A 71,004-nucleotide genomic window follows, 5' to 3' on the forward strand; every position below is an offset into this window, starting at 1 on the left:
CTTGCCACAGGCCAAGTATATTTAACTGTCATGTGCAGATCTTTCCATCATGTGTTAAGAAATGGCTGAATGTGGGAAAAAAAACAGCAGGCAAATATATCTTGTGAACCTATACTTAACCTGCTTAGAGGATAAGCAGAAGTTGAAAGAAAATAAAATGAGCTAGTCTGAGAAAAGGACCATTCTATTCTAGTTCCTTAAATCTGTGAAATAAATCGCATAATACTTACTTATGAAGGCTTTGGGTCATATTCTTGCCCCTTCTACCACGGATTTCAGGAAAAGCTTTCTGGAAGAAATGCTAATAGGATATCTTTCTCAGGGGAGCCTGGGTGGCTCATTCAGTTAAGTATCTGACTTTGGCTCAGGGCATGATCTCGCAGTTGGCGAGTTCGAGCCCTGTGTCAAGTTCTCTACTGTCAGTGCAGAGCCCACTGCAGATCCTCTGTCCTTTCTCTTGCCCTCCCTTGCTTGTGCTCGCTCACTCTCAGAAATAAACATAAACAGGGGCGCCTGGGTGGCTTAGTCGGTTAAGCGTCCGACTTTCGCTTAGGTCATGATCTCCCGGTTCGTGGGTTCGAGCCCCACGTCGGGCTCTGTGCTGACTGCCAGCTCAGAGCCTGGAGCCTATTTCAGTCTGTGACTCCCTCTCTCTCTGACCCTCCCCTGCTCACGCTGTCTCTCTCTCTCTCTCTCTCCTAGAAATAAATAAAACATTAAAAAAAAAAAAGAAATAAACATAAACAAAAAAAAGTATCTTTCTTAGGAATATCAAAACGGCCATTTACTAAATTCACAAAGAACACCGTGTAAATAATGCCTTTTTCCAAGGAAGTCTGCACTGTAAGAAAGATATTAATAGAAGCATAGTCACTGCTGTTCCCAGAGCAAAAACCATGATGACAGGAGCAGGGAGCTGAGCTAGCACCTTATTCCCACCCACAAAAACTGCAACGGCAATTCTAGATGCTCACCCGAGCCACTATATTTCAGAACTGCTTTTTCCCCCACCTGTTGAACTGGGTCCTAGGCCTCTTTTTTAAAATCTCTCAACACAGGAGGAAACCTCACCTGTCAGGAAGGGTGGGCCTGCCCCCAGAGAAGAACTCTGATTATGCTTTGTGGTCACTGTAACAACAGAGGTTATGTCTCCAATGGGATGACGTCATTTACTAAGTCAGCACTCCTTAGCTGATGTCTAGATCATGGCAAAAGTGTACTTACCAGTCTCCTTGAACCCTATTTCTTATCACTTACTATTTATTCCAGGCAGAGGAGCAGTTGTGATTATTGGGGGCGTACCACCTGGCACGAAGGGAACATTCACAACCAAAGTTGTTCATTCCTTGGTACTCAAAAACCTTTCTGGGTCTTCCCTTTCTATAGGATGAAGTCAAACTTCCTCCTTGGGGTTCCTGGCCCCAGATAATCTTACATCATGTTATGCTTCTCCTTCTCCACCTCCCATTCGGTCCCAAGAATAACATTCCACTATACATTTTTCCAACACAATGGGCTTGTTCCCACCTCTGAGACAGCTCATGTATGATCCCTGCTGATCTCCTCTGTCTGACCAAATCTGCCCATGTTTTGCTCTTTAAATCTTTTTTTTTTTTTTTTTTACAAATAGTTTATTGTCAAGTTGNTGAGAGTGCTGCTATGAACTGCTCTTTAAATCCTAATTCCTTTAGAAGTCCTCCTGGGAAACTGCTGTCTCTACTCCACTCATTCTCCTCTAAATCCCTATAGCACTACTACTACCACTGCCACTTAGTAGTTTATTAAATTGTACACAATCCCATTATATAGATGACTAGTCCAACAGTTCAAGATGATCGACTAACTTAACTGCCAGGTCAGGTGAGTGAGAAGACAAACTCCTACAGTGGAACATATATATGGATATACGTATGTATCTGCATCCCACCCCTGGCCTGAGTAATAACTAACACAGGCCTATGAACATGGTAGGGACTCAAAGCTAGTTAGACAAATGAAATAACAGACAGTGGCAATTAAATGAAGTCCTTGGGAATTCTTTTACTCTTTTGATGGAGTTAGCCCATACATTCCCTGGGCTCAAATCCCCTCTTCTTAGGGGGAATCCTATGATTTCCAGGGACTTAGATCTCCATTTAATAAAACATTAGCATAGTCTAAAAAATAACATATTCCCTTAAGTATTTAAAGTATTTCCATTGTTTTTCTTGTGATGCAAGGAATTCAAAAAGGAATTCTTCAAAAGGATTTAGAAATCAAGTTCTAAAAATCTGTACAATAAAAAAATAGTATGTTATACCAAATTGGACAGTTTTCCATTTGTCTATACTCAAATAGACACAACGGTGTGGTGGGGAAAATGGTTGTTTCTCAGGACTTGACAAGTAGGGCTTTACATGCTCTTTTGCAGGTAATTCGCATCTTCTTTCTAGGCTCATAATTTTTTTTTAGCCAAACATACACAATTTCCTGCCTCATAAAAGTAATACTTTCTTATATTTGCTTCCCACTTGAGTAAAAAATGAACATTCTCCATCAAAACAATGCTTCTTCTTCATAATGTACAGCTGACTATCCAGAAAAGATTCAGCAAAATGCAATGACCCTAAATCCATCATACTCACCAAAATACAGCAACTTTCCAGTCTTCTGCAAGTCCCACTGCTCATCAGCAAAAAGGCTAAGTGTCATTCTTTCCTCCAAGGGTCCCTGGTCTCTGATTAACAGCGTTCTCCCTTGTTCCATCCAGGTGATCAAATCTGGCTTGGAAAAAACACCACCTGCAAAGAGAGTCCACACAGGCCCAATCTGGATTTATCTGAGTACTTCGCTGAACATGATTTTCACAGCTGACTTTGATTCCTGAAGGCAGGACATCAACATTATGTTAAAAAAAAAATTGAAACCCTTGAAATTAATGAATGACAACAAAACATAGCTAAACCAGGACTGCTTAGCTTAAATGTTCTCTGCAATGTTTCACAAAATTAAAGGAAATGGAGAAGCTAAAGACAATTATTTTTATTTTTATTTTAATGTTTATTTTTGAGAAAGAGAGAGAGAGAGAGAGAGAGAATGGAGTAGGAAAGAGAGGGAGGAAGACACAGAGGCCGAAGCAGGTTCCAGGCTCTGAGCTGTCAGCACAGAGCCCAGTGTGGGGCTTGAACCCACAAACCGTGACATCACGACCTGAGCCAAATTCAGACACCTAACCAACTGAACCACCCAGGTGCCCTGGGACAATGATTTTTAAAAGGCCAAAAGATCCAGGCAGAAAGTCTTAAAAAAAATGATCATTATGAGAACGATGTGAGTGCAATGAAAAGCAAAATCACAGGAGGTCAAGGAGGGAGCCTGATCACCAGACTCCCCATATCCAAGGAGACTAACTACTTTTTTTTTTTAATGTTTTTATTTATTTCTGAGAGAGAGAGAGACAGCGTGAGCAGGGCAGGGTCAGAGAGAGAGGGAGTCACAGAATCTGAAGCAGGCTCCAGGCTCTGAGCTAGCTGTCAGCACAGAGCCCGATGCAGGGCTCAAACCCAGGAACTGTGAGATCATGACCTGAGCTGAAGTCGGACGCTAACTGACTGAGCCACCAGGCGCCCCTAAGGAGACTAACTACTGAGGTGCAGTGAAGGAACCAGAAGCTGTTAAATGATGGCAGTTACGAAGGGGGAGAGAGTAATGTGTCCTATGACATAAGTGTGAAGGGAAGAAGGGTAGTTCTAAAGTAAAGGAGTGACTTTAGAAGATACAATGGACGCTCTGTGGTAGCATCACCTACTGCTCAAACCTTGGATCAGTGCTCTTCAAAGTGAACCAGTTACCGCCAGCACTGGCAGCACCTGAAGGGCTTGTTAAAAATGTGGACTCCTGGGCCTCAGGCTGGACCTGCTAAATCCTAATCTCTGGGCATGATAGCTGGATGCCCTGTAAAGGAAATCATTTATAAATAACACCCTTTGGGTTTTAAAAAGTGGGAAAATCAGACTGGATTTTCCCAGCCCAAGGACACCAGTTGTGATCATTCCCGACTCAACCTTGGATAAGCATGTAGCTCTCATTTCTCCTGCTGTACTGGACTGAGACTGCTCTGCTTGAGCTCCAAATGCTGAGGTGTCCCGGGGCTCTGTCCTGTCTACGTATTCTCCCTAGATGATCCCCCCCTAGCCCTGAGATTTAAATACCATCTTGGGGTGCCTGGGTGGCTCAGTTGGTTGAGCGTCTGACTTTGGCTCAGGCCATGATCTTGCAGTTGGTGAGTATGAGCCCTGTGTGGGGCTTTGAGCTGACAGCTCAGAGTCGAGCCTCCTTTGGATTTGGTGTCTCTCTCTCCCTGCCCCTCCCCTGCTCATACACTGTCTCTCTCTCTCAGAAATAAACATCAAATCGGTCTGTCTCTCAAAAATAAATAAATGTAAAAATAAAACTTGGGTGCCTGGGTGGCTCCGTTGGTTAAGTGTCCGACTTAGGCTCAGGTCATAGTCTTATGGTTTGTCAGTTAGAGCCTGGCATCAGCCTCTGTGCTGACAGCTCAGAGCCTGCAGCCTGCTTCGGATTCTGTGTCTCCTTCTCTCTCTGCCCTTCCCCCACTCATGCTCTCTGCCTCTCTCCCTCTCAAAAAATAAACATTAAAATAAATAAGTAAATAAACATTAAAAAAAATTTTTTTAAACACCGTCTATACAGTGACTCCAAATTTGTGAATCCAATCCCGATCTTCACTTACAATTCCACTCTTGCATACCCAATTATATATATTTCCATATAAATGTCTAATAAACATCTCAAACTTAAGGCCCTCTCCCCAAGTGTTCCTCATGTCACTGAATGAAGCCATTGCCTTCAACATACTCAAACCAAAAAATCTAGGAGTTGATTCTTCTTTCCCCCTCAGGCTCCAAATCCAATCCACCAGCAAAATCTGGGACGCTACCTCCAAAAGACATTCAGAGCCTGTCTACTTCTACCTTTATTATTACCTACTAGGTTCAGCTGCCAGAAAGCTTCACCTGCACTGCTCAGGTTCTCGGCTGGTGTCTCTCCTTTCACTGTTGTGGACCGCAATTCATTCTCCCCATGGCAACCCAAGAAATTAATTGTCACAACAGATTTTGTCTTGTCACTCCCATCTAAGTCTTCTCATCACCTTCCCTTTGTCTACAGAATTAAATCGAACTCTGTACCTTGGCCTAGAGGCTCCTTCCAGATCTGGTACCACTGTTCTCATCTCCTAGCCTTCTACGCATGTGCCACTGTAGCCTTAGTGTGGTTCCCATCACATACTGAGCTCATGCATTCCAACCCTTGAACTTCTGCACTAATCTTTCCTCTGCTTAGAATTTCCTTCTCTCTGATTTCACACAACTGACTCATCTTGTCATCCCTATCTCAGATAGAAGAGATTATAAACCCCAAAGGAGGGAGAGAATCCTACAGGCTATATTGAGATCACCTATTAAATTGGTAACAGTAGAAATGGTTTTGATGATGTAAGAATGAGTTAGAGCATGTTGGATAAACAGTAAAGTATAATCTCAACTTTCTCTTCAAATCTACCCCCTGAGTACTTCTCTGGGGATACTGACATGTCCCATCCCATCGCCCTTTCTCTCTCAAGCAGGCAACTTTTTCCTCAGTTCTTACGAGGATAGAAAACTCATCTTGTGTAGGCAATATAAGTAGACACCAAAGTATCAGTTAAGAAAAAATAGGATACACTTAAAAGAAAAAGAGAGAGAGAGGCAATTAGATTATTTAGTAATTCTAACTGTGGGAGAAACAAAGGAGGATTTGGGTGACAGAAAATTCAGAATTATTATTACTATTATTATTTTAAATATTTTTATTTATTTTTAGGAGAGAGAGAGAGAGAGACAGCGTGAGCAAGGGAGGGTCAGAGAGAGAGGGAGATACAGACTCTGAAACAGGCTCCAGTCTCTGCGCTGGCAGTCAGCACAGAGCCCGACGCGGGGCTCGAACCCACGAACCGCGCGATCACGACCTAAGCGAAAGTCGTACGCTTAACCGACTAAGCCACCCAGGCGCCCCTAGAGAATTCAGAATTATTAAGACTGAGGGGATGCAGATACCACTAGATAAAAAAGGGACAAGTTCAATATTCCCACACCATAATAGAAAGTTAAGGAGATATTCTAAGTGTAAATTGGGCACAGAATCATACTCAACCGGCCAGTAGCTAATACAGAGTGGAAAGCCTATTAGTATTAGACTGGTTCCCCAAAAATGATTTCTTTGAAGCCAATCCTACCCAGGGAATCAAGAGTCTCATAATTGCTCTTCATCACTTGCTGATACATTTCCTTCTGCCACTTCTCCAGGATCTCCCACTCTTGTTCCGAAAAATATAAAGCCACATCATCAAATGTCATGGTTACCTGGAATCACAAAGAGTACATACACATGTTCACTTTCAGGCTACCATCTTTCAATGTCCGTGTCTTTAAGAGACAAGAATAAACTCTATTAAAACCTCATTCTTGGGCACCTGGCTGGTTCAACTGGTGGAGCATGCAACTCTAGATCTCAGGGTTGTAAGTTCGAGCCCCACCGGGGTGTAGAGATTACCTGAAAATAAAATCATACAGGGGCACCTGGGTGGCTCAGTTGGTTAAGCGTTGGACTTCGGCTCAGGTCATGATCTCAGGGTATGTTGGTTTGAGCCCCACGTTGGGCTCTGTGCTGACAGCTCTGACAGCTCAAAGCCTGGGGCCTGCTTCAGATTCTGTGTCTCCCTCTTTCTCTGTCCCTCCCTCACTTGTGTGCTCTCTCTCTCTCTCAAAAATGAATAAACATCAAAAAAAATTTTTTAAGAAAATCATATATATATGATTATATATAATATATACAGTCTATCGTTCTCTCTGGATGGTGCCATGAACAATGTAATAAAGGGGTCACAGAAGTCTATTTGGCCCATATAGTGAATTAACGACCAGCAGGGCTTTGAACACATGCACCACCTAATGCGGGATCCTTTATTTAGCAGCAACCAATTATTGGTATGCAACACTTTTAAGAAACCTTTTGTTTTGAAATAATTATAGACTCAGGAAGTTGCAAATATAGCATAGTAGGGAAAGGTTCCCTGTGTCCTATATCTGTTGGGGGAGGAGGTGAGAAGCAGAAGGGGAAAATATGCATTACATTAGTAAGATGATTAGATATAAAAATTTCAGTAAGGGGAGAAGCAAAACCTGGATACCAGGCAGGTGATACTTAGTTGAACTGAACAGAGTTTCTGGGTTAAGCTCAAGATATGCCTATTAAACTCTAAAACTGGTGTTCAAATTTTCCATTAGCCACCCCAACTGTTTTCGAATTTTCTGTCATTTCCTAGAGGGAACAACAGTCTCCAGTTCCTCTCATTCCCCGTCTTCCTTCCCCTTTTTTTCATCCGTTCATACAGATGAGCTACTCGGAGGCTACATTCATCAGCAGAGCACAGAACGAGAAACCAAAGAACCCCGACACAGGGAGGGAGCGGCGGGTGACAAGAGGCGACGATTGGTTAGACCCTGAATTTCTCCAGGTGACCCCTCGCTTCCTAGTCCACTGCAGAAACAACTTGACCACCAAAACCGCCCCTTTACCGGCCGGGGACTCCGAGCTCAGTCGTGGGTCACGGACAGTCGCCCGCCACCTCACTGCCCGAATCGGGACCCCACTCCAGACCGCGACAGGGACGAGTTTCGACAGGCCCCGCATCCTCCACGGCCCCTCTTACCGGAGCCAGCTCAGCCATGGCCCTTCACGGTCCCCGCCTCCGCGTTCACCTCGGTGCCAGAGACGCCAGGCGTCCGGGCGACCGCGCCGCACCTTCCCCAGCGCGCGGCCTCCCACCCCGCCCAGCCCCGCAGGCCCCGCCCCCGCGCGGTGCACGCTGGGACTCGCTTTCGGTCCCGCCCCACAGCGCCCTCTGCGGCCAGGAGGAGTCAGCGCCGCCTGCACGTCCCAGCGCTCGGCCGTTCGGGGTCTCCAAGCGAGGAAAATGGAGACCTAGAGGCCCTGAAAGAAGCTGCAGACAAGGAGCCGCAGAGGTGGACCTGCGGCTTCAGCTGCAAGTAGGGAGGAAACTCCCTCTTCGCAGAGCCCGGAACGGAGAGGGGTGCGGGGCTGGTTTCTCCCGAAGCGGATCCTAGGCGAGGGGAGGATTCATATGCGAGACCATCCTGAGAATGAAGCAAGGGAGGTGAGCTGACCAGGAAGGTCAATGAGCAGGTCCCCTGCAGGTCCCCGCCGTGGGCTATGGGGAGTCCGTCCTGCCGGGGATTCTGAGAGTCTGCAGACCACTCCCCTCGCCTCCCCCCCCATCAGAATCCTCCCGCCAGGGTTCCAGAAGGCTGGGAACTCTTCCACCAAATCCTGCCCTTCAGTGAGGTCACTTCTGGTCTACCTTGGATACTGGCCGAGCCCGTATTTAACAGTAGGTTTTGTAGATACATTTCAGGTTGAGAGCGTTCTCTTCTGTTTCTACTTTGCTGAGAGTTTATATTGTGAGTGGGTGTTTTGTTTTGTCCAAAGCTTTTTCTGCATCAATTTATAGTTTTATGTAGTTTTTCTCTCTTAAGCAATTAATAGGGTTGATTAGATAGATTGATTTCTGAACATTGAACCAGCCTTGCATTCCTGCCATAAACCTTACAGTGAAGAACTGTGGAGGGTTGAAATGCTACTCATCTTACAAGCTAACAAATCAGCCTGCCATAGTTTCATAGGCGTTGGCAAAAGTCAAAACTCATGGGTCATAGGCAGCTTGAGCTTTATGTTCACATCATTACCTGGCCCCCAAGTCCCACGGGGATGATGTGGGGCGGCCCAGGTGGATGCTGCACACATGATGGGTTTGTGTCGCAGGTAAGGAACCCAAACCTGCATTGCCACTCTTACAGTAGAGCTGTTAGCAATTTGCTCTACTACTCTGATAATCTGTCTTTTATTTTATTAATAACTACAGTAAATGTCTATTAAAATATTTGGATTTAGATCTATTGCTTTAAATTTTTCATGTTTATTATTGAGACAGAAACAGAGCATGAGTGGGGGAAGGGCAGAGAGAGAGGGAGACACAGAATCTGAAGCATGCTCCAGGTTATGAGCTGTCAGCACAGAGCCCTATGTGGGGGTCAGACCGACAAGCTGTGAGATCATGACCTGAGCCAAAGTCCGATGCTTAACTGACTGAGCTGCCCAGGTGCCCCTTAGATCTGTTATTTTATTACTAGTCTTCTGCTTTTCTTCTCTGTTTTTCACGTCTCTGTTTTCTCTTCTGGGTTATTTGAACCTGTTTTAGCATTGCATTTAAATTTACTTGTTATAATTTTCACTGTGCCTTTTTATTTCTTATTTTATTTATTCATAAATAAAGAGAATCCCAAGCATGCTTCACACTGTCAGCACAGAGCAAGATGTGGGGATTGAACTCACAAACTATGACATCATGACCTGAGCCAAATTCCAGAGTTGGGGGCTTAACTGATGGAGCCACCTACATCCCCCTAAATATATCTTTTTATATTCTATTTTGTAGATGCTTTAGGAAATATAAAATACATGTTTCATTTTCTTTTACTTTTTTTAAAGTTTATTTATTTTGAGAGAGGCAGGGGAGGGGCAGAGAGAAGCAGAGAGAGATTCCCAAGCAGTTCCACACACGGTCAGTGTGCAGAGCCCAATGTGGGGCTCGAACCCATGAAACAGAGATCATGCCCTCGGCCGAAATCAAGTGAGTTGCTTAACCAATTGAGCCACTCAGGGACCCCTAATTTTCTTTCACTTTTTTTAAAAAAAGCAGCTTTATTGGGATATAATTAATATGCCATACATTTTCCCCATTTAAAGAGTACAGTTCAATGACTTTTAGTGTATTCCCTGCTTCTTCCTTTTTTTCTTTCTTATTTAATTAATAGATTTTTAAAAAGTCAATTTTAAGCTTACAGAAAAATGAGAGGTACCTGGGTGGCTCAGTCTCTTGAGTGTCCAACTTCTGCTCAGGTCATGATCTCCCAGTTTGTGGGTTCAGGACCTGTGTTGGGCTCTGTGCTGACAGCTCAGAGCCTGGCGCCTGCTTCAGATTCTGTGTCTCCCTCTCTCTCTGCCCCTTTCCCATACATGCTCTTTCTCTCTCTTTCTCAAACATAAATAAACAAAAAAACGTTTTAAACAAACAATATAACAAGAGACAAGGAAGGACACCATATAATAAATAAAGGGGACAATCCAATAAGAAGATATAGCAATTGTAAATATTTATGGATGCACTTTGGGAGTACTCAAATATATACATTAGTAACAAAACTAAAAGAACTAATTGATAATACAGTAATAGTAGGGAACTTCAACACCTCACGTAATGACATTAATTATTTCTTTTCTTTTTAGAAAGTTTTTTAATGTTTATTTTTGAGAGAGAGACAGAGGGACAGAGCACAAGCAGGGCAGGGAGAGAGAAAGGGAGGGAGACACAGAATTCAAAGCAGGCTCCAGGCTCTGAGCTGTCACTACAGAGCCTGATGTGGGGCTCGAACTCATTGACTGAGAGATAATGACCTGAACTGAAGTCAGACACTTAACCAACTGAGCTACTCAGGCACTCCATTTTTTTTTTTTTTTTTGAGAGAGAGAGAGGGCACAAATGAGCAAGGAGCAGAGAGAGAGAGGGAGAGAGACAGAAGCAGGGCTCACCCAATGTGAGACTCGAGCTCACCTGATGTGAGTCTTAAACTTATAAAACATGAGATCATGATCTGAGCCAAAGTCAGATTATTAACCAACTGAGGCACTCAGACGCCCTAATGGACATAGCAGCTAAACAGAAAATCAACAAGGAAACAATGGCTTTGGTTGTTTTTTTTTAATGTTTATTTATTTTTGAGAGAGAGAGTAGGGGAAGGGAATAGAGAGAGGGAGATAGAGAATCCCAAGCAGGCTCTGCACTATCAGCATAGAGCCCAACGTGGGGAGCAAGCTCACAAACTATGAGACCATGACCTGAGCTAAAATCAAGTCAGATTCTTACCCGACTGAGGCACCCGGGCACTCCAGGGAGACATTGACTTTGAATGACACACTGGACCAGATGGGTTTAACAGATATAGTCAGACCATTTCATCCTAAAATAGCAGAATACACATTCTTTTCTGGTGTACATGGAACATTCTCCAGAATAGATCACATACTAGACCACAAAAGAGTGAAGTCATACTATGCATCTTTTCTAACCACAATCCCATGAAACTAGAAGGCAACCACAAGAAAAAAATCTGGAAAGACCACAAATACATGGAAATTAAACAACATGCTACTAAACAAATGAGTCAACCAGGAAATAAAGAAGAAATTAAAAAATACATGAAAAAAAAGAAAATGAAAACAATGGTTCAAAACCTCTGGAATGCTGCACAAGTATTCCTAAGAGGGAGGTTTATAAAAATACAGTTTTATGTCAAGAAGCAAGAAAAATCTCAAATAAACAGCCTAACCTTGTGCCTAAAGGAGCTAGAAAAAGAACAACAACAATAACAACAACAACAAACCTAAAACCAGCAGAAGGAAGGAAATAATAAAGATTAGAGCAGAAATACATGATGTAGAAACTAAAAAACAAAAGAAAACCAATAGCACAGATAATGAAACCAGGATCTGGTTCACTGGAAAAATCAATAATATTGATAAACCTCTAGCCAGACTTACCAAGAAGAGAAAGGACTCAAATAAAATCACAAATGAGAGAGGAGAAATAACAACCAACACCATAGAAATACAAACAATCATAAAAGAGTATTATGAAAAACACTATGGCAGCAAATTGGACAACCTGGGAAAAATGGATAGCTTTTTAGGAACATGAAAACTACCAGAATGGAAACAGGAAGAAATAGAAAATTTGAATGGACTGAAAGCCAGGAACAAAATTGAATTAGTAATCAAAAAACTCCAAACAAACAAAAATCCAGAACCAGATGGCTTCACAAATGAATTCTGCCAAACATTTAAAGAAGAGTTAATACTTATTCTTCTCAAACTACTCCAAAAAATAGAGAAAGAAGAAAAACTTCCAAATTCATTCCATGAAGCCAGCATTATTCTGATACCAAAACGAGATAAAGACAGCATAAAAAAAAAAAGTACAGACCAATATCTCTGATGAACATAGATGTAAAAATCTTCAACAAAATACTGACAAATCAAATCCCAAAATACGTTTAAAAAATCATTCACCACAATCAAGTGGAATTTATTCCTGGTTTGCAGGGGTGTTTCAGTATTTGCAAATCAATCACAATATATCAATCACATCAATAGGAGAAAAGGTAAGAACCATATGATCATTTCAATAGACACAAAAAGCATTTGAGAGAGTACAACATCCATTCATGATAAAAACCCTCAGGAAAGTAGGTTTAGAGGGAATATACCGCAACATAATAATGGCCGTCTATGAAAAACCCACAACTAACATTGTCCTTAATGGGGAAAAACTGAGAGCCTTTCCTCCAAGGTCAGGAACAAGACAAGGATGTCCACTGTCACTGCTTTCATTCAACATAGTACTGGAAGTTCTAGCCACAGAAAATCAGACAACAAAAAGAAAAGGCATCCAGAGGGGCGCCTGGGTGGCTTAGTCGGTTAAGCGTCCGACTTTCGACTTTCGCTTAGGTCATGANCTCTCACTATATTCAGATGACATGATACTATATATAGAAAACACAAAAGGCTCCACCAAAAAGCTACGAGAACTGATAAACGAATTCAGTAAAGTTGCAGGATACAAAATAAATCTGTACAGAAATCTATTGCACATCTATACACTAATAATGAAGCAGCAGAAAGTACAATTAAAAATCAATCTTGTGGGGCTTGGGGTGGCTCAGTCGGTTAAGCGTCTGACTTCGGCTCAGGTCATGATCTCACAGTCCGTGGGTTCAAGCCCTACGTCTGGCTCTGTGCTGACAGCTGAGAGCCTGGAGCCTGCTTCGTATTCTGTGTCTCCCGCTCTCTCTGCCCCTCCCCTGCTCACTCTCTGTCTCTATCTCTCAAAGACATAAAAAAAAATTAAAAGAAAAAAACAATCTCACAACTGCACTAAAAATAATAAAATACCTAGGAATATACCTAATCAGGGAGGTGAAAGACCTGTACTCTGAAAAGTATAAAACACTAATGAAAGAAATTGAAGTATTCATAAAGAAATGGAAAGAGATTCTATGCTCATGGACTGGAAGAACAATATTGATAAAATGTCTCTATTACCCAGAGCAATCTACAGATTTAATCCAATATCTATCAAAACACCAACAGATTTTCCACAGAACTATCACAGAGAATCCTAAAATTTGTATGGAAACACATAAGACCCCAAATAGCCAAAGCAATCTTGAAAAAGAAAAGCAAAGCTGGAGGCATCACAATTCTAGACTTCAAAGCATATAACAGAGGTGTCGTAATCAAAACAGTATGGTACTGGCACAAAAATAGACATGTAGATCAATAGAGCAGGGTAGAAAACCCAGAAATAAACTCACAATCATATGGTGAATTAATTTTCAACAAAGAAGGCAAGAATATGCAATGGGAAAAAGACAGTCTTTTCAACAAATGATGCTGGGAAAATTGGACAGCAACGTGCAAAAGAATGAAACTGGACCTCTTTCTTACACCATACACAAAAATAAATTAAAAATGGATTAAAGATGTAAACATGTGACCTGAAACCATAAAAATTGGAGAAGAGAGCAGGCAGTCACTTCTCTGATATGAGCCACAGAAACTTTTTTCTAGATAGATCCCCTGAGGCAAGGGAAACAAAAGCAAAAAATTATTGGGACTACGTCAAAATAAAAAGTTTCCACACAGTGAAGGAAACAGTCAACAAAACTAAAAGGCAACCTATGGAATGGGAGAAGACACTGCAAATGACATACTTGATAAAGGTTTAGTATCCAAAATATATAAAGAACTTATAAAACTCAACACCCAGAAAACAAATAATCCAGTTTAAAAATAGGCAGAAGACATCAACAGAAATTTCTTTAAAGAAGACATACAGATGGCCAACAGACACATGAAAAAGTATTAATCATTACTTATCATCAGGGAAATGCAAATCAAAACTACAATGAGGTATCACCTCACACCTGTCAAAATGGCTAAAATAAAAAAATATGAGAAACAACAGGTGTTGGCAAAATGTGGAGAGAAAAAAAGAACTCTCTTTCACTCTTGGTGGGAATGCAAATGCTTGCAGCCACTCTGGAAAACAGTATGGAGGCTCCTCAAAAAGTTAAAAATAGAACTACCTTATGATCCAGCAATCACAATATTGGGTATTTACTCAAAGAATATGAAAACACTACTTCAAAGAGATACATGTATCCCTATATTTATAGCCGCATTATTTACAATAGCCAAGATATGGAAGCAGGCCAAATGTTCATTGATTGATGAATGGATAAGGAAGATGTGAGCTGTGTGTGTGTGTGTATACAATGGAATATTACTCAGCCTTTAAAAAGAATGAAATCTTGCCATTTACAATGACATAGAGCTAGAGAGTATAATGTTATAATGCTAAGTGAAATAAGTCAGACAGAGAAATACAAATACCATATGATTTCACTCATATGTGGAATTTAAGAAACAAAACAAATGAGCAAAGGAGGGGGGAGAGAGAGAAAAGCCAAGAAACAGACTCTTAACTATATAGAGAACAAATGGATGGTTACCAGAGGGGAGGTAGGTGGGGGATATGTGATATAGGTGATGGGAATTAAGGAGGGCACTTGTCATGATGAGCACTGGGTGATTAAAATAAAAACTTGGAAAAAGGAAATATCAACAAGCCATCAGAAAGATGTTAACAATGTGAACAGTTCAGAGAAAAGGAAACTCACAAAGCTTTTAAGCTTATGATGTTCAACTTTACTCATAATAAGAGAAATACAAGTAATACTAAATGAGATCCCACTTTTTACTTATTAGGTTGACAAAGATCAAAAAAGTTCCGCATCTAGTGGATTCACATGGGGAATAAAACAGATACTCTTATACCTCATTTGGTGAGAGTTTATGGATATGACCTCTACACAGAACAATTTGTTGGGGTGCCTGGGTGGCTCAGTTGGTTAAGCGTCCAACTTCGGCTCAGGTCGTGATCTCACGGTTCGTGGGTTCGAGCCCCGCGTCGGGCTCTGTGCTAACAGCTAGCTCAGAGCCTGGAGTGTGCTTCGGATTCTGTGTCTCCCTCTCTCTCTGACCCTCCCCTGTTCATGCTGTCTCTCTCTCTCAAAAATAAGTAAAACATTAAAAAAAAAGAACAATTTGTTGATGTAATTCAACATTTTATGTATACATACCTTTTGACCCAGCATTTCCACTTCTAGAAAATTTTCCAACAGATTATTGTACCTATGCACAGAGAACTATGTTCCAGGATACTTGTGACAATATTGCTTACAATAGTAATATTGTCTAATTAGATTAGAAGTAACCTCAGTGTTTCTCCATAGGGGATTGTTGTCAAATAAGGAACTGTGGGTTCTGAGATTTTACCCTATTTATAAATTCACGAGTTAGGGGCGCCTGGTGGCTCAGTCAGTTAAGCGACCGACTCTTGATTTCAGCTCAGGTCATGATCTCACAGTTTGTGAGTTTGAGCCTCATGTCGGGCTCTGAGCCTGTTTGGGATTCTCTCTCTCTCTCCCTCTCTTTCTGCCCCTCCCTTGAGCATGCAGTCTCTCTCCTCCCCCCTCCCCCGGTTAAAAAAAACTTAGGAAATAAACTATTTAAAAAATTGACCAGTTAGCCTGCCATAGTTTCCAGAGATGGTAGAGAAGACAGGAGACTCCTGGGTTAGAGACAAGGGACTTTATTACTCAGAGAGCAGCAGAGAGCATGAGCTTCATGTTCCATCAATTCTCCCATAAGAACAACGTAGTGTGGCTCAGGTGGCTGCTGTACACACTGTGGATCTGTGTCACAGCAGAGGAACAGTAAGCTTACGAAATTCCCAAAATAGAGTTGCCAGAGTTAGCAAGTAAAAATACAGATGTCCATTAAATTTAAATTTCAGATAGACAACAAATAATTTTTAATGTAAGTATTGCATAGGGCACACTTGTTATTTATTTGAAATTTAAATTTAACTGGGCATCCTATATGTTACCTGGCAGTCCTATCCTATTCTTATGAGGGTGATACTAGCATACATGCAAAACTTCTTTATTTTTATTTTATTTTTTAAATTTTTAAATGTTTATTTTTGAGAGAGAGAGAGAGAGAGCACTCAAGGTAGAGAGGGTAGAGAGAGAGAGGGAGACAGAGAATCTGAAGCAGGCTCCATGCTGTCAGCATAAACCCCAACGTGAGGCTCAAACCCACGAACTGTGAGATCATGACCTGAATTGAAGTTGGACGCTCAACCGACTGAGACCCCCAGGTTCCCCTACATGCGCAACTTTTCACCTGGAGGAAGACAATATCTTTATTATCCTAATGAAGAAACAAATATGCCTTCTCCCCCAGAGGGAGATGGTACTTCTGTTTTCACAGGCTGTTTGCCATACAAATATACCTGAAAAGCTTGTCCAGAATAAAAGGTGTCACAACACGTGTAGAAAACCGCCCCGCAAAATTTCACTTAAGCTGAGATGTAAAAATAACAGCAACATCTACCTCATGTGGTTGATGTAAGGATTCAATTAGATGATTGTGTAAGTGCTCAGTAAATACTAATTACTAGCTCAATGTTCGTGTGTTGTTTTTACAAATAGTTGTTTTTTTTTAAATATCCCTTTTTGAAAAGTTTATTTTGAGTGAGAGAGAGAGGACGAGGGAGGAGTAGAGAGAGAGAGAGAATCCCATGCAGGCTCCATGCTGACAGCGCAGAGCCCAACAAGGGACTTGAACTCACGAACCATGAGATCATGGCCTGAGCCAAAATCAAGAGTCTGGCTCTTAACCGACTGAACCACCCAGGTGCCCCTCAATGTTAGTTTACTGCCTGTTTTGTAATTGCTGTTTTAATTCTTTCAAACCTCTTTTGTCAAGCTTCTGTGAGTTCATAGCTTGCAAGCCTCTTGAATCCTGTGCGTCTGAGCTCTCCTCCCCACAATTCCACATTTTAAGATCTAGCAGCACTGCCCCGTTTGCAGTTCTCTGTCCACCCCTTGCTGATCACACCTCTAAGACTGTGCTTTGCTGGAATGACCGTGTTCCATTCTCAGGACATCTGATAACTTCTGTTTTTCCTTCAAGACTCAGCTCTCATGTCACCTGCTCCAGGAATCCTTCCCTGCAACTCCCTGAAACACACAGATACTTACTACAGCTACTTTCATTTCATGTTTGTATCTGTTCTGGGTGGAATTATGGAAATTTTCATCTACAACTCCAGGAATCTGATCGCGGCACAGTTGCCTGATCGTTCATGTATGCCTAGATGAGAGCTACATGCACTTGTACCAGGGGCGCGCTGACCTTTGGCTTTGGACTCAGAGCTTAATCAAATTCTGCCATCCAGCCTTGGCCACTGCAAGGTGGAATAGCTGAATGCTTGCTCAGTGTCACTGCTGTACATGAGTAATGACCATGCACTTGGGTAGATTTCTGTCATGTCCTGTTGGTGCTTCAGTCTTCAGTAACATGAATATGGCATGTCACTCCTACTTCTTGTTAATATCCGATATCTACTTTCAAATCTAGGTATTCTAAATTCTAGATAACTTGGCAACTTGAAAAGCTAAATTCGGTGATGTCTTTTATATGTTAAACTGCTAACAGTCAGTTGAAGTACATATGATTGTATTTTTTAAAAAAAGTTTATTTATTTTGGGGCGCCTGGGTGGCTCAGTTGGTTAAGCCCCAACTTCGGCTCAGCTCATGATCTCGAGGTTTGTTAGCCTGTGTCAGGCTCTGTGCTGACAGCTCGGAGCCTGGAGCCTGCTTCAGATTCTATGTCTCCCTCTCTCTCTGCTTCACCTCTGCTCATGCTCTGTTTCTCTCTCTCTCTGAAAAATAAACATTTAAAAAAAAAGATTTTTTAATAAACATTTAAAAAAAAGATTTTTTAAATGTTTATTTATTTATTATTTATTTCTGAGAGACAGAGACAACATGAGCAGGGGAGGGTCAGAGAGAGAGGGAGACAGAATCTGAAGCAGGCTCCAGGGTCTGAGCTGTCAGCGCAGAGCCATATGCAGGACTCGAACCCACAAGCTGTGAGATCATGACCTGAGCGGAAGAAGGCAGACACTCAACCGACTGAGCCACCCGGCCTCCCCAATGTTTATTTATTTTAGGGGAGGGGAAAGGACAGAGAGGTAGAGAATCCCAAGAAGGCTTGCACTGTCAGTACAGAGTCCAATGAGAGGCTCGAGCCCACGAACCGTGAGATCATGACCTGAGCCAAAGTTGGACACTTAACCGACTAAGCCACCCAGTCGCCCCTGCCCAGATGAGTTTAGAAAGAACATTATATTCTTTTTGATGTTTATTAAAATATAAATATGAACACAGGGCAAAATAATAAAGATTAGATTACATCATATTTCTAATTACTGTAGAATTCTTTTGTGCAGTTGCTTTCATTACACTAAATGAAAGCTGTAGCAGGGCTCCTGGCTGGCTCGGTAGGTAGAGCATGCAACTCTTGACCTCTGGGTCGTGAGTTCAAGCCCTATGTTGGGCATACAGTTTATGTAAAAAGAAATAATAAAATAAAAATACTTTATAAAATACACATAGAAACTAATGTTTAATTACATAATTCCGGGGCACCTGGGTGGCTCAGTTGGTTAGGCGTCCAACTTTGGCTCAGGTCAGATCTCATGGATCATCGGTTCGAGCCCCGCATCAGGCTCTGTGCTGACAGCTCAGAGCCTGGAGCCTGTTTCAGATTCTGTGTCTTCCTCTCTCTCTGCCCCTCCCCCACTCATGCTCTGTCTCTCTCTGTCTCAAAAATAAATAAACTATAAAAAAATTTTTAATTACATAATTCCATTTAGTCTGTGAATCTCAAAAAGCCCTCTTTGGTAATTTTTTCACATATTAGGAGGGTAAATTAGGAACAAAATGTTGGTGGGGGCTGCACCTGGGTGGCTCAGTTGTTAAGCATCTGACTCTTGATTTTGGCTCAGGTCATGATCTCACTGTTCGTGGGATGGAGCCCCGTGGTGGGCTCTGCGCTATTGGTGCAGAGTCTGCTTGGGATTCTCTCTCCCTCTCTTTCTTTGATCCCCTCCAGCTTGTGCCCTCTCTCTCACACTCTCAAAAATAAATAAATAGGGACACCTGGATGGCTCAGTCAGTTGGGCATCCAACTTCGGCTCAGGTCATGATCTCACAGTTTGTGGGTTTGAGCCCCGCGTCGGGCTCTGTGCTGACAGCTCAGAGCCCGGAGCTTGTTTCAGATTCTGTATCTCCCTCTCTCTCTGTCCCTCCCCTGCGCACGCTGTCTCTCTGTCTCAGAAATAAATAAAATATTTTTAAAATTTTTAAAAAATAAATAAATACACATAAAAAAATAAAAGCAGAATGTTAGCATGGCTACCTCAAAATTTTCCAAAGACAAAAAACTCATGTACAACACCTATAGGATAAATCACCTTTTTTTTCTTCTTTAAGTTTATCTATTTTGAAAGACAGAGTCGCTCAGGAAGAGCAGAGAGAGAAGAGGTGAAGAGAAAGTCCTAAGCAGGCTCCACACTGACAGGCCATAGTCCAACATGGTTCTCAAGAACCACGAGATCATGATCTTGAGTTGAAATCAAGAGTTTGTTGTTTAACCAACTGAGCCATCCAGGTGCCCCTGATAAATCATCTTTGTGTCATGATTTTAAAGCATAAAGACAGAGGGGCATCTGGGTGGCTCAGTTGGTTAAGCGTCCGACTTTGGCTCAGGTCACGATCTCGTGGTTCGTGGGTTCGAGCCCCATGTCGGGCTCTGTGCTGACAGCCAGCTCAGAGCCTGGAGCCTGTTTCAGATTCTGTGTCTGCCTCTGTCTCTGACCCTCCCCTGCTAATACTGTCTGTCTCAGAAATAAATTTTTTTTAATGTTTTATTTATTTCTAGGAGAGAGAGAGAGAGACAGCGTGAGCAGGGGAGGGTCAGAGAGAGAGGGAGTCACAGACTGAAACAGGCTCCAGGCTCTGAGCTGGCAGTCAGCACAGAGCCCGACGCGGGGCTCGAACCCACGAACCACGAGATCACGACCCAAGCGAAAGTCGGACGCTTAACCGACTAAGCCCTCCAGGCGCCCCTCAGAAATAAATTTTTTAAAAATAATTAAGAAAAATAAAAAATTGAGACAGAATTAAAAAAATAAAAGGAGAATGTTTAGATAAAATGAGACACCCAAAATACATTTGTTCTCTCTAAATAACCAACTATTCAAGAATGGGTTTTTTTTTTTAATTTTTTTTATGTTTTATTTATTTCTGAGAGAGAGAGAGACAGCGTGAGCAGGGGAGGGTCAGAGAGAGAGGAAGACACAGAATCTGAAGCAGGCTCCAGGCTCTGGGCTGGCAGCACAGAGCCCGACAAGGGGCTCGAACCCCCAAACCATGAGATCATGACCTGAGCCGAAGTTGGATGCTTAACCGACTGAGCCACCCAGGCGCCCCAAGAATGGTTTTCATAAGACAATATCTCATGGTTTGGGATCTGTGAAGGCTAACGCTTTTTAAAGCTTGTAGAAATAATTGCAATAGGTTAATAACCATTTCAGCAGTTGAAAAAGGATTTTTGAGATTTGCTGAAGCTATGGATTCTAAATATTAATTTATCTTAGAAAACATTCCTTAAAACCGTTCCTGGGTTTATATTTTGTTATATACAAACAGGTTAATGAAAATGTTAAATACACTCCCAAAATATATGGTTTGACATATTTCTTGGTGAAGGATTCTTGTGTCTCACACAGTGAATCTGACTTTGAGAAATATTTATGAAATATAAAGTCATATAGACCAATGCATGAAATTATCATTGACTACAGAACGCATATGGTAAAAGGCTATGAACACAAACATATTGTAATTTGTTCACACCCTACAGTTTTATATTCAGAAAATGGTCATAGCTTAAAAAGATGTAACCAAAAATGACTGGCTGCAAGCAGAAAGGTTGTAGACACTTTTGTAATTTTTCTTCAGTGAATAACAAATTATATGATATACAAGAGATTGTGAAATTGTCATATACATATACAAGATACTTAAACAAGGTGAAATAACAGTTATTACGTCTTTGAAAGGGTAACAAATAACGCCTTAATTCTGTATTTCCCAAAGAACATTACCAATGTAGCAAGACTTACTAATAACCAATGGTTGATTACACAAAAAGCAGTTTGCTTATTGGAACTTGATGTATAAATTGATGTGCCTTAAGAGTGTAAGTATTTCCTGCATGATCCCTGCTGAAAAGTTCTTCCTCTGATTCTACTCCAGGGAAGATCCTGAAATTGGTGTGCATACAAGGTAAGCTACAGATGGAACTTGGATTATTTTCTTAACTTGAAAGGTAATTAAATTGCTCCATTGTCACATTTGTAGATTCAAACTTTAAGGACACATTTATTTCCAGTGATTGTGTATAGTGGCAAGAACAGACAAAAATATTACAAATTAGAACCTAAATAAATGAGTGTAGCCGTCTTAAAACCTGGTTCTGAAAGTATCATGTGTCTTGAAAATGCACAAAACTTCAGTCGGTGACATTGCTTCAATGCAACCCGATCATTGCCGAAGAAATTATCAAGGCCAACAATTATAAAGGAACGAAATTTTTACCATAATCAGTTCCTATTAGCGGAAGAAACACAATAAACTGGTGGCAGTATTACCATATTATACTGGCAGATGTCGCCTTGCTATTCCTTGAAGCTCAGTTGAATGTAGCTTATTTAGTGATGCAAATGAACCTGTTATTTGGCCTTAGGAGCATCCAGGAGTAGCCAGGGCTGAGGAGTTACTGTTTTTACCTTATCCGGCCAAACTTTAAAATTTTAACCGCTACGTTTTTAATAATAAAATCGTAAAAAATGAGTTCCCAAGAAAATTCGTGATTTTTTTTTTTTAAACTCTGTTACGGTGACATTCTCGTTTAGAGAGTAGCAATTTTTTTTACAAACATTCACCACTTGACCGAAATATATTTTCAGGTATAGCTAGTCTAAAAATAGTTTGTATACCGTAGAGCAGGTGCCCCGACAGGATAGTTCTCGTACTTCTGGGATTTATTGTTACTTTGGCCGTTGTGGGCATTGACTTGATTCCTGTTGAAATACAGGTTTGGGAGGGTTTTCATTCATGTTGAGCATGTTTGAAACGAAGGCTGTGCTAGAAACTCAGGCTTATGTGGTTGTCCTAACACACACGGCCTGCATAGGTAACACTCGCTCTCTCCCGTCCCGAACGCAGCAAACCACAACCTCAATAATCCGAGACTGCAGGCTTCAGTTTCGGTCCTAACACGGGCCACAGGAGACGTGAGCCGCTCCCCCTTGTCAGCCACATTTGCTGTTTCTGCAAACGACGGACGTCTCTTCATCGCAGATTTGTGCCTCTCGGTCACTCATTGTAACGCAGCGGCTCGCTCCGGCCGGCCTGGCTCTCGCACTCAGCCCACCGCCACCTTTCCAAATTGGGCTGTCCTGCCGCCGGTGCGCCTCCCACCGTGCGGTCCCCGCTAACCCGGCCCCCAGGAAGAAAGGCGCTCCCCGAAAAGAGCCCTGGTTTGGAGCTGGATCCTAAGCTCCTCTCTGAGAAAGCCTCCGCGGGGGAGCGAGAAAACAGACGCCNGGCCCCGAGGGAGGGGAGGAGGACGGGAAGCCCGGCCTGTCAGGCGCGGGGCCCCCGCGCAAGGGCGCTCCCGGGGTCGCGCCGGCCGGGAAGGGCCTGAGGCGCCGAGCGGGGACTCCGACGCCGAGTTCGGGTCCGGGAGGGGGGGCGTCGCGCCCCCTCCCCCGTTGCCTCCGGTGCGAGGCGCCGGGCTCCTCCTTCGCATTTGGACGTTTAGAGCGGAGAGCGCGTCTTCCGCTAGTGGAAGAGGAATGAGTGAAGAGGGGCGCCTCCCGCCTGGTGTCAGCACCCCGCGGTCCGCCGGACGCGCGGCGGTGCGCCGGGAGAATCAGCCATTCTCCGGCCCTGGCAGCCGCCCGCCCGGAAGCGCCGTGGGGGCGCCCCACCTGAGCCCCGCACAGCCGCGGCTGCGGCGGGGACGGTAGCGCCCCGGGCGGGACGAAGGACTGCGCGAGCACCCGGGCCCCCAGCGCCCGGCAGATGACAATGCGCGCCACCCGAGGCCCTCCGTCTGTGCTGGTGCGGCTTCCGAGGACGAGATGCCCTTACGTGTGTTTATTCACTCGGCGGCTGTTTCCCGTAGGCCCGCGGCCGGCCAGGCCCTTCTCCCGGTTGCTAGGGCCGCACAGATGACCAACAGAGTCCCTGCGCACGACAGCCACGTAGAACGAGCAGGGACCGGCCCAGTAGCATAGGACCCAAACGGATGCCTTGGATTTTGTCCGCTAAGAAGCCTTTGGTCGCCCCACGGAGAGCCGTTTTAAAGGGTCAGGAGCCCGAATGGGCCATCGAGTCCCTGGAAAGTGAGGAGGAAAAGAGGGAGCGGTAGCAGTGGGGTGGCGAGTAGGGTAGAGAGGAACGCAGTCTCTGCTCTTGGGTCTGTTTTCCTTTTTCCAATTTTTATTTTTAACCATGGTAGACATGATCAATTCTCTATGCCAACCCTATCTATAGAAATTTAGTGGAAACTGCATCTGTAACTTTAAGTTTTCTGGTAGTGGCATTTAAAAAGTTAAAAAAAAAAGGTGAAATTAATTTTAATTTGATTGTATTTTATTTAATCCAATGCAGAGGAAATATTTCGGTGTGTAACCAACATTGAGAATTTTTTTGTGGGGGGCAGGGGACGCCTGGGTGGCTCAGTAGATTAAGTGTCTGACTGTTGGTTTTGGCCCAAGTCAGGATCTCAAGGTTTTGTGAGTTTGAGCCCTCCCAATCTGGCTCTCAAGCGGAGCCTGCTAAGGATTTTCTCTGTCCTTCTCTCTCTCTGCCCCTCCGCCACATGCGTTGTCTCTGTCTCTCTCAAATAAATAAACTTAAAAAAAAAAAAGAATTTCAGAGCACACACTAGTTGGGAGAGAGGGGCAGAGGGAGAATCCCAAACAAGCTCCCTGCTCAGTGCGGAACGGAATCTCAGGGCCGGGAGATCATGACCTGACCCAAAATCAAGAATCAGATGCTCAACTGACTGAGCCACCCAGGTGCCCCCAATATTATGTATCCCCCCCGCCCCCATACTAAGTCTGCAAAATCTGGTGTGTGCTTTATACTTCCAGCACATCCCAATCACAATAACCACATTTCAAGTGCTAATGGCCACACGTGGTTACCATATTGAATGGTGGGGTCTGACTTACTGGAGAAGAATTAGGAGAGATTGAGCTACTGACCATAAAAAAGGGAAAAGAACAATGTCCCTGAAAGGGTGGAAAGAGTTGGCATTCAGAGCATAAGCGGAGAGATTAGTTTTAAATAGGATGCAACCTTTTCCTGTGGGAAGGAAGGAAGAAAGCGTGGACTAAGTTACTGACAGGTTTGAAGTGAGAAGGGTATGGGGGAAAAGGAGAAAGTTGAGAGAGTTTCAGCCTAATTACTCCAATTTTCTTCTCAAAGTCAGAGGCCGTGTTGTCCCCTGAGATTGAGGGGGCCTGCAGGGGACAAATGTCACTGCTCCATGTGTGCTCTCCACACCACCAGCATCAACATCACCTGGAAGCTTGTTGAAAATGCAGAATCTCTGCTTTCCTCCCGGACCTACTGAATCAAAGTCTGCATTTTTTAAGGTTATTTATTTTAGAGGGAGAACGAGCAAGCAAGCACGAGCGGGGGAGGGGCAGAGGGAAGGAGAGAGAATCCTAAGCAGGCTCTGCACTGTCCGCGCTGAGCCAGATGTGGGGCCCGATCTCATTACCTGTGAGAGCATGACCTGAGCTGAAATCGAGAGTCGGACACTCAACCATCAAAGTCTGCATTTTAACAAGATCTGCATATGATTCTTGTGCTTGTTAGTTTGAGAGGCGCTGTATTAGTAGTTTAAGGGGTGTTTGGCGGGGCAGGGGGGTTGCACTCGCCCCTGTATGGAATGGGAAGAGAAGCCTGGGGGGCACCAGGCGGTGTTGAGTTCCTGCTGAGCTTAGAGACCACTGGTGTGTGGTGACACGCGTGTTCTCTGTCGTGTGACTTCCTTTAGTACGGTTGACCAGCTTGCTCAGAGGAACAGAGAAGTAACGATGAGACTGATTCAGAGCTGGAGCAGGTGAGGCAGAAAGACAGACAGGGGTTGGAGGTGGTTGAAATGATCCCCGAGGAAGGAAAGCAAGCCTGGAACAGGCTGGTGAGCCCGGAGCAAACGGCATGGGCAGGGGTGTAGTGGGATTGCAGAGCAGGTAGTGGGTGAGCTGCAGAGATGGAAGGTTGTGGCCAGGGAGTGGGTTATCAAATTCATAGTTACAAGGCTTTGTAGAGGTCATTTTGGTCCAGCCTCCCCTGTGTTGTAAGTTTGAGGATTCCCTTCTTCCTTCCTTTAATTTTGGAGAGGCCATGAGCTGGGGAGAGGGGCAGAAGGAGGGAGAGAGAGAGAGAAAGTATTTTTTTAATGTTTATTTATTTTTGAGAGAGTGCATGCAGGGGAGGGGCAGAGAGTGGGGGACAGAGGATCCCAAGCTGGCTCTGCGTTGACAGCAGTGAGCCCGATGTGGGGCTCAAACCCAAGAACTGCAAGATCATGACCTGAGAAGTCGGATGATGAGAGAGAAAATCTTAAGCAGGCTCCACACTCAGCACGGGGCTCTGTCTCATGACCCTGGGATCATGACCTGAGCCAAAAGTAAGAGCTGGACACTCAACAGACTGACCCACCAGGTTCCCTGGAATTTCTTTTTTTTAAATATACATTTTGTTACACAGCATTTTCAGTGATGGGGCAGCCTGGTATTTTCTTGGAAAAATCTAGTTTCAAAAATTATTTATGTAGAACAGAGTTTACCTGCCTAAAAATTCCATGTTGGTTCTAGTTCTGCCCCCTGGAATAAATGCAATATAATATCTAAAATATTAAACATTAAATAAAAAATTATAATGTTCTGGGGGGTGCCTGGGTGGCTCAGTCATTTAAGTGTCCAACTTCAGCTCAGGTCATGATCTCACAGTTCATGAGTTTGAGCCCTGCATCAGGCTCTGTGCTGACAGCTCAGAGCNAAAAAGTTTTTTAAAAAAATTTTTAATAAAAAATGTTCTGCCTTCTGTTTTATAACCATCAAATATTTGAAAATATGTTTTCTCCATACTCAGTATTCTCAGCTTTTTAAAGTATTACTGAATGGTATGGTGTGGCTTGTAAGCAGGGTGGTGGGTGGGGCCAGAGCATAAATCAATAAAGGATTTACCAGAGGGCAGTGAGTCCAGAGAAACCTAGAAAGATCTGGTGCACGTAGGCCTTTTCCAGAAATAAAGGATGCAACCCGAGCCTCCGGACAACTGGCTTGAGAGCGTAGCATCTCCAGGGCTAGGCCAGGCTAGCTCTGAATCCACTTTCACACACTGTCTTACTTATTTCATCCCTGAACCACCAAAAGGAGGCCTCTTGACTTTTGATGCGGATGAGCTTTTGCAGGCAGTACTAAAACTCTGTTTAGATGAATCACAGCTGGTTAACCAGCTAACCAGTGCTTCTCTGATTTTAGTTTGGCTTAGGGTTTCCTTCCCACACTCAGTGTCTTGTCTCCTCTCTCCACTGCACGCAGACTGCTGAATGGGACTCTGAATGCCTTACCTCCCTGCAGCCCCTCCCTCTTCCCACGCCCCCGGCAGCAAACGAGGCACCCCTGCAGACCGCAGCCATCTCCCTGTGGACCGTGGTGGCCGCCGTGCAGGCCATCGAGAGGAAGGTGGACGTCCACAGCCGCCGCCTCCTGACCCTGGAGGGGCGGACGGGGACGGCTGAGAAGAAGCTGGCCAGCTGCGAGAAGACCGTGGCGGAGCTGGGGAACCAGCTGGATGGCAAGTGGGCCGTGCTGGGGACGCTGCTGCAGGAGTACGGGCTGCTGCAGAGGCGGCTGGAGAACTTGGAGAACCTGCTGAGAAACAGAAACTTCTGGATCCTGCGCCTGCCGCCGGGGATTAAAGGGGATATCCCAAAGGTAATCCCCTCGCCGCGTCTGGGTGGAAAGTGGTCCCACTAGTCTTTAGACCGGCAGTAAGGCATCCTGTCGGCCAGTCAGGCTAAAGGAACAGTGACGTTGGTTTTTGTTCATCTGTTTGGGGGAACATTTCATGTTCAATTTAGCGATAATTTGAAGTGTCAGACCTAAGAGTAGAAAACTTTCCAATTCAGAGTTGGCTACCTGGCAGATAGACTTTTTTCCCTCTCTTTAGCTTCCTCCTGTCCTTTTTTTGAGTCCCTTTTGTCTTCGTTAACCTGTCTGCTTCATTCTTGGTGTGGAAGCCAAAGTCAATATCATTTCAATCAGGCTGTTTGCATTTGTTGGTAATTCTGGTGAAAAGAGTGGAATGGGGGAAGAGCTGGAGAGGAAATGGTTAATATAAGGGTTTGGACTCTCTGTAGGTCTAGGACTGGATTGGTGTGATCCGCCCTTCAGCACCCTTTCTGGAAGTATGCTGTGGTATTAGGGCCCAGGGGCCCTTCTGGAGGGAATCGCCCATAGACCAAAGGAAAATAAACATCATTCTTAAGCTATGGGACACAGCCTCAGGCATCTGGATTTCCTGAGCACATACTGGGTACTGAGTATCTATATTCTGGAGGCATAGTACTGAACAATTCTGTAAGCTTCCTGAAGCTTAAATTTTAGTGGAGAAAGAAAAAAGATATAAACAGACAAGAAAATAAATCCATTTAGGGGCGCCTGGGTGGCTTAGTCGGTTAAGCGACCGACTTTCGCTCAGGTCATGATCTCGCGGTTCGTGGGTTCAAGCCCCGCGTCGGGCTCTGTGCTGACTGCCAGCTCAGAGCCTGGAGCCTGTTTCAGTCTGTGACTCCCTCTCTCTCTGACCCTCCCCTGCTCACGCTGTCTCTCTCTGTCTCTCTCCTAGAAATAAAACATTAAAAAAAAAAAAAGAAAAGAAATCCATTTAGGTGCAAGTAGATAAAAAAATAAAAGTGCTATTAGGTGATTTATTTTTTGGTGGGTTTTCAGAGAAGCTCTCATAACGGTGCTAATATTTAGGCTGAGACTGAATGATAGGAAGGACCCAGCTGTGAGAATATCTGAGGAAGAACTTTCTAGGCGGAGAGAATGCCCGCTGCAAAGTCCTGAAGACAGACAGACCCGGACCACTGAGGGCGAGGGGAAAGGCCCACTAGCTGGTATGCAGTGGAGACATAGGCCTGTGCCTAGAGAAATAGAGGGGGGTTGCGTCATTTAGGGCAGTGTTTCTCAGCCCTGACTGTACATAGCGATCACCTGAGGGCGTTTTCCATTTCGGTGGGCAGCACACCTACAGATTCTGACTCAGTGGGTCCCGGATGGGGCCAAAACATGAATAATTCTTGGAGCTCTATAGTGGAGTCTATTGTGCAGCTGGGGTTGTGAATCACTGAAGTAGGGGGCTCGACACCAAGGTAAGGAATAGGTTTTATCTTGGGCATAATGGAAAGAAATTGAGGGTTTATTTTGAACCGGTCACCTTGGCTGCTCTGTAGGGGCTGGATCAAGGAGGTAAGAACAGAAGCAGGGAGAAAACAAGAGGCAGCTGCAGTAGTGGGAGGGCTGTGAGTGGCTTGGGTGAAGGTAGCCGTGGTGGAGACAGGCAGTGGGCAGATTCAGGACTTTGGTGAAGATGCTGGGGAGGGGTCCCGGCTGGGAGTTAATGGTAATGAAGAACGAAGGACAACGATAAGTTTAAATTTACTGTGCGATAATTTACGTAGAGCTTGTTCAAAGTGCCTTGGTCATTTTAATAGGAACCCTCACTTGCCCGAGACCTTTTCATTACTGAAAATAAATAATAGAGTAGTATAGTGACCCAGCTAGCTCGAGAGTGGATGTTCTTAACCACCTTAGGTTTACTGATCCCAAGGCTTTTGGCTCGAAGAACCAGACGGATGGTGGTGACATTTGCTGAGTTGGGGTCTGTCTTGAGGAGTGGGAAGGAATTAGGGGCTCTCTTTTGGCAGTATTAGGTTTGAGATGCCTGTGATGCAGTCAGGAGAGATGTTAAGTGGTCCCCGCGGCTCAAAGAAGAGAAATATTTGGCAGCCATTGGTGCCCAGACCCTGTTGAAAGTCCTGAGACAGGAGGTGATTGCCTCAGGAGAAAGAGCCCGAACACCATGCTCGGCAAAGGGGACTGAGAGGCATGGCCAGCGAGGTGGAAACGAGATGGAACGTACGTGGCATCACCGGACGTACGTGGCATCACCGGACGAGGAGAAAAAGCATTCAGGGAGAACGCTGTCATTTGGGTTGCATGTTACTGAGAGGTCTAGAAAGATGCGGACAGAGTACGATTTGGCAACACAGACCTTGCCGGGGACCTTGCCAAGATGCAGGGCATAGAAGTCTAGAAAGGGGCAGGTTGAAGAGTGAGGGGGAAGAGGGAAAAGGGAGAGGATGATGCCTCTTTCCAGGTTTTCGGGGAGGCAGGTCAGAGTTAGCATCTGATAGAGAGCCTTCCCCGGTGAGGGGTACTCGTGTGTCTGGAGCCTCTCCAGGATTCTGCGGGGAAATCTGTATTAGTGCTGCCATCAGATTTGTAGCTAAGGGAAGTTCCAGTGTGTATCCGTCGTCTTACCTGGATAACTCTCCATCTTCAACTCCAAAATCATATGTAAGACAATCTGATTTTCTTTAAGACTTCTTCATGAAGTTGGGGCACCTGGGTGGCTCAGTCGGTTAAGCGTCCAACTACGGCTCAGGTCATGATCTCATGGTTCATGGTTTCAAGCCCTGTGTCAGGCTCTGTGCTGACAGCTCAGAGCCTGGAGCCTGTTTCAGATTCTGTCTCCCTCTCTCTTCTCCCTCCCCCACACGTGCTCTGTCTCTCTGTGTCTCAAAAATAAAAAACAAACAAAAAAATTTTTTAAAAAGATTTCTTCATGAAATAACATATTGAAGATTTATTAGCTTTAAATATGGGAAGTAAAATTTGTGTCTTTGGTTTGTTGAAAAAAATCTTATTCTGTCCTTATTATTCTTTTTTTTATGTTTGTTTATTTCTTTTCGAGACTGAGAGACCGAGCTAGGGAAGGGCAGAAGGAGAGAGAACCCAAAGCAGACTCCTCACTGTCAGCACAGAGCCTGACTCGGGGCTCAAACTCATGAACCAGGAGATCACGACCTGAGTGAAAGTTAAGATGCTTAACTGACTGAGCCCCCCAGGTGCCCCTGTCCTTACTTCTGAGTGCCAAGTTCAGAATAATTTTCCCTCAGTTTTCTTCTTACTTTCAATATTAAATTGTGGTAAAATGTGTACAACATAAATGTACCGTTTTTGCCATGTTGAAACGCAGTTTAGTGGTTAGTACATTGTGCAACTATCACTGCCATGCATCTCCAAAACTTCCCAAAATGAAACTCTGTCCCCAATAAACCCTGACCCCTCAGCCCTTCTCTCCCAGCCCCTGGCGCCCACCGTCCTGCTTTCTATCTCTGTGAATTTGACTCTTTTGGGTCCCTCATATAAATGAGACCATATGCTATTTGTCCTTTTGCAACTGGCTTATTTCACTCAGCACAACGTCTTCCAGGTTCATCCATGTTGTAGCGGATCAGCATTTCCTTTTTAAGGCTAAATAATACTCCATTTCTCTCAGTATTTTAAAGGCAAATTGGTCCTTTGTCTCATAACATCAAATGCCATTGATGAAAACCTTAATACCAAATCAATTCCAAATTAATATTTCAGCATTAATTCCAAATGAACACCAAGTCCATTTATAAGACATCTGTTCTCAGGGTGCCTGGGTGGCTCAGTCCGTTAAGCATCTGACTTTGGCTCAGATCATGATCTCACGGTTCGTGGGTTTGAGCTCTGCATCAGGCTCTGTGCTGAGGGCTTGGAGCCCGGAGCCTGCTTTGGATTCTCTGTCTCCCTCTTTCTCTGCCCTCCCCCTCTCGCAATCTGTCTCTCTCTGTTTAGCAAAAATGAAATAAATGTCAAAAAAATTTTTTTAAAGAATTTTTTTATGTTTATCTTTGAGAGAGAGAGAAAGGAAGACACAGAATCTGAACTGTGAGATCATGACCCGAGCCAAAGTCGAACGCTTAACTGACTGAGCCACTCAGACACCCCTCTTCACCTTTAAAAATTAAAAAAAAATTTTTTTTTCAATGTTTATTCATTTCTGAGAGACAGAGTACAAGCAGAGGTGGAGCGGAGAGAGGGAGACACAGAATTGGAAGCAGGCTCCAGGCTCTGAGCTATCAGCACAGAGCCTGATTCGGGGCTTGAATTCATGAACTATGAGATCATGACCTGGGCCGAAGCCAGCTGCCCAACCGACTGAGCCACCCAGGTGCCCCTTAAATTTTTTTTTTAAGTTTACTTATTTATTTAGAGAGAGTGTGTGTATGTGCATGCATGTGTGAGTAGGGGGAGGGACAAAGAGAGAGGGAGAGAGAATTACAAGCAGGCTCTGCACTGTAAGTGCAGAACCTGATGTGGGGCTCAAACCCCCAATCCACGAGATCATGACCTGAGCTGAAATCAAGATTCGGACACTTAACTGACTGAGCCACTCAGGAACCCCTTATTCACCTTTTTAGAGTTCCATCACCTTCCTTTCCAGCCTTTCTCATTTTTATTTTATACATATTTTCTATCTCCATTTTTTGAAGCAGCCTGAATTTATTTAAATGGGTGCAATTTCCAAATGTCTCTGGGAACATTTGTTCATTGTTTTTTCTTCTAGGATCGTTTGTAGTGTTTGTTCATCCTCGTGCCGTCATTTTTTTTTAAATATTGAGTAATCCTGGGTTGTGTATTCATAAGTGACAGGCTCGACTGATTAATAGGTTAATGCCAGGAAGCTGGCATGTCTTCTCGGCCACCATGTGAGTCTGTTTATCCAAAAGATCTTTCCTTTACAGCAGAGAGCTGCCTCCATTGACGTTAGACATAGTTGGGCTTTGCTTTGAAGTTCTGTGCAGGGAGCAAATAGGGAGTGCAGGGACCGCCCAGAGACCCAGAGGAAGGTGGTGCTCTGTGTCATCACACCCGCCCTGGAAGTGCATCCTGTCTCCAGGCAGGCTGTCTCCAGGCAGTTCCCTGCAGTTCCGAAGATAGACCTTCAAACTGCAGTCCATAATCACTTTTATTCCTTCTCATTGTCTCTGCCAGCTTTGAGCTTGAGATTTTCAGGATTCTTCAACTGCAGTCTGTCCTTTGCGTTGTCACAGAGCTGCAGCTTCCTCGCTTACTCTGGACCCCAGCGCATGCCCATCCTCTGGGTCTTAGTGAGAAACTCATCAAAAACTCTGGTCTAGTGCTGGCTTCTCCTTGTTCTTGGTGCTGCTTTAGCATTATGGGGCGTCTGGATGGCTCAGTTAAGCATCTGACTTGCGGCTCAGGTTCATGAGATCAAGCCCTGTGTCGGGCTCTGCGCTGACAGTGAGGAGCCTGCTTGGGATTCTCTGTCTCCCTCTCTCTATACCCCTCCCAACCTCAAAAATAAACATTAAAAAAAAAATTTAGTCGCTGCTGATCTTACTGTCATTTCAGTAGAACTTAGGGAGGAAAGAAAAATACATAGATGCTTAGTTCATAGCCTTAAACAAGAAGCCCCCATCCTGATCGTTTGTTTTTGTCATTATTTTATCATGTGTTTCTGTTGTAAGGTGTCACGAATCTTCTGTGTAATGACATTAGATAAAATTCTGTTATCAACACTTGCCCTCACTCTCGCTTTAGACGCTGAACAAAGTGTAAAATGATTAATATAACATTTTAGCCCCTAAAGAACAAAATTTCTAGTTGGAGGGGAAAGGAAGCAATTAGAAAATAGACCCAGTTGCCTCATAGTATTGTATAGACCTTTGACTCTTAAAGAGTATGTGAAGTTCATGAAGATAAGTATGTATTCTTTTCATTGAGTTTTTTAATTTAGAGAAAAAATGTGGATAGTAGATACCAGGAATGTTTCTTCTTCTCTGATTTCCCTTTTTCCATAGCACCTTGTGTTTATTCTTTGGGCAGTGTAATATCTCTCAGATCTTTGTGGGAATACTTATTAGAGAGGAGATGGTGATGGTGTGTTTTTGTTTTCTAAATTCTGTTGTCTAGGTATTTCTGTTTCTTTCCACACTTTCCTTCCTCATTTCAGTCTTTCTTGTTCATGTGGCAGGCTTTTGCTAAATGGTCATTGATACCCATTGCTTAGCTTGTATTTCAGAATTTATCTACAGAAAGCCTGGACCCCAGTGCGTGCCCATCTGGTGACAGGAGGGTGAGCTAGTCTTAGGATGAGCAGCTAAATGCCAGAATGAGGAGAGTTTTGTAGTAGTGATAACGTCCATACTAGGTACCTTATATTCTCCAGGCAGCTCTTCTACATCTTTGCAAAAGAACCTTCCAGTTTTTACCTAGGGAAGAGTGCCTAGCTTTGGACGAAACTATGCCGGAGGATAGGGGGGCTCTGATCCATGTATGCCCATTCCCTACCTGAAGCCTGAACTCCAACTAGCCAGGCTTCATAATTGTCCTCTGAAGGTCATCTCCAGTCTTCCATGCTTACATGTTTTTCCTGTTCCCATTAGGCCGGTTAATAACCTACCAGAGCCCCACCTCTTTGAGACCCATCCCAGCCCTGTAATAGCTTGATAGCCAAAATTTCTGGTCCATGTCTTCCATTTGAATATGACCATATGCTTATTTTGGGCGGAAATATATTTTTGTAATCTTGGCACTTAGGATAATACTTGTACTTAGTGGATATTCAGAACATGTTGTATTGTGTGAATATATACTGTATTGCATCTGTACCCCTCTCGGAGAGGGACTGTTTACAAGCCATGTCCCCCACCCTCCCAAATGTCGTAGCTCTAAGGTTTATTACCTTTCTCCTTGAAAACATCTTCAACTCTTGGAGGTTGGATCTGTGCCTTCAGTTTTTCCTGTATCCCTCCAGGATTTCACACAGTCTTTTTGTGACAAGCAGGCACTTATGAAGAATGACTGAATTGCAATGGGAGGGACTAACTCCACTATGATTATAATTTCAGGTGCCTGTGACATTTGATGATATCTCCATCTACTTTTCTACTCCAGAGTGGGAAAAATTAGAAGAATGGCAAAAAGAACTTTACAAGAATATCATGAAGGGCAACTACGAGTCTCTCATCTCCATGGGTGAGGCTAAGTTGGCACCTTTTGAATGAGGGGACCGCCCCCCCCCGCTCCACAGGGGCTTAGAACAGTCCCTTTCCCTCCAGTGGTCCTCATTTTCACTCTGTCCCTACACACTTCAGATTCTAGTTGCAAGCCAGAGATTTCCAGTTCACCTTCCTAAATAGGAAACCATAATCCGGTTCATAGGATGGAGAATGGAGCTCAGGGCTCTGGGTCTCCCAGTTGCAGTGGTCTCCATGGATATCCTTCACTTTGAAAGGGCCTGTTCTCCCCGTTGAGGCAACTGTCACTCTGACTCAGTAAGAGTACAGTAGAGTGTATAGTAGCACGCGTGCCTCGCCCACCCACTGCCTCTCCTCTTGTGTGCTTTCCGAAGAGCTGTCACCCACGTGGGAGGTGAGTGGATGGGGAGGAGTGCTCTAGAATCTGAAAGAAATTCCCTGGGTCTGGGGATCCCCAAGCCAGCAGCTCAGCCTTAGTGGCAGTTAGTTGTCATCCTCATTGATCTCTTTGTGATACCCCCTTTCCCTTCTTCCTCTCCTAGATTATGCCATGAATCAGCCTGACGTCTTGTCTCAGATTCAGCCGGAAGGAGAACATAATGCAGAGGAGCAGGCAGGGCCAGAGGAAAGCGAGATTCCCACAGACCCCAGTGAAGGTAGGTTGCAGAGGAGATTATCCCCTCCTCGTCTCCCTTTCCTGGTCAGAGACGATGACTCAGAACTAAGTAAGCAGGGCTTGGGGCTTCTAGAGCCTCTCCAATCTAAATCGACTAGACTGGGAATAATGCCTGATCCTCAGACACTCAAGAGGGAGCATTAGAGATGGCCGATCCATCGCCTGCCCCGCCACTACCACGCTTCTGAGGGCTGGTAATGGTACTCCATGACAGAGGTTCCGAGGCCTGATTGATTATTTAGTAAAATGAACATGTCCTCAGATGGCAGAGGAAGCAGCAATGCTCTCCTGGAGGGAAGTGGCTTTGGTGACTATACACCTGGCGGTTGAGAAATGCTGGGGGCGCAGTGGGCGTCTGCATGGTCCCTCAGAGATGCGCTCACCGGCAGAGCCCAAGGATGTCGGGCCCGGCACGGTGAACGTCGCCTGGTTTGGGAGCCAGCTGTCGTGAATGACCTCCCGCGTTTGCTCGGCTGGCAGCTGCTTCCTGTTGTGCGGGAAGACTGCGTGCCCACGTGCGGTTGTGTGTCTCTCAGGTCCCCCCTCTACTGTCTGAGAAAGCTCATCGCTTCGTTCTTTGTCGGACAGAAAGTTCACAGCAAGTTCACCCTTCAGACCACTCTATTATATGAACTTTTCTTGGAACCCACGCCCTCTTCCATGCACTGCTTTTTTCTAACATTTTATTATGAAAATTTCCAAACAGAAAAGTTGAAATAATTTTACAGTGAACACCTAGAAACCTACCACCTAGATTCCACCACTAACAGTTTACTTCTTTATCACATATATATCCATCTCTGCATTCCTGTCAATCCATCCTGTTTTCAGTGTATTTCTAGATCAATACAGACACCAATACATTTCGCCATAGAGGTGCCTGGGTTGGCTCAGTCAGCTTGGCGTCGAACTCTTTTTTTTTTTTTTTTTTTTTAATGTTTTATTTATTTCTGAAAGAGAGAGAGAGACACACAAAATCTGAAGCAGGCTCCAGGCTCTGAGCTGGCTGTCAGCACAGAGCCTGACGTGGGGCTTGAACCCATGAACCGTGAGATCATGACCTGAGCCAAAGTGGGACGCTTAACCCACTGAGCCACCCAAGCGCCCCAACATTGAACTCCTGATTTTGGCTCAGGTCATGATCCTGGGGTCAGGGTCGTGGGACAGAGCCCACACTCAGTGTGGGGTCTGCTTAAGATATTCCTTCTTTCTCTCTCTCTCTCCCCCTTCTCCTTCCCCCTCCCTCCCTCCCCACACTCCTTTCCTTCCTCCCTCTGCCCCTCTTCCCTGCTTGAGTTCTCTCTTTCTTCTTAACAAAAAGAAAGTACATTTCTTTCTTTCTTTTTTAAATTTTTAATGTTTTATTTCTGAGAGAGAGACAGAGACAGCGTGAGCAGGGGAGGGTCAGAGAGAGAGGGAGACATAGAATCCGAAACCTGCTCCAGGCTCTGAGCTAGCTGTCAGCACAGAGCCCGACATGGGGCTCAAACCCATGAACCATGAGATCATGACCTGAGCCGAAGTCGGACGTTCAACCGACTGAGCCACCCTGGCGCCCCCAGAAAAGGAAGTGCATCCCCTTGTAAGCAGTTTAGTATGAATATCATTAACTTAAGAGTTTAATATTTCTTTTAAGTTTATTTATTTTGAGAGAGAGAGAGAGAGAGAATCCCAGGCAGGCTCCGCACTGCAGAGAGAGAGAGAGTCCCAGGCAGGCTCCGCACTGCAGTTCAGAGCCCAGCACAGGGCTCGAACCCACAAACCATGAGATCATGACCTGAGCTGAAACCAAGAGTTGGACGGTTAACCGACTGAGACACCCAGACACCCTGAGTTTTTTATTTTTATTTTTTTTTAATGTTTTTTTATTTATTTCTAGGAGAGAGAGAGAGACAGTGTGAGCAGGGGAGGGTCAGAGAGAGAGGGAGTCACAGACTCTGAAACAGGGCCGGCAGTCAGCACAGAGCCCGACGTGGGGCTCGAACCCATGAACCGTGAGATCGTGACCTAAGCGAAAGTCGGACACTTAACCGACTAAGCCACCCAGGCGCCCCCCTGAGTTTTTTATTTTTAAATGTTTGTTTATTTATTTGTTTTGAGAGAGTGTGCAAACAGGCAAAGGGGCAGAGAGGGAGGGAGAGAGAATCCCAAGCAGGCTGTACACTGTCAACACTGAGCCCACCCAGTATGGGGCTTGATCTCACATATGTGAGATCATGACCTGATCTGAAATCAAGAGTTGGACGCTTAACTGACTGAACTACCCATGTACCCCAACATTCTCTGAGTTTTGAAGAATGTGTATATATCTGCACACATTATATTATTTTAAAGTCTCTGGTGGTGATTGTATTAAGCAATCTAACAGGTTGAATTTGATTAACCTTTATATCATGGATCTAAGTAATGAATCTAAAACCATCACAAAGATGGGTGACTTGATTACAGAAATCAGTTTATGTTTATTATTAGTTTATGTTATTAGCTATCAACTAGTATAAATCAGTGTGTCATTTTCTTTTTGGGGATGAATGGAAAAGGTGTAAATAATTTGGTTTTGTAACGATCTATGAAAGTTTCATTTAGCTGCCATTTTGTCAGTTTATTTTTACCATGGTTTTTAGGGCTCCATTTGTGGATGGTCAGCCAAATATATTAATGCATGTTTATGGGAAATTAACAAACAGTATAAGCATTGAATTTCTTTAACGCTCTGGTTTGATTCCGTACAGTTTTAGCTTACATTGATGATTATCATTATCAACCTAGCTTTTTACTAGAATTCGAGGATAGGATTTGTATTATTTGGACTGATCAATATGTAGCATTTTTAACCCCCCCCCCCCCAGCTGCCTCTCTCCTTTAGAACCCTTTATGTTTGCCCCCTTATAGGTTTAATCATATATTCATGACTTTTTGTTGATTTAAGCCAATTTTCTTTTGGCTGCTGAAATTGTTAACTTGGCAAGTGAGAGGACATTTAAACGTCCTCTCTTCCTAGTCCTGTGTCTTTCCAGTACTGCCTCAGTACTTGTTTTCTTAAAACACATGCTCCGGTCTGTTCTGGGGGTCTCCGAGGCCACCCCCGGGTTTGGGCCTTCACTAGGAGGACATGCAGGATTCAGCATAACACCATGCTTCGGGCTGAGGTTTGTTACAGCGAAAGCACACGGAGCAAAGCCAGCAAAGATAAAAGGCGCACAGGGCAAAGTCTGGAGGGAGCCGGGGCAACCTTCCAGAGTCCTCTCTCAGCAGAGGCTCACAGGACACATGTGGTTCCTCCAGCACCGAGTTGTGACAACATGTGCAGTATGTCGTCCCCCAGAAAATCTCACTAGAGACTTAGCATCCAAGGGTTTCACTGCGAGCTGGTTGCAGAGGCATCCTCTGCCCAGCATATTCCAGAATTCTAGACTCCCAGAAGGAAACCAAATGTTCTGCACAAACAGTGAGGCCCGGTGAAGCCTCCTCACATTTAGGGGGAATTTCCGGTCAACATAGGGGCATAAACCTTGCAACAGGCATTCCTGAGGACAGGCAGGCTCAGGCCGCTGCCTTAAACAGGCCTCTCTTAGAGTTTTCTTCTCCTAACACAACACAAAGTCCCGATTCCTTTCAGTGGTGAATAACCTGTCTGGTAATTAGGTGCATACAAACACTAGGCAGAGGTACTCATTGTAGTCCACGTTTGTGACATAACTAATAAAAACTAATAAAATATCTTTTTGATAGATTATTCTCCATTTAGATTTTTTTTTTTTGTTTTAAGTAATCTCTACAGCCAACATGGGGATTGAACTCACAACCCTTTGGTCTCGTGACCCTGAGATCAAGAGTTGCATGCTCTACAGACTATGCCAGCCAGCACCCCTCTCCACTTAAGGGGTACCATGTGTGTCCACTTTTTTTTTTTAAATGTTTTTTTTTTTTAAATGTTTTATTTCTAGGGGAGAGAGAGAGACAGCGTGAGCAGGGGAGGGTCAGAGAGAGAGGGAGTCACAGACTGAAACAGGCTCCAGGCTCTGAGCTGGCAGTCAGCACAGAGCCCGACGCGGGGCTCGAACCCACGAACCGTGAGATCATGACCTAAGCGAAAGTCGGACGCTTAACCGACTAAGCCACCCAGGCGCCCCTGTCCACTTCCTTTTTATGGCCAAATATCTTGGAATTGATGTTACATTCTGTTCCTTTCGCTGTCATCTGAATCCGATGAAGGGAAAGAGAAATTGTTATATCTCCCTAGAGAATGGTCATGGACACCTATTGATGTGTTGGATAAAATTCCATACAATTAGTAGAGAAGAGTAGTGAATGGGAGAACACAGAAAAATATAATCTTGAGATTTTCTTAAATTCTTCTTTAACACTATTATTACGGCCAAGTGCAGACCAGCTGTGTGTGCGTGTGGCCGTGGCCATTATTTGGTCACTAATAGTTTGAATATTGGACTCCCAAGCTTTTAGAATTCTTTGGAGAAAAACTACCCAAGAAGTTAAAATTGAATAATTACTGGGGTGCCTGGGTGATTTAGTCGTTTGAGTGTCTGGCTTCAGCTCAGGTCATGATCTCACGGTTTGTGTGTTCGAGCCCCGTGTTGGGCTCTGTGCTGACAGCCAGCTCAGAGCCGGGAGTCTGTCTTGGGATTCTGTGTCTCCCTCTCTCTCTGACCCTCCCCTGCTCACACTGTCTCTATCTCTCTCTCAAAAATAAATAAAACATTTTAAAAAAAAGGAATAATTACTGAAAGTCTATTATCTTTGTCCTTCTAGTTCAGAAGCCATGAAGTCTAAAATGATTCTAAAATGACCCAAAAGTAAAACACATTCATTTCTAAGTCTTACAGTCCTGGGAAGACCTCCCTGGTCATGGTTTCACCTGCATTGCCATTAGCCCTGCTGATGCCTGTTGACCCAAGTCCAGTGAGGCCATCATTTCCTGTACAAACCCAGTGGTTAAGGCACATGTCGATATGGTAATCCTTTGCTTTTAGCTTATCCTATTTGAGAACAAAAATCATCAGGGAATGATAAAACTCTGAGGTTTTAACATGTCACACAAATACTTAACACATTCATCTGGCAATGTTTCTGTCCCACATGTGTTTCACAAAAAGGTTAAAAACAATTTTTTAATGTTTATTTTTGAGAGAGTGATAACAGAGTGCAAGATGGGGAGGGACAGATAGAGAAGGAGTCATAGAATCTGAAGCAGGCTCCAGGCTCCCAGCTGCCAGCACAGAGCCTGACACGGGGCTCAAACTCACGAACCGCGAGATCATGACCTGAGCTGAAGTCGGACGCTTAACCGACTGAGCCACCCAGGTGCCCCTCACAAAAAGTTTTAAAAGAAAATTTGTGTATGTTTACCAATGGTTGGTTCATGTGTCAAATATTGTGTATTGCCTGCTTAAAAAGTCAGCTCTCTGCCCCATTTTTAACTCGGTTTAGAATCCCTTTGTATATATCCCAAAACCTCAAGCTTCCAGCTCCTTTTCAGATGGCATGGGCCCTTTTACCTGTTTAACACACATACACACATTGATTTCGTCATAGTTAAAGTAACATTTAACCAGTGTAGACGTTAAATTTTTATATTTTCTTGTGATCAGCTTTTCTATTTTTAACTACCTTTCAAACCTCAGAACCTCAGCATTTTTCAACTTCCTCCTGATTGCTCTTCAGTTTTGCTGTATTCTCTGGCTTTTCCAAAGCCTGCTGCCTACATGAGCCCAAGATTTGACTTGCACTTCATGTTTCTGTAAGCGTCCCCTGTTGGGACTCCTCAGGCCCGTGAGGAATGTGTTCTGAGAGACATGGTGGCCCGGCCAGCAGCTGCCGTGTGGTCACCGTGCAGTTTCTGTTTTGGGCTGTCATAGTGCTCCCATTCTGCTCCTTTCATTTCGGGTCCAAAAAGTTCTCAGGCTGCACTCCCAGCCTGCACCCCGTATAGGAGACACCACAGCATTCTATGCATTCTGTGACAGGAGTGCTGAGACCGAATAATTTAACAAAATCAGTATCTCCTTAGTTGTACTGATCTAGCTAAATGACCACAGCAACTTTTAGCATCATTATCTACAGGAAAGGTTGGCTTCCTTTGATTTCCCAAGTTCAGTGAAGATCTGCTTAGCCAGTGGCTTCTAATAAAGCCACTTACATTTCAGGAGAACAATGTTGTTGTTTTTTACCTTTTTTTTTTTTCCCATTTATTATTGAGAGACAGAGAGAGACAGAGCATGAGCAGAAGAGGGGCAGCAAGAGGGGGAGACACAGAATCTGAAGGAGGCTCTAGCCTCTGAGCTGTCAGCATAGAGCCCAGCGTGGGGCTTGAACTCACAAACCACGAGATCATGACCTGAGCTGAAGTCGCACGTTTAACCGACTGAGCCACCCAGGCACCCCAGAACTGGTTTGGTTTTTTACCATTTCATAGCTTTTATGGTTGGCTGCTGACTAACAAAAGATTGGACAGAATCCAAATTCCCACCAGTAGGGAACTCTTGAATAAACAGCCACCTAGTACAGCTCTAGAAGGGAATGAGAACAATGTCTGTTCACTGCTCTACACGCATGTCCAGAATATGTTGTCAAGTAAAAAATTGGGGTACAGAACAGTTTGAGCAGTATGTCTTATAAAGGGGGGAAAATGAAGGAATGCCTGGGTGGCTCAGTCCGTTAAGCATCCAATTTTGGCTCAGGTCATGATCTCATGGTTCATGGGTTGGAGCCCTGCATCGGGCTCTGTGCTGACAGCTAGCTCAGAGGCCTGGAGCCTGTTTCAGATTCTGTATCTCTCTCTCTGACCCTTCCCTGCTCGCTCGCTCGCTCTCTCAGAAATAAACATTTAAAACAGGGGGGGTGAAAATGAAGTGTATATATATTTGCTTATATTTTACAAAGAAACAATAGAAGATTGAAACAAAAACCAGTAAGAGTGGCTACCTCTACAAGGAGGAGGAGATTTCAGATGGAAACCAGCCATCTCTGAGTGTATCTTATTTTATAGCTTTGATTTTGGAACCTTGTAAATATTATTTTAAAAAACTTTTTAGCTGTTTATTTTTAGAGCGAGACAGAGCCTGAGCAGAAGAGGGGCAGAGAGATACAGAATCGAGAGCAAGCTCTACACTCTGAGCTGTCAGCACAGAGCCTGACAGGGGGCTCGAACTCACACACTGTGAGATCATGACCTGAGCCGAAGTTGGATGCTTAACTGACTGAGCCACCCAGGCGCCCCACCTTGTAAATATTTTATATAATTTAAAAAACAAAATTAAATTTTAAAAATTGAGCACAGTCTGAAGTAAACTAATGTGTGACACACAGTCATAAAATAGATTTCTTTCAGATGGCTTTAAAACATATTTGGGACGCCTAGGTGGGTCAGCTGGTTAAGCAACTGACTTCAGCTCAGGTCATGATCTCATGGTTTGTGGATTTAAGCCCCGCATCGGGCTCTGTGCTGACAGCTCGGAGCCTGAGCCCATTTCAGATTCTGTGCCTCCCTCTCTCTCTGCCCCTCCCCCACTCACGCTCTGTCTCTTTCTCTCTCTCAAAAATAAATAAACGTTAAAATTTTTTTTTAATAAAATATTTTAACCATATATTTCTAGAAGGTGTGTAAAAGTCACAAAATAATCTTAAATCAAGTTCATATTTTTGTTTATAATATTGGTATTATTTTGACACAAGTCCAAGATTTTCAAGATAAGGGAGAAAAGATACAAGTATTAAATGAAAGGATTTAATTCAAGCCCTGTAATCTTAAATATGAATCATGAATATGAATATAAACTCATGACGCTTTTTCTAAAATGTATGTATTTCAATGTCTCTGTCCATTTAAAAGAGTTAGAAGCAGCAACAACCTGTTAGCTGTTGGCCTCCTTATCCAGATTGTGATCGCTAAATTCTATCTCTGATCAGTCATTGTGTGTGTGGCGCAGGAAATGTCCAGGATGAACGTGGGATAGTCTGTCACACCAGAAATGAAAGACACTAGATGTTTGATGACGTGAAAAGACATAGAATCGCTCTGAAGAGGCTCCCACTGGCCAACAAAGGCACAATTTGAGCGATGGATTGAAACTCAGCAAATATATACCCCACCCCCCAAAAAAGTCAAAACCACTTGAGTCACATTTGATGAAATTGATGAAAAGCAATTAAGCATTTTATTTATTTATTTATTTATTTCTAGGAGAGAGAGAGAGACAGCGTGAGCAGGGGAGGGTCAGAGAGAGAGGGAGTCACAGACTGAAACAGGCTCCAGGCTCCGAGCTGGCAGTCAGCACAGAGCCCGACGCGGGGCTCGAACCCACGAACCATGAGATCATGACCTAAGCGAAAGTCGGATGCTTAACCGACTAAGCCACCCAGGCGCCCCCAATTAAGCATTTTATTATTAAAAAATTTTTTTTTATGTTTTATTTATTTCTGAGAGAGAGACAGCGGAACAATGAGGGTCAGAGAAAGAGGGAGACCACAGAATCTGAAACAGGCTTTGGGCTCTGAGCTGGCTGTCAGTACAGAGCCCCACACGGGTCTCGAACCCACGAACCGTGAGATCATGACCTGAGCCAAAGTCGGACACTCAACCGACTGAGCCGTCCAGGTGCCCCACCATTAGGCATTTTAAAAGTCTCATAGTTTTGATGAATAGAAAATTCATCCTCTGGATGTCTGTAAAAAGATTCTCTTTCTTAAACCTAGTCAGTTCCCTCCTGCTCTTTTCCTTATATATGTGTGGGTATAAAATCTGGAAGAAAAAAAGATAAGATTGGACTACGTTCAGTACATTTCAGCCTGTAGTGGGAAGTGGGAAGTTGGAGAGACAACCTGCTGCGTGCACTAGATCTCGTGTTTTCCTGGTCTTGCTGCAGAAACTGACGGTCCTCGGGACCTCAGTCTTGTCCCAGCTCGTCGGTCTGCTTTGGGCACATCATATTTCAGTGGCCTCTGACTGATTTAAAAGGCACTGGGTAGGGGCGCCTGGGTGGCTTAGTCAGTCAAGTGTCTGACTTTGGCTTAGGTCATGATCTCATAGTCCACGAGTTTGAGCCCAAGCTGTGCTGACAGCTCAGCCTGGAGCCTGCTTTGGATTCTGTGTCTCCCTCTTTTCTCTGTCAATAATAAATAAAAACAGGGGCGCCTGGGTGGCTCAGTTGGTTAAGCATCCAACTTCAGCTCAGGTCATGATCTCGTGGTTTGTGGGTTCGAGCCCCGCATCAGGCTCTGTGCTGACAGCTAGCTCAGCCTGGAGCCTCTTTCAGATTCTGTGCCTCCCTATCTCTCTGACCCTCCCTCGCGCCTCTCTCTCTCTGTCTCTCTCTCAGAAATAAACAAAAAAAAAGAGTAAAAACATTCAAAATAAAATCTGCCTACCTACAAGGTTTTTTTGAGAAATAACATAGTTTGAATTTACTCTCTGCACCTTCTCGACTTGCCAGCTTGTCCTTTTAGGCCAAAAAAGGCTATTATAGGCCTTGGCTGGAATAGCAAGCACAGCTGTTCTGTACTGACCAAATGAGACATGTTATATGCAAACCTTTGGAGGCTTTTCTTTTTTTTTTCTTTCCAGAAGAAGCCCCTAGGCCTGAGGGACTTGGAAATTCTATTCTGCCCTCTCCTGGGGGTTCAGGAAACAATGAGCTGTATCATTTAATAGGCAAAAGTAATGTGATTTTGGGGCACCTGGGTGGCTCAGTTGGTTAAGCGTCCAACTTTGGCTCAGGTCATGATCTTGCGGTTCGTGAGTTTGAGCCCCGCGTCAGCCTCTGTGCTGACAGCTGGGAGCCTGGAGCCTGCTTAAGACTCTGTCTCCCTTTCTCTCTGCCCTTTCCCCACTCACACTCTGTCTCTCTCAAAAATAAACATTAAAAAATTTTTTCTTTTAAGTAATATCTTTTAGAGCTTACAACTGAGAACCTGAAAAGTATGTTTCTGAGGAGTCAGATCTGTGTTTAAACAGGCCTAAGTTTGTAATTCTGGGAATGTATTTGTTTTTTAATTAACATCTAAGAAAACTCATTGGTCAGTCTTGTTTTATGTGCTTTTTTTCTGCTGTATTTTAAAGTAGACCTTTGACAAAATGGCATTTCACCATACATACTTCCTTAACTGGCAATTTATTTAACCTCTTGGGGCCCTCTCTACTGAAATGGAGAAAATACTCCCTGCTTCATTATTTCATTAAAAAGCTGTGAGAGAAGGTGAAAACCTTTTGGAAGTAAGAGTGCTAAGAAAATGAAAGGCACTAGTGATTCTAGATTCTGTCAGGGTGTCCTCTGCAAGGTAAAAACTATGATTTGTTTTAAAATGAAAACAGTGAGGGGTGCCTGGGTGGCTTAGTCACTTAAGCGGGCAACTCTTGGTTTTGGCTCAGGTCATAATCTCATGGTGTGTACGTTCAAATCCCCTGTCGGGATTCACATTGGCAGTGTGGAGCCTGCTTGGTAGTGTCTCTCTCTCTCTCTCTCTCTCTCTCTCCCCTCACTTGTTCTCTCTCTCAAAGTAATTTAAAAAAAAAAAAGAAAGAAAGAAAATACTTAAGGGTATTCTAGAAATGTCAGTGTGCCTAGGACATTCATACTGCATTAAAAAAAAAAAATAGTGAATCAGGGGGTACCTAGCTGTCTCAGTCAGTAGATCATGTGACTCTTAATCTTGGGATCATGAGTTAAAGTTTACTTTAAAAATAAATAGGGGCACCTGGGTGGCTCAGTTGGTTAAGTGTCCGACTTAGGCTCAGGTCATGATCTCATGTTTCGTGGGTTTGAACCTGCATCGGGCTCTGCACTGACAGCTCAGAGCCTGGAGCCTGCTTCAAAGTCTGTGTCTCCCTCTCTCTGACCCTCCGCTGTTCACGCGGTCTCTCTCTCTCAGAAAAAAATAAATAATTTAAAAAAATGAAAGAAAATACTGAATCAGGTTTGAGTATATCATGTAAAAATACATAAATTTGGTTTCATTTTGAACTAGTTCTCTAGATGTATGCGTTTTTTAAAAGGCTGGTTTAGTTTTGGTTTTCCAGTTAGAGATAAATATTTGAGCAAAACATAGTGTTTAACAAGCCAGCCTGATCATTTTCACTTTCGTAGTCAATCCCTGAAGACCATTCTCTTTTCCCCACCAATAGAGCCTGGCATTTCAACCTCTGATATTCTGTCTTGGATCAAACAAGAGGAAGAGCCCCAGGTTGGGGCCCCACAGGAGGCCAAGGAGAGTGACATGCACAAGGGTGCCTACGCCGGTGAGTGAGGCCTCGGAGATGCCCACGTCCAGACTCTGCTGAAGCCAGGACTGACTGAGGAGGCAGCAAACGGGGTAGCGGGGGTGGGGGACGTGGAAGGAGACTGGGGAAAGGGGAAAAGGCCACGTTCCAGTAGGTTAGAAATGAAAATGAAATCAAACTAAGATGAATTTTATTTGAGAAAACAGCCTTTTCGGTGTAAAGACAAAGTAGATTTGTTAGAGGAAGAACCAGAAGTGCACACAGATTTACCACAAGTATGAGGATGGGGAGAGACGGCGGACCATCTGGGGAGCGTGTAGAAAGCCTAGCACGAGGGTGGGGGGAGGAGACGAGCCACAGAGGCAAGAGCGTCCTTGGAGAGGCGCAAGTGTTGGCAACGAGCTCTCCCACGGGACAAAGTGTGATGGCACAAGAAGCAGACAGCTTCCCTCCCAGATATTTAGCACCGTCTGTATTTGCCATCTGAATCACAGAAGAGAATCCCAAGGTCAGAAGGAACCCATTCATATATATGACCTGATGCAACCTGTTTTAAATATCTTCTGTGCCCTGTGTTCCTTTAGACTCTGGGAAACAGAAATAAATATCTTTGTGCTCTTCCCGATATTTATATCAAACACCCCTCCCAACCCCCCCAGGACTGGGCATGCCTACTCTATAACGTCTCCAGGGTGAGTGGGACGGATGACTTCTACAAAAGAAATAAGGAGTTTGGAGAACACACATCAGTTTCAGTTTAGGTGTTTAGATAAGGCATCCAGCCTGCTGTGAAGCCAGAATTGGGCCTCACAAAACGGGCCTGATGTGGTTGCGTGTCATTTGGGAAAATGGGAAGAGACGGAGGCTACAAAAGGGAGGGTAGTATGAGCAAAGATACAGAGGCAGAAACGTGGACTGGATTTTCAGGGAAAGTTATGAGAGCTATTAGTCATGAAGCGGGTATCTGGCCGAGTGGAGAGGAGTAAGAATAATTTTAGGCCTTGTCACAAAAGGCAACAGAGAATCAAAGTTCCAGAGCAGAGAAACCAATGTAAGTAGTGCTGGCAAGATGGATGCCCCGCTTTCTCCTGTTCTGAGCAGGGAGCACTGTAGAGGCCCAGCGTGCAGCTCTCTGATGAGGTGCCCTGGGACCAGAGATGTGGGGCATAAGGCCGGCCCTCCCCTGAGCTTCCCATCTGAGCCAGTGGAGCGCTCAGAGCAGTCTGCTGGAGCTGGTCAGGAGTACCCGGAGCGGCCGCCCACGGCTGTCGACCCGTGTGACTCTGAGTCCTTTCTTTCAGATGAAGAGCTTGTCATCAAAGCTGAAGGCCTCCCCGGAGCCGCCCTGTGCCCCGAGGTCCCGGTCCCCTTCTCTTCTCCTCCACCAGCAGCGAAGGATACTTTTTCCGACGTGGCTTTCAAAAGCCAGCCGACCGCATCCATGGCACCTTTCGGACGTCCAGCCGCTGACCTGGCCGAAGCCTCTGAGGGACAAGTCACTTTCACTCAGTTGGGCAGCTACCCACTGCCGCCTCCAGCCGGGGAACAGGTGTTTTCGTGCCACCACTGTGGCAAGAGCCTCAGCCAAGACATGCTGCTGACCCACCAGTGTGGCCATGCAGGTGAGCATCCCTTGGCCTGTGCCCCGTGCCCGAAGCACTTTGCCCAGCAGGCCGACCTCGGCAGCGGCTCCCAGCCCCACGCCACTGACACGCCCCCCACCTGCCCGCACTGCGCGAGAACTTTCACTCACCCGTCCCGCCTCACCTACCACCTTCGGGTCCACAACAGCACCGAGCGCCCCTTCCCCTGCCCCGACTGCCCCAAGCGCTTCGCGGACCAGGCGCGGCTCACCAGCCACCGGCGAGCGCACGCCAGCGAGAGGCCCTTCCGCTGCGCGCAGTGCGGCCGCAGCTTCAGCCTGAAAATCAGCCTCCTGCTGCACCAGCGGGGGCACGCACAGGAGAGGCCTTTCTCCTGCCCCCAGTGTGGCATTGACTTCAACGGCCACTCGGCCCTCATCCGCCACCAGATGATCCACACGGGCGAGCGGCCCTACCCATGCCCGGACTGCAGCAAGAGCTTCATGCGCAAGGAGCACCTGCTGAACCACCGGCGGCTGCACACAGGCGAGCGGCCCTTCCAGTGCGCACACTGCGGCAAGAGCTTCATCCGCAAGCACCACCTAATGAAGCACCAGCGCATCCACACGGGCGAGCGGCCCTATCCCTGTGCCGCCTGCGGCAGAAGCTTCCGCTATAAGCAGACGCTCAAGGACCACCTGCGCTCGGGCCACGGCGGTGGCTGTGCGGGTGACGGCGACCCTTCGGGACAGCCGCCCGAACCCCCGGGGCCTCTCCTAACCGGGCTCGAAACTACTGCCCTAGGCGTTAACACCGAAGGCATAGAGACCAGTCAGTGGTACGGAGAAGGGAGCGGAGGGGGGGGGTTGTAAATCTCGCTCCTTTCGCGGTTCGCAGTGCCCACGGGCCTCTCCCAACCTCCGCGTTGATCGCTGTGTGGCACGTCCGTGAGTTTGGGATCTTACACACTTGACTAGAGACACGCTGGAATTTGGAACTTGACAACGTTACAAGAACACCACACTTTGAAACCCAGAAAGACCTGGAAAGGGGCCTGGCATCTCGTTTAAAAGTATTACCTAAGTAGAAGCTCTATGAGAATGTTATATACGAATGTTGCAGAGAGGTTAGACAGCAAGATTTGTCCTCTGGTAATCCATCACAGGGCCATAAGGTGATAATGATTGTGACTCTAGGTAGACACAGGTATGAGGGAAGAGCCTCCACAGTTCAAAGCCCATCCTGAGGCATGAGAATGTGTAACTGAACCTCTCCTTAATTCCTTGATGGTAAGACAGTGGTTAGGAGAGAGGGCTGGCTCCTGGGGGCGTGTACCACCCCTTCCAGATACCAGCTAGAATTTGCTCATCTGCTAATGTACTGGGTCTCCTGAAATGAGAACTCAAGGCTGCCTTCCTTGGTTTCCCAGGTTAATTCTTCTAATACATTTTGTTTAATATTGGGGGAGCAAGAAGTCTGATTTTAAAAGCTTCTTACTTAAAGGAGAACAGTTCCTAACTTTGAATAGTTTGAAGAGTTCAGGCTCTTATTGGCATTTAACCTGCTGGGAACCTGTGTGGAGGTCCCGGTTACAAAAGTGGGCCCGTGTTCTCAGCCCTAGCTTTAAAATCTAGAGAGTACAGAGAAATGACAGAACAGCCCAAAATGTGAGCCTGAGCCATGACAAAAACTTATGTCAAATTTTTCCTTATTTCCAAGCTAATAAGCTGATTTTTCCATTCCTGGTGTCTCATCTTCTTGACAGTCGTCAGCAGAAAAGACCACAGCACTTTCCGGAAGCATTATGGAGTTTTGGAAAGTGCCAGTGACCCTCAGCTCTCCTTTCCTCGGTAGTGAAATGATGGTGCCACACCGCAGCCTTCTTGCGGTATCGGGTATGCTCACACCTGGCTCTCCTCGTTGGCAGCGGGCAGATGGAGGGACTTTGGGGGTCCCTGAACACTAAGCACCATGCACAGACAAGGACAGCCCCTTCCCGCCTGCTCTGCTTTTAGGGACCTTGGCTCCCATGTGTTTGAGATCATTCAGTCCGAGGAGAGCATCTGAGTGTGGCCCTGCTCCTACGTGGCTTTGCAGTGGGACATAAGTCCCTTTCCCTGTACAGATTACAAATTTTCACTTGCAAAATGAGGCTGGTGGAAGGAAAAAAGTGAGCCTCCAGAAATTAACAAAACAAAGCTTGTGATTCATTTCTTCTGCCAAAATTCTATCTCTAACTCTGGCTTCTCTCCAGGCAAAGCCAGATACGACCCCCAAATCCAAGCAAAGTCGTTCTTGTTGAAACTTGACTGAACTCGATTTGTTTTACTCTTGCTGGGAGCCTGAGGTGGGAGAGACTGCCTTAAGTCTTGGGCTGTAAAGCTGTTTATTCCTACCCTCTCTTGTTTCCCCGAATCTTTCTCAGATGCCTGGAAACAAGGTCTGCACGTACTTAGGACAGTTTCTTGATGAAATGATAAGGGAGGGACCCATTTTTTCCTTATCTCCTAGCCCAACCTTCACCCGGGCCAGCTATGCATAAACACACTAGGAAAAAAAAGTTTTATCCCGGCTAGCTTTGCTCCTGGGAAGGCTCTGTCTGAACAGGCTGCCCTTATAGGATAATTGCATTTATGAAACATCTGCTCTGTGACAAGTCACAACACCAGGGATCACGGGACACCTAAGAAATGTGTGTGAGACCCGGCCCCCTGCTGTAACTTATAGTCCGAAGACGATGCGAAAATCCAGTGTAGAACAAACCGGGACAACTGATGAGCAGGACCTCAGCACATTGGGATTAGAGCTTTCTAGCTAGAATCTAGACCAGTACTATGGGCGAATGGGGGGGAGGTGGGGGCTCTGGGACTCCCAAAGCCTGGGTGCCAGCTTCACTGGTGACCTACTAAGAACTTGGTGGGAGACCCGGCTCTGGTTTGCACCTTGATCTCCTTGTTAAAGGGGAGAAGAATCAAAGTACTGTCTTTAGGTGGTGAGTTCCCTTCTCTGGAAGGATTTGAACATTTGCCAGGGTGTGCTAGAAAGGGATTCCTACATTAGGTGTGATGCTGCTCTAGACAACATCAGACACTTTTTACTCGAAGAGTTAATGAGGGCACAGAGCTTGTTAAATGAAAGAGAAAGAGACCTGTGGCTTAAAATGCACATACATCCCATAGTCCTTTCTGGAAGGCATTGTAGTCAGCAGGGACCCAGACTTGGGCAAGAAGTTGAACACATTCAAAATACCAGTGAGGTGGCTCAAATGCCATGGCAACAGCTGAATGACAGGGAATGGGCAGGATCAGAAAGATGGAGGTTGGTGTTCTAATCAGCCCCACACACACCAGGGGTTTTCCACTGTGCGTTCTGGTCTCCTTCCCCTGCACCAGTCCTCCACCAGGTAGAACTCTGGGCCAGCTCTAGGGTTTGTTTGCTTAAGACTTCTGAGTGGGTAAATAAATGCATCCGTGGACAAATTAAGTCCAACAGAAAGGTTTCCGTGTGTGGAGAAACTTGGCCCATCGAGGGCCCTTGAGAGAGACCGTTAAACTGCAGTTGAAGTGCCTGAGGATTGTTTGTCATGACCAGACAAAATAGGAAAGAGGAGAACCCAGCAATGTGCTCTCCGTCAGTCTGCCCCTGGGCTAAGAAGTCCGTCACACACAAACCGGCATATCTCCTTGGAAGAGCTCCAGATATGGACTATAACCAGATTCACTCTTTGCTTACCAAGCTTTTCATGGCCACCATTAGATGAGCCTCTTTTCCAGCCACAGATGTGAAAATAAATGGAAGTTGATTGCTTGTCTAGAAAGCGAAAGAAGACTCTTGTCGTTTCTGCTGGATATTTGATATTGGAAACACGGTAGCCGGGCTCTAGCTGGAGGCGTGCTTATGTAACTAGGACTGCAGGTTCCAGTGGGAGACTGCGGGGCTCCTGGCTGACAGACCTGGGTGACCACGCCCATCTCAGCCAGGATCAGACCTCCGGGCTTACTGGGGAGTAACAAACGTTCACTGCCTCAGTCCGCAAAATCTTTGTCGATAATAAAGGACCCAGATTCCTTTATTCATTCCTAATGGGTGGGAGAGCCCAGTTTCTGCTCAGGTTTTCTCCAAGGGGGGACACAACGCCCCCACCCTCAGTCCATATCGCAGCTTCTTACACAGAGCTGTCAGGGCCTCTCAGTAGCAGTGAAACAAAGCAGGTCTTTCCCCAAATGGCTCTTATAGATGAGGGACTCTGTCATGATCAGTTTTCGTCTGTGTGTTTGGTGGATTCGTAAACTCTACAAACACAGGGTCTATACTAGGACATTCTTTGAGTAGGGAAGTGCCAGGCTCTGTAAGCCAAAGGACCTCAAGTTAGGTCAGATCGGCGGGGAGGAGGATGGGGAAGTGCACAGGGCCTTAACATAGGGACACACGTGGGTTAGTGCAACCTAACAGGCATAGACTCTGAGTCAGACCTGTATTCAAGTGCTGACGTCATCAGAAATAAATGCTATTTAACCATCATGAGCCTAGTTTCCATATCTGTAAGATAGAATGATACCAAGGTTTCAGAGGTACTAGGGCTTAGAGGGAAAGGATGCCTGTGTGCAGTGCTCAGCACAGAGCCTGACACACAGATGTCAGCACGGAAACTATCCAGAGAGGTTATAGGACCGCCCAGAGAGACGACCATAAATCTAGCCTGCTCTACAGAAGCACATAATTGCCCAATGTCTCAGCTTTGGGACCACCATCTTTTGCTTCCATTTAACCTGTTCGTGTATTCTGTCTTTTCTGTACCTCCTGGTCCCCACAGGTTTCTGTGTGCCTTGACACCAGGTGGCTCTGATTCCTTTGGGTGTTTTTGGTTTCTTCAGATTCGAAAGCACGCGATCTAACCAGGTCCCCTTTTCTATCCCAGGTCACACAGGTTTCCAGCCAACCCTTGGATTGGCTGCCCTTGGATTACACGCTCATCTTGACTCAGTCAGCTGTGGTCAGGAGGGAGCGTCCTGCGTTCCCTGCACCGGGTCTGTGGACCTGGGAATGGGCATATGGTGCCACAGCATTGTATTTCTGGCACTACCAGGTCAGGGGAGAATCTCTTTCACCTGCGACAGCGTTCCTTCCAAGGCTCCTTCTTCATTAGGACTTTTATAGACCAGAGCTTCTTGTCCCTAGTGTAAAGACTAGAAGGTACTATTTATGTATCTTGCAACATGAGCAATTTCTCACTTTCTAGGGTGTTATGCCTCCCTTTCTGGCCCTGCTCTAGTTTCGTTTTAAACGTGAAACTCTGGCCGTAATCCTATATATATATACATACACAATGACTTCTGTCAACTAGGTCAAGTTGTCTCTTCAAAACAAAAAAGTATTTTGCCCCTAGGACCAATCAACAACTAAAGAAGGCAGATAGGTACAGCCTCATCAGAGGAGCGTCAGGGAGTGTGCTGCAATGCTCTCAAAAATTGCCAGGTACATTTAAAATATCTGATAAAGTCTCATCCAGCTATGTAGCTTTAATAGCAGAGCCATTATTTACTGTAAAGTCTCAAAACTGATCTAAAAAGGGAGCTAATAACCAAGCGCACAGGCCACATCCTGTTTTGTAGCCCCCACGGGCCATGTGCTGAGAGGGACGTGGGTGATCGATGCCTAAACATCCACTAGAAAGACCACCTGACCAGGAATTAAAAACTGGATTCTGGTCTAGCAGAACACTGTCTATCTACCTGCTGGAAGCAAGCCACTTCATTTGTAGACCTCATTTTCCTCATTCTAACATGCAGACAGAACACGATGGTTCTTCCCGCCCCGAAATCATGGAATTTAACATTTTACATCTGGGTCCTGTTTTCCTTATCTGATTTCTTCCCAGATTCTGCCCTGTTGAAAGAGTGCTTTGACACAGCACGATCAACACCTTGGAGAGGTATGCATTCTTAGAATCGTATTCTAACCTGATTATAATGACTCCAAAGCCTTACAAAGTGACAATCTAACATTTTGTTTTAAAAACACATACACATCCGACTGCATTTTATTTAAAGCATAGGAAAATAAGAAGGCATACCAAAATAACAGCGATGGATCTAAGGTATTGGGGCCATTCACTGGTTCTTTTTAGAAACGGGTTCTTTCCCCCTGTGTTTAGAACGCAAAATACTTGATGTACAGCATCTATAATGCTTTTTTAAGAAAAAGGATTATCATAATGAAAAAGTTCTTGGGAAGGAAATCAGGAGGCCAGAGTTTCAATCTTGCTTTGGTTTTCTCACTCTTAGTATGAGGACAATGCCCATTTTACTAACTTTGCATAGGTGTTGGGTCACTCAAATGAATAAAGGTCTTAAGTGCTTTGAAACATATTGCATGCCTAAGAAAAGTGTTAACATCGCTGCAGAATTACTTGTTGACCGGTTAAACAATTTCCTGGATGTTGTTGGCTCAGTCTCTTCGTTCAAGACCTGGTAGTGTTTGTTTCTTCGCTTCCAGTCTGCCTGCCTGTGCTGGGGAGACGCTGGCCCAGGATAGCAATTTGGGAAGCAGCGGGGAGAACAGTATGTGTGAGCAGAGATTGAAACAAAGTTTGATGCAGAAAGTGTCAGATAGACTTATATAATACATTCACTTCTACCGGCAACTTATGCCAGATAACTGGTTTTATGTATTATAACAAAGTAGGAAGTAGGCACGTTACTGGAGAGACTGGGCTCAACAGGCTGAACTCAAAACCAAGGAAGTACAGAAAGCAGTCTACATAAGTCAGTTCTTGGCTTTGAATCACAGTTTTAAAAAACTGTGCAAGAAAAACAGTATCTACAAGCCAAGCTCATTGAGTAAACGGCAGGATAAAAACAACGAACGATAATAGTTCAATCAATCCCATGTTTATCAGCCAATAAGTAATACTTCAGGATGCCCATTCCCGCAGGGTGAGCCTGTAAGGCACGCAGGGAAGTAGCAGGGAGACTGTCACACTGGTTTGTTCTTGGCTGCACGTGAGAATAAGCAGGGGAGCTTAAAAAATAAATTTGTGCCAGGGCCCACCCTGGCAGGCAGGATCTAATTTGCTGGGGTGGAGCCTGGGTGTTTTGTTTTTTAAAGCCTTCTCTCCCCCCCCGCCCCCCCACCCCGTGATTNNCGTGATTCGAATGTGCCTGCAAGTTTAGAAGATCCTAGAACAAGAACATGAATTCTTGGACTGGAAATGACCAGTTAGCCTGCTTTACTGGAGCAGGGAGCTGCGGACTGGAGATTGATAAAGGGTCATTGAATCCACAGTGAGACATAATTTAGTAGGAAGCAAGCTGCGGGCGGGTGGTTGAAAAACTGCTGACCGATCACAGTAGTTCAGTTAGGAACCCTAGAGGCCCTGGGGAAAGCAGCATTCCCCCCCAGCTGTGCCCACCGAGGGCTCTGTCCCGAGACCTGGTGTGTGGCACACTGCTCGCGTACTGGACAAGCCCAGATGGGACCCGTCCAGATGCCTGCCCTGTGCCCTCACTTGTATTGTGGTGACACTAGCAGTGTGCTGAAGAATGAAAAGGGACCTTGGTGATGTCATTACCAGCTCGGCTTTAACAATAGCAATAACAATTTATTTGTCCCACTTAGAAAAACCAGTATTATTCCCTATGAGCATCGGACTTCATTTTGAATGAATTTTGACCATTTTTTAAAATTAAATATTTTCCTAATGTTTCATTTATTTCTGAGAGAGAGAGAGAAAGAGAGACAGTGTGAGCAGGGGAGGGTCAGAGAGAGGGAGACGCAGAATCCGAAGACAGGCTCCAAGGCTCAGCTGTCAGCACAGAGCCCAACACGGGGCTCGAACTCACAAACCCTGAGATCATGACCTGAGCCGAAGTTGGACGCTTAACCGACTGAGCCACCCAGGCACCCCCATTTTTAGTAATCGAATCCACACTTAAAAGTTGAAGCGATGCCCCCTGGGAGGATTCAAGAGAACATACTGTGGTTATTAATTCCCGACACAAACCCTGTCTTCTGCGTGGAAAGAGTTTGTAGGTCCTGGGGTCCTGTTGTGGTGCAACTGTTGAGTAGCTAACTCAGTCACCCGCACAATTACGTGTTTATTCACACTGAGCCGAGTACCATAGTCATTAAGAACTGAAGAAAAGCCAGCGAACTTCACTCATCTGCTGTGCCAAGACTTGTAAAGAAGGTGATGAAATGCCTATTTGAAGTAGGCGGAGAATAAACTCAGAAGGGAAAGAGCAATATTTTCTCTAAACTTTATGGAAAGCAGGAATTTTCAGAAGTTAGTGAGAAAGAGGGCATGCGCGTGTGCGTGCGCGGGCACACGCACACTTAAGTTTGAATAACGTTGGCAAAAGGTGGCTCTGAAAAGGCAAGTATGTTCAAACCTCATTAGCGAGAGCAAAGTGACCTTAGAACTGGATAATACAAAATATTTTCCTGTGATCCCCATGTCAACACTGCCTCTTCAGGCTTCCAGAAGCCCTGCCTGGTTTTTAGTCACACTTAGGATGTCAGCGACTTTGAGACGTANAGCAGTCGGAGCTTTGTCACCTCACCCCCCAGTGTCCTCCCCTCCAGAAGCCCTGCCTGGTTTTTAGTCACACTTAGGATGTCAGCGACTTTGAGACGTACAGGTTACCCTTCCTTGGAGGTTGGCAGACCTAGATTCTAACGTGAAGGAAGTGGTCACCGCAGACATGCCAGTGGGTGAGGGGCGCCGATGCCCCTCTGTTCTCCTGCCCCTGGATGACACCGTAGTCCCGAGACTGGCTTGTTAAATTAGGAGTGGGGAGACAGCCGAGATAGAAGTGCAAATCTGGGTACCCTGCTGGCTTAGCTGAGTGAATCTGGAGGTTTCCTTCCTCAAATAAAGCCTGTAGTTGTTGAAGGGGCGTGGAGTGCATGGGAGCACCAGGAATACTTAGGAAATGTTGACACCTGAGTTGGGGTTCTCCAGAGAAAAAGAACTAAAAGGACATATAGAGATGTCTGGAAGATGTGTCCCAGGAATTAGCTCATGCAGCTGTGGAGGTCCAGAAGTCCCCTGACCTGCCACTTGCAAGCGGGAAGACCAGGAAGGCCAGTGGTGCAATTCATTCTGAGTCCAGAGGCCCAAGAACCAGGAGAAGTGACGTCCGAGGGCAGGAGGAGACAGATGTCCCCACTAGAGGAAGGAGCTAATCTTCACTTCCTCTGCCTCTCTGTTCTATTCAGGCCCTCAATGGATTGGACGGGGGCCTCTTCCGTATAATCAGTCTACTGATTCAAATGCTAATTTCTCCTGGAAACACCCTCCTGGGCACACCCAGAAATAATGTTTTACCAACTCTGGCCACCCTTCGGCCCCACCAAGTTGATGCATAACATGACCCACCACAACATATGAATGTTCTGGCATTTATGAATGAACGCCCTCTCCTTTGGCCTTTCCCACATCCTCTGGTTCCGCGTCTGTCACTTCAAACTTCCTGTCTAGAGCAGTGGCTGTGGAATTCCTAGTGAGGAGATGAAAAGCACTTCCCACCTGAGGGACGGAGGGGCCACAGGCCTGGGTCTTTCCCTTAAAAAAGCTGTTTATTAACGTGAACGATACTTGACATTTTATAAGCCACGTAATCCAGCTGCTCAGTCTGTCCCTCAGCAATTTAAACAACTGCTTTGTGGTTGCCCAGTGACTCAGAGAAACAGGTCTAATGACCGGACAGCCCTCCCAGTATGAGACCAACCCCCTGCCTAGCACAGCTTCGGCCCCATCAGGCCATCAGTCACTGGAGTACCCATCAGAGGGTCGGTGGCTAGTGCTACAGCAGCCCCCTGCTTATGTCCTTCTTGTTTTCTTTTTGGGAGGTGTCCCTGATCGCGACCCTCCCCCCCCACCTTGTAGCTACGACCGTTTTTTGTGATCTATGGTCGCCAGGCATGGTGGTTCTAGAACAATGCTAGTACAATGAAGCCTGTACATTTAAATTCTGTTTGAGTTGAGTAGCTTTGTGCATATCATGCAGCGAACTGAATCTCTGGGGCCCTGGGCAGCCACTCTGGCTGCCAGGGTAAAAGTGTGGCTTTGTGAAAATCCACCCTCTGAAGGAGAAGCATGAAGGAGATGTGCAGTGATGGTGACTCGTGTAAGCCCGTTATTATGACTAGTATTATGACTAGTTTAATGCTTAAAGGAAGTAGCTCTAACTGCTTAAACTGAAAAGATGGCTTAAACCTTTGGGACTAAGTCAGCCTCTCTCTCCCACCCTTAGGAAAGAGGCAAGGAGACTGATGATCAGAATATGTGCTTTGCAATGTGTCTCACTAGTAGAAATGAATTTACCTGGAACTGTTCAGACTCTGATAGTCTGGTTCCCCTAACAATAGTGGACATCATATTTACAATCAAGGGGCAGACTGTGGGCAGGGGACGGAGGCAAGGAGGTCACTGGCTTGCAGGAACATGACCTTAACAAGCCTGTAAGCTCCTTGAGGATGGAACTGTCACAAGATACTCATTATGTATCAGGAAAGGGTGTCTAACAGAGAAAGCACCTGATGATTGTTCATCTGAATATGATGCTCTAAGCACATGTCTCACCTGGGCTGATAATGTGCTTTATTTTACTAAGTGCAATGGGACCAAAGGCTACCAGTCTGGGGTGATTCTGTGTCAGGCCTGCCTCTACCCAGGGCAGTAAGTAGCTTTGGAGATCTCAGTCTTAAGAAGATAGGAACTACTTATTTAGGAAGACAAAGTAGATACAACTTTAAGGATAATTATAAGGCATCTTTGGGGGTAACTACCTTAGTTGGGTGCCTATTACGTGCTAAGCACTGTTCTTGTCTCATTTGCGTTTACAACTGAGGAGTAGAATTTGCTTCATTTCTATAGCAAGAGACTGGAAGCGCAGAAGCTCAATTGCTCACAGTCACAGCTAGTGAGTGGTGATTTGGGAACTTAAACTCAGGTATACCCAACTGCAAAGCCCACCGTCTGCCTAAGCAGTACCTGGCACCTAGCAGCTGCTCAGTAAATATTTGTGGACTGAATGAGTGAATTTTCCTCTCACCCTAATCTGCTCCATCAGCTTACCAGGGCCTCCCCCTGGTTCCTCTTCCTATTTGACTTGACATTTCAAAGCGATGTTGACCTAAATTTAAAGGTTTTGGAAGAGGCTGCTGTTGAAAACAGGTGCGCCTTAGCTGAGAGGAAGAGTTCGGCCCTCTTTTGACACATTAGCCCAGATCACTTCTCTGTCATCCAGACCAATGCAAAGGCCTGGAATTGGTCGCGGTAAATTTGGATTGGGAAGAGGGAGAGTGGGAGGTAAAGCCTGTAAAAGACCCAGGGAAGGGGAAAGGCCATAAGATACCGTCTGCAGGCACAATTACTCTTGCAAATTTTCCAAAAGGGTCGGACACCGTTTCCCTTTGGAACGCCCAATATGTGCCTGCAGAATCAACAGAAATCGGGACCTGGCATTGTTTGGGACGTTAGGGCAAGGCACCCCCCACGCAGGGCTCCGACCAGCCTATCCACCCAGGGCCACCTTGGGGGCGGCGGTGGGCGTGGTCCGGCCCCGAAGCGGCCCCCGCCCGTCCCCGCGGGCGGGCAGGAGCTCGGAGGCCATTGGCTGGCGAGCTGGCGGCGCAGGGGCGGGGAGCGCCGCCGAAGGGGACTGTTTGCTCCTACGGGCTGTAGATGGAGCTGTCCGGCCCCGGCGAGGGGGAAGGCGCCTGGAAAACGTTCTTCTTCTCCCTGGCCGGCCCGAGCGGGGAACAGCACTCCCAGGATGCAGTTTGTGTCAACACGGCCGCAGCCTCAGCAGCTGGGCATCCAGGGCCTGGGGCTGGACAGCGGGAGCTGGAGCTGGGCCCAGGCTCTGCCCCCGGAGGAGGTCTGCCACCAGGAGCCGACGCTGCGCGGGGAAATGGCCGAGGGAATGCCGCCCATGCAGGTGGGTGCAGCCCCCGCCCAGCGCCCTGGCCGGGCCGCCTGGNCCCGGCCCCGGGCTCACCTTCGCGCCCAGCGGCGGAGCGCTTGGCCCGCAGTGCTCGGGCCCCAGGCCCGGGCGTGTGCGCACCTGCGTACCCCAACGGGCTTACACGGGAGCCACTTTGACAAAAAGGTTTTGTTTTTTTTGTTTTTTTTTTTTTAATGTTGTATTGCCATCTTGCACCAAATCTAACGAGTCATTCACTTTTCCCTTGCACCGGGTGTGACGGAGGAGAGGGGTCGTTGAGAGGTGACTTTGCCTTCTTTTCAGCCATTGGCAAACTTGGCTGCACATTCGAGTCACCCGAGCAGCGTTTAAGACGCCCCACTTGGCCCCAAAGCAGTGAAATCAGCGGCTCTGGGTTGAGAGGAGACACCAGTCAGTTCGTAAAGCTCCATGAGGATCTCGGGGTGCAGCTGAGTTTGGTAGCCAGTGCTTGGAAGCTGGGTGCGCGAAAAAGGCGAGGAGGTGCCGATGGAGACCTGCATGGGTCCCCCCGGTAAAGTGTGGGAACTGACCGTGGGTGGACCCCACAGAAGCCCCCTCTGCTCCTGGCCTGCTTCTCAACCCGCTTCTGACAGTTAGCCAGGAGTTGCATGGTTGTGTTGGATCATTTTCCAGCCTTAGGTCTCCAAACCTCCCAAAAGCAAACTGGGCCCGGTGACGCCCTGAGCTTCGGCTGTCAGCCCTTGTCCCCTCCTATGGGCCCGGAGGGGTGAAGCCTCAAGGAGCTCAGATGGAGGGTTTTGATGGAAATAGCGCCTCTTTCCTCAGCAGGGCCTGGCACCCAGGGCCCTGTTCGCCTCTATCCCAGGTCACCGAGCGATTCCCTGGAAGCCGTGGGGTGTTCCTCTGTGACCGTCACAGCTGCTTAGAGCTAGAGAGGGCAGTTGGCATGCCTCTCCCTGGACTGCTCGGGTCACCTCTAAACAGCAGGCCGCCACTCGGCCCAGCCTGAGCGCCCCTTCAGTCTCAACAGCGAGAAGAGAAAAAGACGCCGCCTCCCATCCCACATGCTAAGGAGAACTGGCTATCAGCCCTCCTGTTGTCCGTTAGCCCTGGCTGCTGGTTGGTACAGGGGTCACCAATGGACCGTGACCACCTTCTCTTGGTCATAGGGCTTAGCTCCCAGCTTGCACCCAGGGGGCCTCACCTTCTAGCGGCAGAGCTGCACCACGGGGTACCCCTCCTCCAGGAAGCAAGGACGGGACTGGGAAGTCTCCTCTTCCTCTGAGGCACGTCCCCTCCTCCCCTTGCCAGTGAGTGACATTTTCTGGCGAGCCTATTTTCATTTTAGAAAACTTGAATAAGTAGCTGTATATGGAACCAGAGCTGCTCATCGGCTCCCTCACTGGGGCTGTCTGGTGGCCCCTGTGGTCACAGCCCTGCCGGGTATGGTGGCACGTCCCTCAGCTGTGTTTTGTTACCCTCTGGGGCACCTAGAGCTGCTCCATTTGGTGGTGAAACCAGGTGCTGTAGAATGACCAGCCAGGTCTCTGTGCCTCAGTTCCATCATCTCGAAAACAGAGATAATCATTCTTGCCCCGGCCTGCTTGCTTAGAGATGGCTGGGAAGATTAGGGTCAGATGACTTACGAGAAAATTCTTACTCTGAAACAGAAAGTACTAGGCAGCTCCAGAGGGAGTTCGTCACTAAGTCTAGCCCCTGAGAAAAGTGGCTGTTCTGTGAAAGCAGTATGTGACATTGTAGGCGGGGCGGGGGGGGAGGTCCACAGCCTTGACCCGGCAAGGGTCAAGGTGGGTAAATCAGTGGCCATGGCGGGATATGGCCAGGTTGGCTGGGCGGTTGCTCAAGCTACTGCCAGGGACAGTAATGAGTTCCTTAGCCTGGGTGGTGGGGGCATGGCGGAAAAGCGAGAGTCCGGGGCTTTTGCTGAGTTGTTTCCTGTGGTCAGGCCCCACTCCCCCCCTCACAGAGGGTCTCTCTCGTCCCAGGCTCTCACTTTCTCGCTCTGCACACAGGCTCAAGAATGGGACATGGATGCCCGACGACCGATGCCTTTTCAGTTCCCGCCCTTCCCAGATAGGGCACCCGTCTTCCCTGACCGCATGATGAGAGAGCCCCAGCTGCCCACAGCAGAGATCTCTCTCTGGACCGTGGTGGCCGCCATTCAGGCCGTGGAGAGGAAGGTGGAGGCCCAGGCCAGCCAGCTGCTGAATCTGGAGGGGCGGACGGGGACGGCCGAGAAGAAGCTGGCCGACTGCGAGAAGACGGCCGTGGAGTTTGGGAACCACATGGAGAGCAAGTGGGCCGTGCTGGGGACGCTGCTGCAGGAGTACGGGCTGCTCCAGAGGCGGCTGGAGAACATGGAGAACCTGCTGAGAAACAGAAACTTCTGGGTGCTGCGGCTGCCTCCAGGCAGCAAGGGGGAGGTCCCCAAGGTATGTAGCGGTCCCCACGGGCAGGGATGGAAGCGAGGACCAGCACAGGTGAACAAAACTTGTGATTTCAGTTTGCCACTCCTTTCCATGGAACTCTCTGGCTCCCTCATGGATGATTCCAGTTTCTCTTAAAGGCTGCCTCTGCTTTTTTTTTTTGTTTGTTTGTTTTATTTATTTCTAGGAGAGAGAGAGAGAAAGACAGTGTGAGCAGGGGAGGGTCAGAGAGAGAGGGAGTCACAGACTGAAACAGGCTCTAGGCTCTGAGCTGGCAGTCAGCACAGAGCCCGACGCGGGGCTCGAACCCACGAACCGCGAGATCATGACCTAAGCAAAAGTCGGACGCTTAACCGACTTAAGCCACCCAGGTGCCCCAAGGCTGCCTCTGCTTAAACAACGTAGCCGTGAATATTCCACCTCCGTCAGGCTGCCCTCCAACGTTCCCTGCAGAATCCGCATTCTGCTTCTCTCCGTTGGTCTTTCCCAGTACCCCCAAGGTCCCTGGGTGTCTGCAAACTCCCGCATTGCTTGGATTTTCCCCTTGGCACCTACAGAGGACCACGTGTCCTCGGTTATCTTCGAATATTCCTACCTGAATGTGGCTGAGACAGACCCCAAACCACACTAACTGGAATTGCTAAGAAGCTGTGATCATCCCCTCTGTGGGTCCTTCTTGCAGCTCAGAATTCATACTCCATTTCCCCCTTCCATTCGCTCTCCCACCATCCCCCTGGATCCTTAACACTACACAGTCAATCGATGACCCGGCCTTCTGGTCCACTGAGAAAATGGAGTCCCCAAAAGACATGCATGTGAAGCCACCCCATTCATCCATCCACTGCGGCCTTACCGGCCCACCCTTCACCGACCCCGGGGCTCGCTCTGGCCTTCTCCCCTTTCTCCTCTGGGTCATCAGTTCCTCCCCCTACCGGTCGCTCTAGACGTCCTCGAACATTGCCTGTCTCTGTAATTAAAACCTCTCTAGACCCTGCCTCTCCCTGCAGTCCGTGCTTCATTTCTCTGCTGCTCATTAGGGCCGAATTCCTTAACCAAGTTGTATTTGCTGTCTCCTTCTCCCCTTCGCCTTTTTAATCTTTTCATTATAGGAAATTCAAATATACGCACAAGTAGATAGAATAGTCTGATGAACCGTCCTGTGCCCATCATCCAGTTTCTTTCTTTTTTTAAAAATTTTTTTCTAATGTTTGTTTATCTTTGGGGGGGGTGGGACAGAGCACCAGTGGGGGAGGGGCGGAGGGAGCACGAGACACAGAATCCAAAACAGGCTCCAGGCTCTGAGCTGTCAGCACAGAGCCCAACGTGAAGCTGAAACTCACAGACTGAGATTATGACCTGAGTCGCATTTGGACACTTAACCAACTGAGTCACCCAGGACCCCCTCCGTCATCCAGTTTCAATGCATCATTAGCTCTTGGCCTGTTTCCTCTAAATCCCTACCCACCTCTCCTCCCATTTTATTTTGAAGTCAGTCTCAGATATCAATCTTTTTTTGTTTGGTAAATATTTCAGGTTATAGCTCTAAAAAGTAGAGTCTCTTTCTGAAATAAAGTCTCAATATTTCTACCACCACAAAAGCCTCAGGCCACTCAGACATGTAGTCAGTGTTCAAATGTTCTGTTCTTCCAAACATGTCATAATTTGTTGTCTCTTTGGATCAGAACTTAAGAAGGTGCTATGTTTTTTAAGTCTCTTTAAATCTGTCAGTTCCTCCTCCATCTCTTTCATTTTTCCTTGAGAAGTGCCTGTAGACGGGCGCCTGGGTGGCTCAGTTGGTTAAGCATCCGACTTCAGCTCAGGTCACGATCTTGCCATTCGTGAGTTTGAGCCCTGTGATCCACTGTGCGCTGATGGCACAGAACCTGCTTTGGATCTTCTGTCTCCTTCTCTTTTTGTACCTCCCCAGCTTGCTCACTGCTCTCTCTCTCTCTCTCTCTCTCTCTCTCTCTCTCTCTCAAAAGAAAAGTGTCTGTAGAAGAAACTAGGCCACATGTCCTCCCGAGTTTCTGACTGTCTGATTCTGCCTCTGCGTCCTCCGTGGTCTCATTGAACGCGTTCCTCTGTCCTCCGTATTCCAGTTCCTTGGTAATTGGACCATTCTCCCCGGACCCTCTGCCAGCCAGGCTTCTGCTCCCAGCTCTCCATCCTGTTCATCTTGCCAAAGCCCTCACGATGCCCACAGTCAGTCCTGTCTTCGTCCTCTCTGCCCCGAAGGTGGCGATGCGTATAGGAGGCCACCCCCTCCTTGAAACACCTTTTCACATGGCTCCCAGTTCACCTCTCTTGATTCCGCTCCTACCTACTCGTGGCTCCTGCTCAGGCTTCCTCACTGGTTTCACCTCCTTTTCCCCAGCCTCTTCTGTTTGGAGAGGTCCAGGGCTGGGTGTTGACCTTTGGCTCATTATCTACGCTTGCTCCCTCCCTCCCTCATGATTTCATTCCATCTCGGAGTTCTGAACACACCCTGTGCTGTCGGCTCCCGGCTCCCGAATGCAGTCTCCTCCGCCCACTCTTTCTCTGTCTCTTGCCCAGACTTTCTTCTTAAACGCTAGATTCACATGCCTGTCTGTAGACCTGCTAATTCAGTGGGATTCAGTACGCATCTTAGATTCAACACGACCAAACTGAAACCCCGTCTTCTGCCTGAAATCTGTTCTGACCAAGTCATCCTCCTCTCCCTGGAAGACGACTCTGCCCTTCCAGTTGTTCGAGCCAAAAATCTCAAGGTCACGTTTGCCTCCTCTCTTTCTTTTTTTTCTTTTTCAATTTTTTTAATGTTTTATTTATTTCTGAGAGAGAGAGAAAGAGAGAGACCGTGTGAGCAGGGGAGGGTCAGAGAGAGAGGGAGATACAGAATCTGAAGCAGGCTGCAGGCTCTGAGCTGTCAGCACAGAGCCCAACGTGAGGCTTGAACCCACAAACCATGAGATCATGACTCGAGCCGAAGCTGGACGCTCAACTGACTGAGCCACCCAGGCACCCCGCCTCCTCTCTTTATCAACCCTCCTTTCAATATATTAGTAAATGCTGTCTGCCTGACTCTTCTTCAAAATGCCATCCACACTCCGATCACTGCATTCCACCTCCACTGCTCCCACCGTCCCCTGGTGGGGCCTCCGTCGCCATGGTCTCCTGCCTGGTCTTCATCCTTGTCCCTCACCCTGTACAGTCTGTTCTCAGCAGAGCAGCCAGAGCGATCCTTCAAAAATATAAACCAGTTAGGGGTGCCAGTCAGTTAAGCACCTGACTTTGGCTCAGATCATGATCTCAGGGTCCGTGAGTTCAAGCCCCGTGTCAGGCTCTGTGCTGCTTCAGATTCTGTGTGTGTGTCTCTTTCTGCTCCTCCCTCAATTGCACATGCACACTCTCTCTTTCTCTCAAAAATAAACAGTAAAAAAGTAATAAAAAATAAGTTACTTCTGCTTAAAACCCCCACATGGCTTCCCACCTCATGCAACATAAGTGGCCCTGTTCCATCAGGGACCCCCTCTCCAGCTGCGCCTTTCTGACCCCATCTCCTCTCCGCCCTTCGTGTCCACCCCTTTCCACACAGTCTCGCCTCGGGGACTTTCCTCCACTTGCCCGCTCCCTCCCCTGTACGGCCCCCTCCCTGTCGCTTCTGTCAAGGGGTCTGCCCTTCCATGGCTCCCCCAACACAAGAAAGCCACGCCCCCCATCCTCAAGCTCTTTTCCCAGTCCCTCCTCTCATTTTCTCCAAAGCAGTGTACCATTGGGCACCTTAAATATGTACTTTTTTTTTGTCTGCTTGGATGGTTTTCCCTGACCACTGCTGTGTCTCCTTGGCTGTAACTGTACCTGGCTTTCGTCACTATTCAAAAAGTATTTGCTTGGGCCTGGGTGGCTCAGTCGGTTAAACGTCCAACTTCGGCTCAGGTCATGATCTCACAGCTTGTGGGTTCGAGCCCCGCGTCAGGCTCTGTGCTGACAGCTCGAAACCTGCAGCCTGCCTCAGATTCTGTGTCTCCCTCTCTCTCTGCCCCTCCCCCGCTCATACTCTGTGTCTCTCTCTCAAAAATGAATAACTTAAAAAGAGAAAGTATTTGCCAAGGGACTCTGCCCAGCTGGAGAGCTCACACTTCCACATAAGGGACCAGGTTTCCGTATCTCCGTATCTGCTGAGGCAGCCAAGCCAGCGACTTTGCCAGCAGAGTTGTGTGACAGCGATTTATTGAGGCCTCAGAACTACGTTGTAACAGTGGTTTGGGCTCCCCCTAGGATACCCCTGCCACTGCGGCTACACACGGGCCGCCTCAGTGTGGTTCGGCACATGTGTGGTTCGCCTCAGTGTGCTTCTCTGGCGCAGTTGGCATCTCTTCACACTGGCCTTTCTTCTTTCCTGTGCTGCGTGTTTGAACTTGGCCTTCCCGTGGCACTTTTGTGTGTTTTGTGCTTTGGCTCAGGCGTGAGGAGTTGTGTTGACCTGTGCCCTCACCCAATGACGGGCCGGTTATGGGGTCCGGAATCGGAGGACAAGGGTTCGAATGTGGGCTGTGCCAGCCACTGTCTTCCTGAACCTGCTCAAGTCTGTTTTTGGTTGTCCCTGAGCCACCTCAAGCCCTCTTTTGAAAGAAGTGAAGGATAAGTAAGTGATTTTTGTAAGTAAATACCGAGCTGGTCTTTTGGAGTTTCACTATTCTCGTGGGAAACGAAGATGATGATACATTTGCAACATGAATTGTGAGGATTCATTGACTTTGTTGACGGGGCCAACACTATGTAGCTGATTGTATTAGTTATCTATGGCTGTGTAACAAACTACTCCAAAAACTTAGCAGCCTAAAAAAATAATTATTTACCATCTTGGGGTTTCTGTGGGTTAGGAATTCAGGAGCAGCTTGGCCGCATGGTTCTGGCTCAGAGTCTCGTGAAGTTATAACTAAGCTATTGACTGAGTTTATGGTCCCCTGAAGGCTTGGCTGAGGCTGGAGGATTTGCATCCGGTTTGGCCCTCTCGCTTGGCAGATGGCAGGAAGCCTCTGTTCCTCACCATGTGGACCTCCCAACATGGCTTCTTGTGTCCTCACAGCACGGTGGCTGCCCCCTGCTATCCCCCCTCCCCAGACTGGGTGATCCCAGAGAGAGACCGGGATGGAGCTGAAATGTCTTTATGACCTGGTCTCAGAAATTGTACACACTACTACTTCTTAATTTGTTTGTTAGAAGTGAGTTTCTAAATCTTCTGCCCACACTCAAGGGGAGGACAAGTTTGAAAAGCCACGACCATAAAGCACCATGAGAAAGTTAATTAACGTTGCTGGTAATAGTTAGAATTCATCGTGTGCTCTTGGCCGTGCTAATCGTGTTCTCTTCGTCAGATCCAAGGAAGGCTGTTGTCTGTCGGATCCTTTGTGCCTCTTGGATTCTAGTGTGTCTGTTAATTGGCTGACAGATAATTCACGGGTAGTCTTTTCTGGGTAGCTAGACTGTGGGCTCCCCAAGTCTCAGACTATCCGCTGTATCCCGGAATGGGGACGTTTTTATGAAGTGATGTCTGTTTCAAACCTCGAGAATATGATTCCAGAATTGTGACTGTTCATAGAAGTGGTGCAGGAGGAGTTGGCGTGTTGGAAAAGACGATGAACTTGGTTTTGAATACATTTAGTTTGAGGTCCCCAAAAGATGATTAAATGGAGCCACTCAGAGGGCTGTGGAAATCTGAACTCCGAAGGCAACAGGGAAAGCTGAAGAGTGTCATCTGCAAAGTGATAACCTCTGAGGTCCTGCAGAGGATGAACTTGCCAAAGAAAAAGCGAAGCAACAGGGAGGGGGAAGGGCAGAGCCTTGGGGTTGGGGGAGGAAGAGGAAGCAGTAAACTGTGCATGGGCCAGAGGAAGCAGAGTTGTGGAAACCTACACGGAGAACATTCTGGAAAGGCGATCTGCCCTTTCAAGGAGGTCTGAAAGGGTGAGGGTTAACAAGAGGACACTGATGACCATCCAGGATGTAGTTTCAGAGTGTGAGGGGTTCATAGCCAGACGGTAAAGGGTTAAAGGACGCATGGGTTGTGAAGAAGAAAGCACCAAGTGTGTTTTAAGCGAAGAGGGAGGGTAGAGGCTCTTGAGGCGGCAGAGTTGGGTTGTTTTAGATTGGATGACCCTCAAGGGAGAGCCTGAGATGTCACAGAGAAAAGATTGTCTGCGTGTCACGGGCAGGAGATGGAAGAGAAATGAGGGGCACGTTGCCAGCATCTCCCTGCGATCAGGGTCCGGGACGGATGGGGAGACGTGGGAGGGCCGGGGTTGGGGGGAGCGGTTGGGGAGAGGGAAGAGTTTGAAGGAAGCCTCCCAGGGAGCACGGGAGGTGGCCAGAAGATCCATGAGAAGTGTTCAAAGCAGCCGTGGGACAAGTGGCAGCAGCGTATGGTGGATGTCACCTGCAGAACTTTGTGCCTTTTGCCTAGCAGCAGGAAATTCAAATGCAGAAAGTGGTCTGAGTCCGTTTTCACAGGTTGGGGATTTGCCAGAGTCTGGTGGCAGCTTCAGGAAATGAGGAATTCTGTTCTGTCTCTAAAGATGGGTGGTGGGTGAGCTTTCAGTCAGTGGGAGGCATATAGGTGTGCAGGATGCCCGTAAGGTTATGAGCACTGGATGTGAGAACAGATATTACTGTCTTTTTTTTTTTTTTAACTCTATTTATTTATAAATAGATAGGTAGGGGGGTAGGGGGGCATGCACATGTATGAGAGTGGGAGAAGGGCAGAGAGAAATAGTCCCAAGCAGGCACTGTTAGCATGGAGCCAGACCAGGGGCTTGAACCCACGAACCGTGAGATCATGAGCTGAACAGAAGACAGACGCTTAACCAACAGAGCCACCCAGGTGCCCTCAAGACATTTCTAATTTATGTAAAGCCTCTGGCCACTCACTGAGCTGGGCACCAGTGGGCCTGGTGTTTGTTTTTTGTTTTTTAATATTTTTATTTATTTTTGAGAGAGAGAAAGAGTCAGAGCACCAGTCAGGGAGGGGCAGAGAGAGAGGGAGACACAGAATCCAAAGCAGCTCCAGGCTCTGAGCTGTCAGCACAGAGCCTGACTCAGGGCTCAAACTCATGAACCACGAGATCATGACTTGAGCCGAAGTCGGACGCCTAACTGGTGCTCTTTTTTTTTTTTTTTTAATGAAAGTGTGTTTTTTTGTTTTTGTTTTTTAAGTTTATTTATTTGAGAGACAGAGAGTGTGAGCACCAGCAAGGGAGAGGCAGAGAGAGAGAACGCCAAGCAGGCTCTGTACTGTCACTGCAGAGCCTGTTGCAGGGCTTGAACTCAGGAACTGTGAGATCATGACCTAAACTGAGCCACCCAGGGGCCCCTAGACATCTCTCTCTCTCTCTCTCTACTTTTCTTTTCTTACTTTTCTTTCTTTTCTTTCTTTTCTTTCTTTCTTTCTTTCCGCCTTCCTTCCTCTCTCTCTTTTTTTTTTTTTTTTACTGTTTGTTTATTTTTTGGGAGAGAGAGCATGAGCAGAAGGGGCAGAGAGAGAGAGGGAGACACAGAATCTGAAGCAGGTGCCAAACTCTGAGCTGTCAGCACAGAGCCCAACACAGGGCTCGAACCCATGAGCTGTGAGATCATGACTTGAGCCCAAGTCGGCCGCCCAACCAACTGAGCTACCCAAGCGCCCATAGACATTTCTAATTAATGTAATGGTGCCCGAGCTGGGCGCCAGTGGGCCAGGCGCCCCGAAGGCTGTCCTTCTCTAATGCGTGCAGAGGTGCCTCATGGGCTCGCCGTGGCCCTGTGTGCAGTTTCGAAGACGGACACACTCCAGTTAGGGCCGGGGAGAACGGAGGGACGAGCTGAAGGCCGGTCCCGTGGATGTGAGAGCGCGGTGTGTGTGTCCCTGAAGCAAAAGTCAGCTAATAAAGTCGTGAAGCAAAACCATTTTGAAAGGTTCGGTGCAAGGCTGGGCCACGCGGATGAGCATCTGAGATGAGCAGAGACCAGGACCTTTGTCATATGGACGGGGGAGTTCTGTAGCGCAGCCCAGCCTGGGTGGAGCTGCTAGGGGGCTGCCCTGGTGATGGGTGAGCCTGGCTGCAGGGGACTTAGCTGCCCAGTACCGGCAACAGCTGTTCACCGTATTCAACAGCTACTGGCTCCAAACCAGGTGCCTCTAGATGCTTGGGATACAGCAGTGAGCAGAGCAGGTCAAGGTCCTGCAGCTCTAGCACGTGCCCTGAGATTTACATGTGCTGGTGACAAAAACTAACCTGACTGGAAATACAGGTTTGAGGATAGGGCTCCCTGGCACCCACACTGAGAACCTTCCACACCTCTGTCACCCTGGGTGCCAAAAGCTGCACATGGATTTTAGCTTTACCTTCAGGGACCCAGTTTACCTGAAATTGAACTTACAAAGGATATGGTTAAATGCTTTAAAAAAAAAAAAAATAAGGGGGCACCTGGCTGAGTGTCCAATTTCGGGGCATCTGGCTGAGCGTCCGATTTCGGCTCAGGTTATGATCTCATGGTCTGTGGGTTTGAGCCCTGCGTCAGGCTCTGTGCTGACAGCTCAGAGCCTGGAGCCTGCTTCAGATTCTGAGTCTTCCTCTGTCTCTCTGTCCCTCCCCTGCTCATGCTCTGTCTCTCTCTGTCTCAAAAATTAATAATCATTAAAAAGAATTTTAAAAAGGGGGATGGTGGTGTTGACCATCCCTGTTTTGGAAGCAAAATAAGATCAGG

The 71,004-nt window shown here is 46.4% G+C and overlaps 3 protein-coding genes across 3 annotated transcripts in view; 2 read left to right on the forward strand and 1 right to left on the reverse strand.

Moving 5' to 3' along the window:
* Positions 1–7,837, reverse strand: part of ZNF425 (zinc finger protein 425) — a 10,910-nt gene extending 3,073 nt beyond the window's left edge. Inside the window, exons 1-3 of the mRNA XM_077777999.1 lie at positions 7,751–7,837; positions 6,275–6,401; positions 2,625–2,780 (exon numbers count right to left, since the gene is read on the reverse strand). Of these exons, the coding sequence (XP_077634125.1) occupies positions 2,625–2,780; positions 6,275–6,401; positions 7,751–7,768 (301 nt within the window). The 5' untranslated portion in view covers positions 7,769–7,837. The remainder of the gene's footprint in view (positions 1–2,624; positions 2,781–6,274; positions 6,402–7,750) is intronic.
* A 16,971-nt stretch (positions 7,838–24,808) lies between these two features.
* Positions 24,809–52,427, forward strand: ZNF398 (zinc finger protein 398). Its single transcript, XM_077777981.1, has 6 exons — positions 24,809–24,887; positions 26,847–27,242; positions 34,283–34,409; positions 34,954–35,067; positions 46,225–46,338; positions 47,622–52,427. Exons 1-6 carry the CDS (start codon positions 24,831–24,833, stop codon positions 48,773–48,775), a joined length of 1,962 nt encoding a protein of 653 aa, XP_077634107.1. The 5' UTR covers positions 24,809–24,830; the 3' UTR covers positions 48,776–52,427.
* Positions 52,428–59,597: 7,170 nt separating this feature from the next.
* Positions 59,598–71,004, forward strand: part of ZNF282 (zinc finger protein 282) — a 25,851-nt gene continuing 14,444 nt past the window's right edge. The window contains 2 exon segments of the mRNA XM_077778001.1: positions 59,598–59,848; positions 61,870–62,289. Of these exon segments, the coding sequence (XP_077634127.1) occupies positions 59,684–59,848; positions 61,870–62,289 (585 nt within the window). The 5' untranslated portion in view covers positions 59,598–59,683.

This window comes from Crocuta crocuta, unplaced genomic scaffold (assembly GCF_008692635.1).
Source record: "Crocuta crocuta isolate KB4526 unplaced genomic scaffold, BGI_CrCroc_1.0 scaffold128, whole genome shotgun sequence".
NCBI lineage: Eukaryota > Metazoa > Chordata > Mammalia > Carnivora > Hyaenidae > Crocuta > Crocuta crocuta.

Coding starts and splice junctions, on each gene's coding strand:
- ZNF398 (XM_077777981.1), top strand. CDS start 24,831: ATGCAGAATCTCTGCTTTCCTCCCGGACCTACTGAATCAAAGTCTGCA. Junction 27,243..34,282: donor TTAAAGGGGATATCCCAAAG/GTAATCCCCTCG, acceptor TTATAATTTCAG/GTGCCTGTGACATTTGATGA. Junction 35,068..46,224: donor TCCCACAGACCCCAGTGAAG/GTAGGTTGCAGA, acceptor CCCCACCAATAG/AGCCTGGCATTTCAACCTCT.